At 39.9% G+C, this 72089-nt stretch overlaps 1 protein-coding gene and 2 long non-coding RNA genes across 3 annotated transcripts in view; all 3 read right to left on the reverse strand.

Annotated features, from left to right (window-relative positions):
- Positions 1–29638: 29638 nt before the first annotated feature.
- LOC108425347 lies at positions 29639–48201 on the reverse strand. The gene is made up of 2 exons (XR_001857701.2): positions 46771–48201; positions 29639–35863 (listed from the first exon to the last, which is right to left on the reverse strand). It is a non-coding gene; the product is annotated as an uncharacterized LOC108425347 (long non-coding RNA).
- Positions 48202–48253: 52 nt separating this feature from the next.
- Positions 48254–50437, reverse strand: LOC108425317 (shaker-related potassium channel tsha2). The gene has a single exon (XM_017693887.2). The coding sequence runs from the start codon at positions 50076–50078 to the stop codon at positions 48615–48617; it is 1464 nt and encodes a 487-aa protein (XP_017549376.1). The 5' UTR covers positions 50079–50437; the 3' UTR covers positions 48254–48614.
- Positions 50438–69175: 18738 nt separating this feature from the next.
- Positions 69176–72089, reverse strand: part of LOC119261936 — a 20021-nt gene continuing 17107 nt past the window's right edge. Inside the window, exons 2-3 of the long non-coding RNA XR_005129299.1 lie at positions 70891–71062; positions 69176–70703 (exon numbers count right to left, since the gene is read on the reverse strand). This is a non-coding gene — a long non-coding RNA (uncharacterized LOC119261936). The remainder of the gene's footprint in view (positions 70704–70890; positions 71063–72089) is intronic.

Below are 72089 nucleotides of genomic sequence, written 5' to 3' on the forward strand. Positions count from 1 at the left end.
TGGACAGTGACAGTCCTTATGTCTCAAGCCTAAGCTTCATCCATTTATCCTCTAATTTACAATAGTCTTTTAGATGGACGAGGTGTCTGCATATGAACGTAACTGCAATTGAACATCTGCTAAAATGACACCATGCTTTACTTCAGTACCCACCTCCTTACCAACATATATGAATCAATATATGATTCATATTTTATGCAGCTCGCACCCCACACTGCATTGCTGTGGGAGGCCAGCACAAACGGCATTTATAACACAAAAGCAGTGTCCCAGCAACCAATGCAGCATAAACTGAAAAACAATCTGAACGTTATCAACAGCACTTTATATTTCATTATTACAAAAATTTCTTGCAAGGTTTATTTTTCTTTGATTCTTTGTGGTATTACGGCTATTTGGCTATTAGAAATGGCAGTTCAAAGAAGCGGTCCCTAATGTGTAATTAGTGAGTGGTCTTATATGAAAGCAGTTCCAAAGTAAAATCACTGGATCTAAAAATCTCACTGAATAACATATGGATTACATGTGCTACACCGATCTATAGGGCTTTATATAACAACATTTAGTTGTTTTGTAATTGCAGCAGCTATGATGTATTTGAGTAACTTAGCAACTGTCAGGTGTACCTCTGTACAGTTAAATTGCCCTTTTACCGCATGCAGGGAGATGCGTTGCATGCAGGTTTACATTTTTTACATCTGTGCTCCCAGGCTAGCATGAAAATTTCAACAGCACAAATACTGACAAATTTCAGCATTTAAAAAATGCTAGCCCTCACCAGGATACTTGTGTTATTGCTGGAATGGACATGTACACTCACATTTGCAGCATGGTCCTTCAGGTCCAGCTATGTACAACTCCAATTCCAGTGAAGTTGGGACATTGTGTAATACATAAATAAAAACAGAATACGATGATTTGCAAATCCTTTTCAACCTATATTCAATTGAATACACTACAAAGACAAGATATTTAATGTTCAAACTTTATTGCTTTTTGCAAATATTCACTCATTTTGTATTTGATGCCTGCAACACATTCCAAAGAAGTTGGGGCAGGGACATGTTTACCACTGTGTTACATCACCTTTCCTTTTACCAACACTCAATAAACGTTTGGGAACTGAGGACACTAATTGTTGAAGCTTTGTAGGTGGAATTCTTTCCCATTCTTGCTTGATGTACAACTTCAGTTGCTCAACAGTCCGGGGTCTCCACTGTCGTATTTTGAGCTTCATAATGCGCCACGCATTTTCAATGGGAGACAGGTCTGGACTGCAGGCAGGCCAGTCTAGTACTCACACTCATTTACTACAAAGCCACGCTGTTGTAACACGTGCAGAATGTGGCTTGGCATTGTCTTGCTGAAATAAGCAGGGATGTCCCTGAAAAAGACGTTGCTTGGATGGCAGCATATGTTGCTCCAAAACCTGTATGTACCTTTCAGCATTAATGGTGCCTTCACAGATATGCAAGTTACCCATGCCATGGGCACTAACACACCCCCAGACCATCAGAGATGCCGGCTTTTGAACTTTACGCTGATAACAATCCAGACAGTCCTTTTCCTCTTTGGCCCAGCGGACACGGAGTCCACATTTCAAATTGTTTTTGGAAATCGTGGACGTTGTGTCCTCTGGGCAGACCACAGGACACTTTTCCACTTTGTGTCAGTCCACCTCAGATGAGCTCAGGCCCAGAGAAGCCGGCAGTGTTTCTGGCTGTTGTTGATCTATGGCTTTCACTTTGCATGGCAGAGTTTTAACTGGCACTTGTAGATGGAGCGACGAACTGTGTTCACTGACAGTGGTTTTCTGAAGTGTTCCTGAGCCCATGTGGTAATATCCTTTACAGGATGACAGGCATTCAATGTTGGTTTTCTGCCTTGCTGCTTACTTGCAGAGATTTCTCCAGATTCTGTGAATCATTTGATGATATTATGGACTGTAGATGATGAAATCCCTAAATTCCTTGCAACTGCACATTGAGAAACGTTGTTCTTAAACTGTTGGACTATTTACTCACGCAGTTGTTAACAAAGTGGTGAACCTCATGCCATCCTTGCTTGTAAACGACTGAGCCTTTCAGGGATGCTCCCTTTATACCCAATCATGACACTGACCTGTTTCCAATTAACCTGTTCACCTGTGGAATGTTCCATACAGGTGTTTTTTGAGCATTCCTCAACTTTCCCAGTCTTTTGTTGCCCTTCTTTGGATCGTGTTGCAGGCATCAAATTCAAAATGAGTGAATATTGGCAAAAAACAATAAAGTTTATCCATTTGACCATTAAATATCTTGTCTTTGTAGTCTATACAATTGAGTATAGATTGAAAAGGATTTGTTTTTATTTATGTTTTACACAACGTCCCAACTTCATTGGAATTGGGGTTGTGTTTATATGTACACACACATACACTGAGAACCATAAGTTTTTGACATAATTTGATAATTTGAAAATACCTGTAGTTCTTTACAATGTATATCATTTTTTCGATTCATAGAGCAAACTCTACAGTACTGACAATTTCAACATTTAATAAGTGCTAGCTGTCGCCATGTTTCTTGTGTTATTGCTGCTGCCAGGTAGATTGCATTAAGATAGATGTCATTGCCCTGTAGAAGTGGCACATGAAACTACTAGATACAATATAAATGAGAGCATAAAACAAGCAATATTGGTAAAGAGCTTTTTATTTTTGTAGAAGTAATCCATTTTTAGCTTTTGTACTCAGTTTTTGCAAAGGCAAGAGCTCTCAGTCAACCATCTTCCAGTATATATTTAAGTGTATATGCCATACATGTGTGTATTCCACATCCTAGTATGTATTAAATGAGTATACACACATATACATATAACCTGACTCAGACGTGAGCCTCATGACTCAGAAAGACTCGAGACCCAAAGTGTAAGAAACATGGAGAGGTGTCTGACTGCAGACGGGACTCTACACTTTCAGGTAAAAGCTCCTGCAGGTTAAACGACTGCAACATTCAACACCAGGATGAAATTCAGAAGCAGATTTTTCGTTCCCCCTTAAATGGTGCAACAGTGTCACGCTTGGCTCCTCCCTCTCTTCCATGTGCTCCTGTTGTGTTTACTTCCCAGTCCTGTCCATGTGCTTTTGTTATGGTTTTCAGTCCTGCCCCCTTGTTTCGTGACTCCACCCCTGATTGTCTCCACCTGTGTTTCCACCTGTCCCTTGTTTACCCTCATGTATTTAAGACCTGTGTTTGCCCTTTGTCTTCGCTGGTCTTTGTTTGTGCTGTTTGTACGTATCGTTTGCTGTTATTCTAGCCCCTGTTGTAATTTTTCCATGTTTAGTCTGCTTTGTAGTTGGTTATAGATCTGTTCGCGTTGGCTCTCTGACCATGGATCGTTATGACCCTGATTTTGGATTTGCCAACAATAAAAGTTGCTTATCTCAGCGTATGTATCTACCTCCTCGCTCCCCGGCGTTACAACAAGTATTTCAGCACCTGACTGCTGCACCATTTAAGGTGGAACCGAAAATTCAACAAAGCCAACTTCAGCTTCATCATTCACCATAATTTTGCTGTCCATCCATCCATTTTCTAAGCTGCTTCTCCCTCAGGGGGGGTGTGGAGCCAGGCAGATAGGAAGGCAGGATGCACCCTGGACAGGTCACCAGTCCATCGCAGGGCAGACAGTCACTCACACACAGGGGCAATGTAGCATGTCCAATTGGCCTGACTGCATGTCTTTGGACTGTGGGAGGAAACCCACACAGACACGGGGAGAACATGCAAACTCCACAAAGAGAGGACCCCGGTCACCCAGCCGGAAAATCGAACACAGGCCCTCCACGCGACAGTGCTACCCACCACGCCACCATGCCGCCCATCATTTTGCTGTCTTTTCTGGTCTTTTTGTTCTCTGCTGTCATCTAAATTTAATTAAAAGCAGCAGTTGTTTTTAGTTTGCTGAGATAGTTTTAGTGCTAAGCTAGTTTTTATTTGAATCCTGTGCTCCCATTGCTCTCAAAATCATCAAAAATTATCTTCAAATGTAATTTTTAAAAACAAAATCAACAGTACTTTGATTTTTTTTTCATGTGCAGTATGCCTGTCATGGCTCCATACCATGGATTTTCTATTTTATTTGAAAGGGTTAAAAAATAATATACAGTCATATGCTACTAACATGCTACCATTAAAAAGGAATATTACAGCTAATGTTATTTTTCGTATGAAGTGTTGAAATGGCCTTAAATTAGCTGGGATTTTACTTGAGACTTGTGTATTAACTTGGGACATGAATTGAGACTTGACCGTTTTGACTTGGGGCTTGAGTGTCAAGAATTGAGACTTGTTCCTTGCATCTTAGTGTCTTGTTCCTACCACTGCTGTCTATGTATTCTATCTCTTCGTAAGTATTCAGGAGAATATATAAGTAATGTTCATTGGTATTCCGTCTATCAGTATGTATTAGAAACAGTGTACATACTGTAAATATATGTATGAAATACACATACTGTGAATACGTATGTGTATTTACAGTATATGTAGCCTCATTAATGATTTCTGTGAAATGAAAAAGTATGTATAATTTTACTTGTTTCAGAAATTATATCTTAAAAATAAAGTGAAATTATGTGCCAATATAGTGAAATAATATGACTCATTAAAATCACTTAAAATAACAAAAAAATATTTATCTTATAATGAGCTTACATCAATCTTAAATGAGAAATATTAGATATTAACTAGATTCAAGACAATTTCAATGTTAAAGTATTACATTTATCACATCAACAGTACAATACACACCAACTCTGTACTGATGTACACAACAAGAAAAGTCAGTGTATTTTTTTCAGTGTAGGAGTGATAGCCTGACCAGTGCTTTTCAGTCAGATGTTAGAAATGGAAAACAGCAGTTCTATGCCAGGACTCTGAAGGAGTAACTGTGGAACCGCTACAAGGCAAAATATGTCATTATGTACAAGCTTCAAATAAAACATGGAATGCCATTTACACGCTTGTTTATATTTAATCTGGAATGGTAAATGTTCCTGTGAATCTCTGACAGCTCAAATATACTACTAAAATCACATAGGAGTGCTAGCAGAAACTAGTACTATCATAGCCTTGTCATTTGAGGTTTTATATTTATGGATCTGCATCTCAGAACACGATGTGCTGCCTCTTCTATCTAACATTTTAATGGCAGCTAGGCCCCGAGCTGGCATGCTGGTCCTGCCTGGGTAGGATGGTAGTCTCTTTAACACCTTTGTTCCAATTTGCTAGTGCTGCGAGCTGCAGGCTGCGGTGCTGCAGCGCGGGGACATCCTCTAGTCAGCGGGAGAGTGAGAGAGGGTTCAAATGTACAGCATGTTCAACACACTTCTCCATGGTAACCAGGAGCTACCAGGCACTAAAAGAGAGAGAGAAGAGGAGGAGGAGGGAGATAGAGAGCGATAGAGAGGGAGGGAAGGAGAAAAAGCACAGAGCACTGTTCTGCATGCAGAATCGCGAGCACTGCGGAACCTCTTATTGGCAGGTTTATCGTACTGTACGGCATTCTTATGCAGGATCTCTCCAGCTTTGAAGGCAAGGCCGTGTAGGTGATTCCGACATGAGTGCAACTGGAAAGATCATTTGACACGAGTCTAAAGCACATTTTGTTTTTGTTTCCATATGTGACGGTGTTTGAGAATCTTGGTTTAATGATTCTGCACATCTGTTTATTCAGCCAGAGTCAGAATATACAGACTTTGTTACCTCAACATAAATTGCAATTGCAGTTAATGTAGACATGCATTTTCTGTATCCCTCTTGGTTCATTTTTTGGTTCAACTGTATAATGTTGCTGATTTATCATATTTGATAACATAGTGTTCTCTTGTTTGCTATAAGCTCTTGTGACCACATGCTTCCTCTAAATAACCTGGAAACCTTTGCTTTTAAGCCTGAGGTAACAGTAATGGTCCAGTATGGTAAATATGCACAGCATAATTACAGCCACATGATAATGAATCATTTCACACAAATGTGTTTTTGCAGGCAGCTCATTTTTACCGTATTTGCTCCAGCAGAATTAGTCTACAGTGTTTTGAGAGTCCTGCGTTTTGCCAGTTTGTGTCCAATCCAGTAATTTCAGTAGAGTGCTAGGAAAGGCAGATTGTCTGTGGTTTCTTGGCTCGCTGCAGAGTATTAGCAACCTTTAGCTTACTGGAGCACAATGTGGTGAGATGCTTCTGAATCATTTCATTGCCACCTCTGATCTTTTTAAGGTCGCTGACCATTCCCCCCAGAGTGCCTACAAAGTAGTAGGGTGATATAATGAGGAATACTGAGCCTTTCTCTGATGTGTGCTTTAAACCCTGATGTCAAAGTTGATTGCTGTTTTAAATTACAAATCCCAGAACATCATTCTCAGAGGAATGTGGTAATTGTGTTTGGCAGTTGCTGACATGTTGTGTAGATTATGTATTTAAAGCAATGTTCTTAATGGCTTGTTTTGTGTGTGTTGGGAGTTGGAATACAACAAAAAATGAGGACTGTCTGGGGGTCCCTGAGGACTTGTTTGAGAAACTCAAATGTTAAAGAACATTGTGCAAAAAAGAGGTGCTAAAAAAAGAATCACATATTGTTTGCTATGAATTCTTTCACCCGACAGTTCAAGACACACAAGTGTGAAGAACATTGGCAAAGTGGCACATCCACATAATGTAAAGTTTCTACATCAATAAAGTGCTAATAAGTCAACCCCAGGAGCATAGATCTTCTATTTGGGTTTTCGGGTTTCCTAACGGCTTTTTCATGATTCCTCGGAATGATTGTGTTTACATGCACTTAATAATCTGATAACCTTAGAAAATCAGCTGTCAGTAATCTGTTCAATGCATTTACATGCACTTATATAATCAGATAATGCGAAATCTCTGGGTCTACACAGGAACTAATCTGATTTCCACTTTGCAACCTGCCCATAAACTCACAGAAGAAGACGTGTCGTAATGTAAAACCGCAGCTTAAAAAAAAAAAAAAAATCACGCCACTTTACCTGAAACTGTGAACATACATCATCTAGAAGCTGAAGACAATTAAAATCTATCATTTCGTAAAGCATGTAGTTGGTTTCAGCGTCACTACAAAAGGGTTTTTCTATATCTCATGGCAATGAAACTTGCTTATTTCCAGTACCGCCATCTGTTTTCTTACTTGTGCAGACTGAAAAATCTGAAAGAAATCTGATTACTGAATTAAAATCCAGCTCTTTTTATCTGAATTCTCAACCATATTTCTAGAACTTACTTTGATCTAAGAAAACGGAGTATGCAGTTAACATGACCATGTGAATAATCAGATAACTGCAGAAATCTGATTATGATCAGAGTATTGCAAGCATGCAAACGCACTCATTGTCTCCATCCACCTTTTTGGTGGCCATCTTCTTCCTCCTTTCCCTTCTGTTGTTCCAAATATAATTGTCTTTTGCTAACCAATAAAATTGGTTTTCCTCAAAATATGTACAAAAGATCAAAGACATTCACCACCAGCGCTGTGTGCGCAGAGCACACAGCATCATTAAGGACCCCTCCCACCCCAACCACAAACTGTTCAACCTACTTCCATCCAGGAGGAGATACAAGAGCATCCGGGCCAGAACCAGTCGGCTCAGGTCCAGCTTCTTTCCCTCCACAATCACTCTGCTGAACTCCACACCTCGCTGATAACACTACCACTCATACTGCACACAGCGGACTATGAACACTGCCTTTCATACTACACTCACCAATCAGAGCTTGTTGTTTTATTTTATTCATCATTATTACCACTGCACAAATGTAACATTCTACTGCCATGTAAATAACACATCGCAACAGTTATTCTATACAGTGTACATCTCCAACATGTTCATGTATATATCTACACACCTGTAATCTATTTTTTTGCATATCTATAAGTAATTTATTCTATATACTGTAATGTTGCACTATGCCTATTTATTGCACACTTGCACATTTTCTTTTTGCACTATTTGCTACTATTTGCACTTCTGGTAGATGCTAACTGCATTTCATTGCCATGTACTTGTACTGAGTAATGACAATAAAGTCTATCTATCTATCTATCTATCTATCTATCTATCTATCTATCTATCTATCTATCTATCTATCTATCTATCTGTTTACATTCCTTCACATAAGTGCCAGTCTGTGTCTTTTTTAGGGACCTTATTTAGGGAGTGTATTTATGGTTTTTCTCACCAGTTTAGCTGAAAAAAAAAATCAAATAACCACTCACCGCCTTTGACACACAAGGATGCAGCCTTTGCATCTTTCAAACTACCAAGCATGCCATTTTAGCCAGGGAGAATTCCTGCTGTCTTACTGCTGAAGCAAGAACTCACTAGTTTACTTACATTTATATGACAGTCCATCAAGCTTGACTCATAGAGCACTGCTAAACTGTGTTTTTACTGGGTGCTGGGAGATGCTGCATAAGCACATTTACAACAGTCATAAATTCAATAAACTGCTATGTGGAGACACATTGTAGACCCCTCAGTAGCAAGGAGAAATACAGTAGGTTTGTTATGGAAGACGATTGGTTCGTGCACCTGCAATTAAATTACTCAGTCATGCATAGTGAAGCAATCTGCACATATAACACAATCACATTACACAAGGGACCATGTCAATATCCATATGCTCATCTGATCTTTCAAAGAGATATAGCCCATAGTATTTGAATCCAGTTTGACTTCAGGTGGACTCCAGGTGGAGGCAAGTTTCCTTATTTAAAATGTCTGCTCGTGCTTGGAGACAAAAAAAAGCATAAACAAGCACTGATGACTGTGAACAGACTGACACTTATTGCTTGTGATTGTGCTCCTCATTGTGAGTCATCTTGCTGTTTTTTCTTAGCAATATGTACAGATCACTGAGCAAATGCATATTCTTCTTATCTGACTTGTCTTACTTACATAAACATACACTCACCGTTCTTCACGTGTGCACGAACACTTAAACCTAAACCTAACCCTAGTTTTTCAAGTGAAATTTAGGGTATATCTGCTATCACATTAGATATTTGTAATTCATGTGATCTTGCGAAATCGGGCTTGAATAAGGCTTTTTCAGAAGTTTAGCCATGAAAAAAATTCTCCATGTCAGTGCAGTTAACAAGCTGGCTAACTCGCTAACCAAAAACAGCAACAGCACAAAAGTGAACATAATGTTATACTTGTGCAAGTATAGTGCTGGACATGGAGCCATACCAAAAATCATAAATAACTGGCATGGTTGGTGGCAGTGAGATCACTTGTGTGCAGCTGCAGTTAGCCAATGAGCTAACAAAGCATTTAGCAAGCTGGCTAATTATCCACCATAAAAAGTAGAAACACAAAGGTGAACATTATGTGGCATCAGGGCACACCTGTGTTCTATTTAGTTAAAAATATATATATTCATGCTTTTTTAGGGTAGGGTTAGGTTCTTCATGGTGTTGGTTGTAGCTAATAAGTGAGCCTAACCAGCTAACCGTGAGATCTGAGTGTTGGTAGAGCAGTGTATTTTCCAAATTTGTTTCTGTACGCATTTTTTTTAGTTAAGCTATGTAAAGTTGAATTATGGAGCGGAACCCCTCACATCATAATAATAATTATATAAATATATATATTCAGCACAGTGCTGCACACATCTGTAGCAAAAAAGAGTAGATAACTGGAGTGGTTGTTGGCAGTAGGGTGACTTCAGGGTGTGCAGCTTCAGTTAGCCAACAAGCTAATGTTGTAGTCAGCTAACTCATCTAAAACAAACGCTAAAACCACAAAAGCAAATATAATACAGACTCCTGACTAACGGTGTGTCATGCAGTCAATCCTTCATGTGTTTATTTGTAGCTTGTTGGTAAAAAATTGGAAAAGGTTCATGCTTGAGGTATGAGGTTCAGTACTGTGAATGATTGCCCCTTCAGAGATCAACACAGCCAAAGCAGTACTGCTCTTGGTGGAAGAAGTTTATATGTCAAAAGCTGAACTTGACGCAAAATCACTCATTGGGGAAAGTGAAATGAATGCATTGTAAGGGCACATCAGTGGTGAGCTGTGACTATTACAGTAAATTAAATAAAACCTGGTCCAAAATTAAAGACTGAAAAGCCTCTATTATGATGCCAATTTCTTATAGCACCCTAATGGGATATTGGTAGTATGTTAGTGCTAAGCTAGTGGTGATTCACAATAACTTTTTTCACTATTTTAAATTAAACAAAGACATGTGATGCTTGTAAATTACATTCCATGTTTTATTTGAAGAGTGTAATATGCATAACAACATGCATTTTACCTTGTATGTAACAATTTTACAGAGACACTTTCTGTAAAGGGATTTTGCACGAAGCTGCCATTGCTGTTTTCTGTTTCTAGCAGCTTACTCAGGTGCACCAGCCCACAACTCGGACTTGCAGTCAATGAAATATTTCCAGAAGGCCTAGAGTGATGTTGTTTCTTGCAAAAAATTTTCTCATGCACCAATGTGATTGTTTCACAAATTATCATGGCAGTTAATCTGACTTCAGTTCAGCTCCTGAAGTCCTAACCAATGGGGGAACTGGCTTGGCTCAATCAAATCTTAACCCCTTGAGAGGCAAGCACTCACCGGTAGGTCCAAAGTTTTACTTCATACTTCTATAACCTGAGAATAACTCAACCATTTTGCCTTGTAGTCCATGTAGTTGCTGATTAAAAAGATTTTGCATAGAATAAGGATTTTAAGGAGTTGACAACGAAATGAGAGTAATAATATTTAATATTTAGTAAAATATTTTAAATACAGCAAGAATTATAATACAACTAAATAAAAATCAACTAAAAATTACAGACTATTTTTATTTCATTATCATCAGGCCGTCTCTGAAGATTCTTTGCTGTCTACAGCCTATTTTAAGGTTTGAGTTTCAGCTGTGCTCTCATGACTCAGGGTGGCTGAGGATACGATTGTCTCTAGGAGAAAGTAAAGGAGAAAGCCTCCCATATTGCTAAGCAACACATTAACCAATTTACCTATTAATGATATGCCCAAAAGTTTGTTCTTTCATAGCAACTGTTGCAGGTTTTTACAAAATGTTGGCAAAAAAAAGCATTTAGTGTAATGATGTGATAAGCACACTCTCACATTTCTGCAAATATTTTATATCTTTTCATGGGACAATACTATAGACATGGAACTTGGATATAACTTAAAGTAGTCAGTGTCCAGCTTTATAGATTTACTGTCCTCTGAAAATAACTCAAAATTAATGTCTAAATAGCTGGCAACACAAGTGAGTCCACCTCACAGTGAGCATATCCAAATTGTGCCCAATTGTGTCGTTGTCCCTCCCTGGTGCCATGTGACTTGTTAGAGTTACAAAGTTCCAGATGTGAATTGGGAGCAGGTCTGTTAAATTTGGTGTTTTGGGTACAATTTGCTCATACTGGCCACTGGATATTCAACATGGCACCTCATGGCAAAGAACTCTCTGAGGATGTGAGAAATAGAATCGTTGCTCTCCACAAAGATGGCCTAGGTTCTAAAAAGATTGCTAACACCTTGAAACTTAGCTATAGCATGATGGCGAAGGTCATACAGCAGTTTTCCAGGACAGGTTCCACTTAGAACAGGCCTCACCAGGGTCGACCAAAGAAGTTGAGTCCACGTGTTCAGTGTCATATCCAGAGGTTGGCTTGCATTGCTGCAGTGGTTGAAGAGGGACGGCAGCCTGTCAGTGCTCAGACCATATATCGCAATTTGCATCAACTCAGGAAGCCTCTTCTGAAGCTGATGCACAAGAAAGCCCCTAAACAGTTTGCTGAAGACAAGCAGTCCAAGAACATGGATTACTGAAACCATGTCCAGTGGTCTGATGAGACCAAGATAAACTTGTTTGGCTCATATGGTGTTCAGCATGTGTGGTGGTGCCCTGGTGAGGAGTACCAAGACAACTGTCTCTTGCCTACAGTCAAGCATGGTGTTGTTACCATCATGGTCTGGAGCTGCATGAGTGCTGCCAGCACTGGGGAGATGTGGCTCATTGAAGGAAACATGTTCCAACATGTACTGTGACATTCTGAAGCAGAGCTTGACCCCTGAGCACACCTCCAAGATGACAACTGCCTTGTTTAAGGTAAAGGTGATGAACTGGCCAGATATGTCTCCAGACCTAAACCCAATTGAGCACCTGTGGGACATCCTCAAGCGGAAGGAGGAGGAGCACAAGGTGTCTAACATCCACCAGCTCCATGATGTCATCATGGAGGAGTGGAAGAGGATTCCAGTAACAACCTGTGCAGCTCTGGTGAATTCCATACCCAAGAGGGTTCAGGCAGTGCTAGATAATGGTGGTCACACAAAATATTGACGCTTTGAGCACAATTTGGACATGTTTACTGTGAGGCGTACTCACTTGTGTTGCCAGCTATTTAGACATTAAGGCTGTGTATTGAGTTCTTTTCAGAGGACAGTAAATCTATACTGCTATACAAGCTGTACACTGACTACTTTAAGTTATATCCAAGTTTCATTTCTATAGTGCTGTCCCATGAAAAGATATAATAAAATATTTGCAGAAATGTGAGGAATGTAATTACTTGTGTGTGTGTGTGTGTGGAAATTGGAAAGGGGGCAAATATTTTTTCATAGCACTGTACCTGACACTGTTAAATGGCCATGGTTGAAAGGATGATGTTAAGGTGTGTGCTGACATTTGCTTTCCTTCTTGGGTAGAGTTATTGGACCTCTACATTGGGAATTGGCTTTATTGAGAACCATATGAAACAAGGTGACTGCTACAAGGTGACTGCAGCTTTTGTTGTGTCTCAGTTTTTAAAAAGAGGAAACACAAACGAGCAGAGGGTAACAGATCTTGCGTACAACAACCACGATGAGTCAGTTGATATTTATAGCTGCTAGGAGTGAATGAGCTCCTTGGTAGCTTATGAGCCATGGGTCAGTGGTTTTAAGACTTAGGACAGCAATGAAAACTGAGGCCTGTTTTTGTAGGATCATCAACAGTTCAGGAAGAGCCACTATGAATATCAAGAAGAGTCAAAACCCACTGAAAAGTATGCATCATGCTTTGATTAGATAGAACTCTTTAAGTGCTTTATATAAGTTTTTTTAATGTTACATAAAAAAAAACATACACAACAGATTTGCTGTCATGGAGAAAAGCCAGTAAACAAGCAAACATAATAACTGATTGTGTTGCCTTTTGCAGCAACAATTGCAATCTTCTTATAACTGGAAATAAGTCTTTCACATCACTGTGGAGGAATTTTTGTAATTTAGTAAAATTGAGTTAATTTAGTCATATTAGCATTAACTTCCCATTTAATGTCCACACACAGCATCTCAATGGAGTTCAAGTCAGGATGTTTTAGTTCAGTTAGCTTTGTTTATTTATTCAGAGGTGAACTTGCTCTTGTACTTTGGCTTGTTGTCTTGCTGCATAACTTGCACTCTTGAGCTTTAGATCATTGACTGGTAATTGAACATTCTCCTGCAGGATTTCCTGGTAGAGAGCAGAATTTATGGTTCAGTCAATTATTGCATCTCACCCAGGCCCTGAAGAAGCAAAGCATCCCCACATCTTCACACTACCACCACAATGTTTGACCGTGGGTCTAATGTTTTTATTCTGTAATGCTCTGTTAACTGTGTTCCAGATGTAGCAGAACCCCATGTCTTCCAACATGTTTCATATTCAACCCATCAGTCCACAGAATATTATTCTAAAAGACTTGGAGGTCATCAAAGTGTTTTCTGGCATACATGACATGAGCTTTTATGTTAGTCTTGGTTAGCAGCAAGTTTCGCCTTGCAACTCTCCCATGGATACCATTTTTGCTTAGTCTCTTTCTAATGGTGAAATCATGAACGCTCAGCTTGTCTGAGGTAAGCAAGGCCTCTTGTTCCTTATATGTACATCTGAGCTGTTTTTTGTGACTACTGGGAACCGTTAATTCTGTGCTCTTGGAGGAATTTTGGTAGGCAGGCCACTTCTTTGAAGATTCATCACTGTTCCAAGTTTCCTCCATTTGGAGATAACAGATTTCAATGTGGTTCACTTGAGTTTCTAAGTCTTAGAAATGTCTTTGTAACCCTTTCCAGACAACGTATTTCAATAACTTTGAAAGGAGGCCCTACTGGGGCAGTGGCCCTGTGACCGGAAGGTTGCCGGTTCAATCCCCAGGGCTGACAGTCCATGACTGAGGTGTCCTTGAGCAAGACACCTAACCCCCAACTGCTCCCCGGGCGCCGTGGATAGGGCTGCCCACCGCTCCGGGCAAGTGTGCTCACTGCCCCCTAGTGTGTGTGTATTCACTAGTGTGTATGTGGTGTTTCACTTCACGGATGGGTTAAATGCGGAGGAGGAATTTCCCCGGTTGTGGGATCAAAAAAGTATCACTTACCTTAACTTAACTTTAATTTAGATTCTAGCAGTAACTAGAGGCTAGCAGTAACCATACTTGGTAATTTAATTGTTCTCAGTTATCAACTACATTTGGTTAATTAGTTGTTTGAGTAACTAAGGGGGCAACTACTTTTTCACACAGGACCACTGGTATTGCATGGCTTTTTTCCTTCAATATATAAAATGATCATTTAAAAACTGCATTTTGTGTTTAGCCAGGTTGTCTTTGTCTTATATGAAATGTTGATAGAAGAACTGAAACAATTGTAAAGAATATGCAAAAATAGAATAATTCAAGAAGATGCACAAGTACTATTTTCATGACACTGTATAATGATATCTGCACTTTCTATCCAGATTTTATATTAGCAGCCATGACTTCACATTTAGACCATTCAAAACAAATAGAACTAACCTACCATTTTTGGTGATCCTGAACATGGCGTAATCACAAGAATTTGCACGAGATGTGTTAAACGTTAAGGAATGCACCACAGTGCACACAGATCTAGGGTGCGTAGATTGAATCACTGTGTATTACATACTGTAAACCTGCTGGTGTGGAGTTTCCAATGGCTGATTTTGCCTAGCAACAGCAGCGTGTGTAGTACAGGGCTTCTGTGACAGCCTTCACACGCATTTAAAGGAGAATGCAGTTCCACATAGTTCATAGCTTTGGTCCTTTTTACACTATATATTTGTAAACATTTAGATTTTGGATGTACGTCACTTGGAAAATGCACAAACATGGATTTTATATATACATATATATATATATATATATATATATATATATATATATATATATATATATATATATATACATATTAGCACACAGTCACTGCCATACTATGATACTGTGTGAGAGAGATCCAGTATGCGAGAATAAACTCAGTCTTACTGTATGAATGTAGACCCCCTCCTACACCCCCATCCCCCCAGTCTCATTCACAAACACACCGGTGCTTATATAATTCCTGTGATCTATTTATAAAGCCCATAGTATGTGCATGGGGAAAGAGAGGGACTCACGCAGCGCCCTTCAAGACGAACACTCATGCCCCGGGGGCCGCTGAGGCCGGACTCTGGGGAGCTATTCTTAGCCCCGCGTTCTAGCACAGCCAATGAAAAGGGAGTAGAAGTGACAGATGTAGGGGGAGGGCGGAATCCGACGCATGGAGCGCATGGCTGTGTCGGACAAGAACGAGGGAGAGTGAGGGCGTGCGTGTGAGAGAAAGTGAGTTAGTGTGTGTGCGTCTGCGCCCTGGAAAAGTCATGGTTGATGGTGTAGAACTGCTATAGAAATGATGAAAGTGGCTGTGCTTCGAGATGTGTTTTTGTGTGTGTATGTTTTTTAAAATGTGAATTAGCTTGTTGGTAAATGGATGAATGGCTTTTAACATGAATGGTTTCCTTATGTTCTACCTGTGTCATGTGTCACTATGTCATGATTATCCACTATATTTTGCCCTGTTCCAATCAACCACATTTCAGTTTAGATGACGAATATCATCCGAGCATCTTATAAGTTACTAAGAATCTTGATGCTACTTTCTTTAAAATAAAAGTGGCAAAACATTCTTGGGAGTGATGCCATGGAAGAACAGCCTTTGGTTCCCTACAGGACCTTTCAGTATATCTTATTTTAAAGGAAGGATTTTTCAACCTAATCTCTAACACTCTAAAATTCTAATTTCAACATGCAAACATTTTGGAAAAACTGAGGAATCCCCCTATTAAAAAGTTGCCAAAAAGGGTTCCTTGGCCACAGAAGAACCACTTTTGGTTCACTTGACAGCCTTTCAGTAGAGGGTTTTTTAAATAGCCACTTTTGTAATTGAGATGTACAAGTGTAAGGAACCATTTTAAGTGCAATTTCCATATAATTTAAAGGTTCTGTACTAATGAATATGTTTTATAGAAACTTACACAAGGTTCTTCAAGGGTGTTTTGGTAAAGACAATGGCTCTTTTTAGAATCATGAGTTCTATGTAAACCATTTCATGCTTAAATGGTTCTTTGCATTGTGAAATGGTCCTTTGGATTGATGGAGAATGTGTTGTATGCGGTTCTGTTCTAAGGAATCTTTTTGAAAATTGTTCTAGATTGAACCAAAAAGGGTTCTTCTACTAGCACCAAAAGGAGTCTTCTACTGTTGACATCTTAACAAGAGAAGAATCATTTTTTGGTTCTAAATAGAACCAGTTTCAATACGGAATCATGTACAACACATTCTCTGTCAGTCTAAAGAATAACTTCACCATGCAAAGATCCATTTAAGCATGAAAAGGATCCATATAGAACTCATGTTTCTAAAGAAGAACAATTCCCTTTACTAATGAACCCATGAAGAAACATGTTACAAAAGTCTGCATCCAAGCCAATAACTATGTTGTGTTATAGAGGTGGTCTTTCTTTGGCATCACTCCAAAGAAATTGTCATCTTCACGTTTTGCATTTGGTAAATTATTTTCAGTATATTGGTTGTTAGTAATTTCTATAATGTTCCACTAAAGCTCCAGGTCATGCTTTTGAGCAACTGGTCAAGCTTGTGATTGGGCTCCCCAAGCACTTTCTGAAATCCTGAAATTGGTGAGATCACCAGGATTCTTGATATTGTTAAGTTACACCAAAGCTGCTTGGAATCACAGCTGGGTTATAGTGACATACAGTGTCTGTGTGTCTGGTCCACAGCAGAGGTACTGACCTGATGATAATGCTATAGGCTTATTATAGTAACACTAATGATACACTTTTATCCTATACAATAAATGGCAACATGTTCTCATAGCATGCATCGGGTAACTTCTGTGGTAAAATTTTACCAATGGTCAATGGGCCAAAATGCAAAAACTACTAACAATATTGCAAAAAATGAATGGGCCCATATACAACTTGTGTAGATTTACTTATTTTCTGTTTCTTATGCAAATAATCTTCAGGTTATGGAATGGTACCATACTATTATCAGAAGTGGGCATCTGTGTGACTGCAGGCAATCACTAGGTTCTGGGATTCCATGTCAAAGGGGATGAGTGTTCACCTCCAAGCAACCTTTAGCTGGTGTAGCTGGTGCACATGTGCATAAAACCACACTTCCATGCAAAGAAAGCACATAATTAAGCTTAATAATTAAGTCCTTAATTATGTTACCTGTTTTTAATGCATCAAAGGTAAAGCATATTGCTTAGGGGTTTTGCACTGAATTATAAATAAATCAGTGCAGCAGTTCTGAAGTGACCATACAAAATTTCAGAAGTGTAATGTTTGTAATTGTAAGTGTCTCAGAGACAAATTGGTGCATGTCCTTAAATTAGTGTAAAATAAATTTTTACACCTGTCACATGTGATTTGGAAAAGAAAATACAATGCATACAGCTAAACAAAATAAAGTCCTAAAACTGGGCCATGTGGAACCCCTTTGGTCATAGCATTTCACCAGCAGCTACATGTTCTAGATGTGATGTTGTTTTAACAAATTGGAGAATGAATGTCTTTTAAACTAGTATCAGTTTAAAAAGTTACCACATTTAATGTGGAAAAGCAGATGCAACCCATAAGACTGAAAGGGGTATTCTGCGACAGGCTAGCCATGTGACTTTCACGTCAGTGAGAGTGGTCTTTGTTTCAGTAATGTAAGTCAGCCAGGCGAGAGCACAGCAGCTTTAGTCAGACCCCGCAGGTCCTACTGTGCCAACTGTGACAGAGAGGATGCTGGGATACTTCCTGGAGGTATGGGTGCTGTGATAATAGCCAGTGATGTGTAAGGGCCATGCAAAATCCACAGGAACCCAAAACTGACTGTCCTCACAGTAAAATCCTTATTGCACAAAGTCTAATCTTATCTGCAGGGCAGCCCAGTACTAAGCCAAAATGTGTAAGGGACACACGTTTTTTTCTATGGTCATGATTTCAGGCACTGAAGTCACTGAGGGTCATTTAAAAAAAAAGAAAGAAAAAAAAAAGAAAAGATTCACACATTCGGTCTCTATACGTTATCTTGGGATCCTGCATTTCACCATTGATTGACTACCTAAACAGTTGCAATCACATGTGTTTTATTACAGTGATTTCTCATATCATGACATTTGTCATTTTATAGTGGTCATTGTCAATAAACCTATTACTACATCAAAGGGCCATGTTTGAGTCAAAGATTCTTTTATAAAATGCTTGCTAACTCACTTCTTAGTCACTTGATCTGGAAACACATGCCTTTACAAATCTAACTTTTGAATAAAATAATATAAGGTCCTAATATGGAGCCATGAGGCACAACTTTTTAAAAGCATTCATCAGAAGCTACACATTAAACTCTGTGAAGACACAAACATGAGATGGTTACATGAAAATTCTGTTACTCTTCAACCAATTTGCAATGCTTACTTAAGTAATTAAATTGCAAGTCTTTGTCATATTCCAGAGAGATGTATCTTTGTTCAGTTTTTAGAATTACTGACAATCAGCATGCACATCATGCATTCAGTGGATGTTCAGCTCTGAATAATTTCTGTTCGTGAAAAAGGAGGCCACAAATTATTATCCACTGCCTTTTAATCTGCAATCAGTGCTCCCTCTGTGATGACTGGTCCTTGATGTGGCATTCACAGCTGCGCAGCATTTGGAATTTTTTCTCTCCTCGTCAGCACATCTCAAAGTGAGCAATGTGTTGTGCCCAGGCCACAGGCATGTGTGCGTATGCCTGGGCCATTGGCATGTGTGGTGGGCTTGTCAAGTGGGCTTATGTCTCCTGTCATTCTCCCCAACCTCTCATGGAGTGATGAGCTAATGTCACATGTCGTAATAGAGGACAGAGAGGTGATGGGGCCTAGGTGAATGGTGGTAGTGTTGGTTGGGGGTGCATTTTTGATCACATTAACATTTCAGCAGGGTTCTGTTTCACTGTGCCTGGCTCAGATCCATCCATACTGTAGGATGTGTTGTCTCAAACAGCTTTAATAATTGATGAACAAATGGTTTCATTTCACTTGAGTGAAATGAGTTTGCACAACAGAGACTGCTGAGGACGGGAATTCAGGTCTGTGTGTGTGTGTGTGTGTGTGTGTGTGTGTGTGTGTGTGTGTGTGTGTGTGTGTGTGTGTGTGTGTGTGTGTGTGAATGAGTGCGCATGGAAAATTACTGTTATAAATCTGACATTTGACAACAGATTTTTTCTAAAAATGCTTCAACAGAGCTTCTACAGAGCCTGAAAAGTTTCCATTACCATAAATTACCAAGTAACAGACACAAGTTTGCCTTGCTTTTGTAACCAACCAGTGCAGTCAATCTGATCTTAGGTCACACTTTCACTGCGGAGGTTAATGTGAGCTGGAGCACACTTTTAAAGTGTTTACCATGCCAGTGACATATGACCACTGAGAATGATAGGATGGTTGTCCTAATTACACAGCCTGACACATGATTACCAATTAGTCCAGGGGAGGGCTTTACTAATCTGTCAAACAAACTGGTGTGTTTCTAAATTCTATATCCAGACAGTTTTTTTTTTTCCAAAACAATAATACCTGATATATAAGTTATAGTCAAAAGTAGGCGAACACCTACTGAATTGAAAACCATGGGTATGAATATGGAGTAGCCCCAACTATGGGCCTGAGCCCAAACCTTGAAAAACAGCCCCAGATCATTATCCCTCCTCCACTAAACTTTATTGGCACTATGAATTATGGTACTTAAAGTTCTCAGATTCATCCATCAGACTGCCAGAAGATGAAGTGTGATTCATCACTCCAGAGTGCAGTGGTAGCATGCTTTACACCACTCCAGCTGATGCTTGGCATTGCACATAGTGATCATAAGCTTGTGTGCAGCTGCTCAGCCATGGAAACCCCAGTTTGGAAGTTTGGAGTGATGCAACAGAGGATCATTTTTACTCTTCATGAGCTTCAGCACTCAGCGGACCTGCTCTGTGAGTTTGTGTGGTTTACCACTTTGTAGCTGAGCTGTTAATGCTCATAGACACTGTCATTTCACAATAATAGATCTTAAGGACTTGTGGCAAGAGTGACATTCTATGACAGTGTTTAAAGTCACTGAGCTCATCAGTACAACCTATTCTACTGCCAGTGTTTGCCACTGGAGACTGCATGGCTATGTGTTTGATTTTACATACCTGTTAGCGATAGGCTGATGTACCTGAACTCAATATGTAAGGAGTGTCCACATACTTTTTGAGTATATAGTGTATGGAAAACACGTTTATTTCTCTAATAAGGTCAGTATCAGGGAAGGGGGAGTAGCTAAGTAGCGCACTACTTTTGTGTAGTTAGCTACAAATTTTAGTAGCTAGTAGCTGTAGCCGCTACAGTTTTATGAAATGTAGCTAGTAGCTGTACCACCTACATATTTTTGTGTAGCTGTAGCAAGAATTTTCGCTACAATTTCGCTACAGGCTTCAGTCAATCTGCACAAAATGAACCACAGAGTGTGTTCGGTTACTGGGCTGGTGGCGGCTGTGCAAACCCGACTGCTCGAGCAGACGGGCAAGCGCTTGGCCACGTGCTGATCACCCCTTACTAGCAGGCTTAACTCAGGGGTTGCAACCGAAATGTTATGAAGAGCCGTTTTTTGTCCTTTCAACAAAAATCAGACCACCTTCAGAGCCACAATATTTTCTGTCCATTTTACTCTCTTGGCTGTAAGTATATCTCAGAGTGTGCTGATCTTGTAGTACAGGCTGAAAATATAAAATCAACTCAGGCTCCCTTTGCTCTGCTTTAACCTTTAGCTCAGCTGTAGCCGTGTTTCTCTCGTCTCAGGAAACTTCTCCGCGAGTTTCTTGTAAAATGTCTTTCGATGTTTGACTTTTAATGAGGTTGAAGTCACTTCTCATCCTCTAGCTTCTCGTTCGAATTCTCCCATTCCACCTTAAATGATTGCAGATTGTCCTGCTGTGCCATTTAAGGTGGAGTGGGAGAATTCGAACGAGAAGTTCTGCTGTATAGCCAAGGCAGCTCTGCAGCAGTGGAGAGATTACTCAGGCTTGATTCTCACGCCAAACAGAGTCAGAGTCATGAGGATTCTGAGGCAAAAGTGCTGCTGAAGTTTAATAAAGACTCTGAATGTCTGTACATATACCGATCAGACATAACGTTATGAGCATCTCCTTGTTTCTACGCTTATTGTCCATTGCTGTGTCTGATCCACTCAGACGAGTTCAACACACACTAACACACCATCACCACATTAGTGTTACTGCAATGCTGAGAATGATCCACCACCCAAATAGTACCTGCTTTGTGAGGGTCCATGGGGGTCCTGACCATTGAAGAACAGGGAAAAAGGGGGCTATGAAAGTATCAGAGAAGCAGATGGACTACAGTCTGTAACTGTAGAAGTGCAAAGTGCACCTATGTAGTAAGTGGAGCTGATAAAATGGACAATGAGTGTAGAAACAAGGAGGCGGTCATAATGTTATGCCTGATTGGTGTATCTTGCTGAAATGTTTAAATTGGAGCAGTTTTATTTCAACAGTTGACAATGCTTTGCACAAAATTTTCTGGTTTGTATTCCGTTATTTTTGTTGATTTTTGTTAGGAAAAACCTGGAATGATTGACTTTGCATTTACTCTTCATTTTTGTTGGATATCACACCTGTGTGTAAGTTTGTTTGTTGTTTACACTTTTTGGTGATCTTTTTGTGTATTTCTTTCTGGCACATGGTTTAAATGCAGTGTCTTGTTCACACTATCAGTTGGGCTTATTTGGTGTGTCAGGTGGAAATTCATTCTGACAATCGCGCTTTGGAGGTAGCTGAAAAGTAGTGCACAGCTTTTCAAAAAAGTAGCTAAAGAGTAGCCACTACTTTTTTCCGTAGTTATCGCAACCCTGGTCAGTATTAATCATAACAAAGGACAGGTTTGTTTGTATGTGTAAAGTCACACACACACACACACACACACACACACACACACACACACACACACACACACACACACACACACATTTACAATTATTGTCCTAATTATTACCCAGATGATTATCCATTATATGACCTTATGACCCTGGAATTGCCCTCAATAAGAGTTGCTCATCTCAGCATGTGTTCGCTTCCTCACTCCCCACTGCTACACTTAATAGAACCTAACTTTTTTTCACTGAACAATTTCTGAATAAATAATGCATAAGAAAAGAAACTTGGTCATAGATGATTTCTTTAACCCCTTTTGCACTGTACACTTCTTGAAGTTTCTAGTTGACACTAAAGTCATTGGTCTCCTTCATGATGCTTGCAGACAGGTGCTTGAACAGCTAATCCTGTGGAGCAGTCACAACAACTTGGAGTTGAACACTCTCACAGCAGTGGAGGTAACAGTGGACCCAGGAGGAGCTCCCTACCCCTGCTAACCCTCATACGAGACTACAAAACAGCATAGCAGAAAATACACTTTCTGCAACATCAGCAGCTAGATTAGTTCTACACAGACATTATAGAGATATTCATTACCTCCTCATCACAGTCTGATGCTGCTCTGCCACCAAACACAGCAACCACAAAATGCAATTGGTATTCTGCATTGGTATTCATTTACACAAATTCCCTGATCTTCACACATCCACAGCTAGGAAGGGTGCAAAGAAAATCATTGCTGACCCATCAGACCCAGGTCAACATATGATTCTGTGCCTCCCTTCAGACAGACACTTAAGTTGTAAAACTTTGAAAAAGTTTCTTTCTTCACATCAGCACTTTCATGAAACGTTGTTGCACATAAGCATTGTTGGGGTACTTGACACGTTTTTTGTACTCAACACTTCTTTACATTATGACATCATTTTTATTGGGTTATTGTATGTGTGGCAAAATACAGGTATGGATGTCTATGTTACTGTATAAGTGTGGTAGAACTGAGGGATAGATGTCTATGTTACTGTATAAGGGTGGTAGAATGCAGGTATGGATGTCTGTGTTACAGTAGAAGTGTGATAGAACTGAGGTATGGATGTCTATGTTACAGTATAAGGGTGGTAGAACTCAGGTATACATGTCTCTTTTACAGTAGAAGTGTGATAGAGCTGAGGTATGGATGTCTGTTTTACTGTATAAGGGTTGTAGAACTGAGGTATGGATGTCTATGTTACTGTATAAGGGTTGTAGAACTGAGGTATGGATGTCTATGTTACTGTATAAGGGTTGTAGAACTGAGGTATGGATGTCTATGTTACAGTGTCAGTCTGGTAGAATGCAGGGATGGATGTCTATGTTACTGTATAAGGGTGGTAGAACTGAGGTATGGATGTCTATGTCGCAGTATAAGTGTGGTAGCTTCTGTGCAAGACAAACTCATTGTATGTGCTAACATACTTGGTCAGTAAAGCCTGATTCTGATTACGCATTACACTTTTTTAAATGTGCAAGATGACAGGTGCTATCATTGACACTGCTTTCATACACTTGGTGGCGCTTAATGTGAGTGGTGAATCTCTCATTGCATTAAAATGAAAAATGCTGCATTTCTTTTAGTCTTGCTAAATTTTCATGTACTGATATGTCTTATAGGTTATTAGTCTAATAATGTCAAGTCTACAGCATCTGGGAAAAAAATTACCACACTGGCTTAGACAATTCAATGACCTGGATGACTGAAAACCTTTGCACACGGTTCGACTCGTCTCTGATTCTTTCATCTTTGTGTGAATTAGTGGATTTTATCAGCCTCTGAATTCACAGGGGAAGCCAGTGTGAACTCCACTCTGATTCTGTGGGTTGAATTACAAGTTTGTGTTCAAAAATAGATTATTCTAATTCCCTCTGTGGAAAAAAAGGCTTTGCTAAAAATAGCAGGCGTGGGCATGCACATGGGGTGGGGGAATGTAGGGGAGGTTCGGGGGTGGGATTCCCTGAAGGGTGTGAGGACCTGTGAACACAGACTGATGCATACAGTCTTTGGTGCAAATCTACTAATAATAGCACAGTGTTGCATATTATAAATGACACACATCCTGCCTTTTATTTATTTGTGTGTTTAGTGTTAAGGTGACTACAGCGTAATTTCAGGTTAAAGCAGGAGAATTACTGGAAGCATCTAAATAAAATCAAAACCACTAGCCTCAAGGATGGGTAAAAATAAGTCAAAATGTATTTTAATGAAACATTTTAAACAATCCATGTGCACATGTAATATAACATACTACATATTACTAGAAAATAATAAAACAACCTGCATAAATATGGAGAATCATTTTGTGTTTTGACAAATACAAAATTACATCAGCAGTCATGTACATGTTTTGGCATTTCAGCTGATATAGGTAGTGTTATGGTTGTTAAAGATATACTTTTCAGCTCTCACTGGTAAAAACTTATAGAATCCTTTAGACTAATTGAAATTTTACTATATTGTAAAATTTAACTTGGTAATTATTATTTTTTTATTTGAACATGCAGCAGGTGACACTGAAGATAGCTGTGCCTACTATAGCATGAAATTCATTAGGACAAAGTATGGCAAAACAATGTAAACAACAGGAAATAACTATTTTTTTGCAATGTCTTTGGTATAAAAAGCAAAAAAAAAACTTTATAATTTTAATATCTAATCTAATTTTCCATTTCCTCACCTGGGCAAATCACTGTTCTCCTAGAGAGGGCACTATGGACAGCAACACTGATGAATGGCACAGACCCTAGTCTTGATGGGCCACATCTCTGCAGAGTTGAGCTTAAACACAATTGATTCATCTAGTCTGCTAATTAGTGAGGTATTCATTAGCTGAACTCGGAGTGCTAGAAGAGGGAAAAAGCTGCTCTGCTGAGCTGTTGCCCAGAAGGAACCCAGTCTGACATCCTTCAGCATTTTGCAAAAATCCAAAGCAGTAATTTGCATGTTGAAATTCTGATATTCTGGTATTTAATCTTGATTAATGATTGATCTTGATTAAATCTTGAAAAATTTCAAACAAAAAAGTACAACCTGATGTAAGTTTGAGACTTTGGCCACGTTAAGCCCTTTGTACAAAAAGGTCAGATTATTCTTGTAGTCTAATTTTTTTAGACAAAACACATGTTCAGATGACTCTCAGGTGTATATGATCTAACATACCATCTTGATTGCATGCATTAAAGCAAAAGGGGAGCATACCAAATAATAAAAAAAATCAAAAATTCATGTTAAAATTCAAAGATTCTACATTTCACTCAAGTTGTTCTGCTGATGATAGTATTTGTAATAAAAAATCCTTTAGTATAAAACCAGAAAGAATTGCAAAATAGAAGCATTTCCACCAGCAATTTCACTTCTGTATATTAATGAGGAGAAATATAAGAGGAATGCAGTTGAAAAGCAGCAATACTTGCCTGTTTTAGCAAAATTTTTAATATGTTGGTTAAACAAATGCAGGTAGAAGAACACTGGTTTAGTTCTTGACTCCTTGCTGCACTCCATCCTTCGCATTGATTTGATAAATCCCATCAGCTGGTCACCTGATTTAATTTAATGAAGGATTGATTAGTTGAAGCAGGTATTGGATGGTAACTACATATACTGGGCTCCCTCAAAAAGAGGTGTGTAAAGAGTTAAGCTAATAAACACACACACACACACACACACACACACACACACACACACACACACACACACACACACACACACACACACATCAAATCACAATGTGTTGGTTATTGTTTTATTCTAATAACAGGATGAATAGTTTTACATCATTTTCTCTGATAGGACAGTGCCATATACTTCAAATACATATGCCATACAAGGCCAATGCAAGGCAATTGCATAATGCTTGACAAACAACACCTAAATACACTGGAAAAAAAGTGTAAGTGTTCACAAATGTGTAATATGCAAAAAAAAATCACAAACCAATTACTGTCAAAAGAAAGTAACCAAATAAAGACGTAGGCATGTTGATTTAATAGATTTTATTCATGTGGAAAGAACCTACACATTTGAATCAAGTCTATTCAATGCACCCCTTTTCTCAGTGTATTTCTCAGTGTAACATTTATTCACAATAGTGACATCTAAGTAACATTCATTCTTATTCAACACACATACAGCAACAGCCAAGCAATTTGCTGTCATTGGCTGATAAAAGCTACAAAGCACAGTGCCACTACGCTTTAGTGTCACACTTCACCTCATGTACTACTTAACCCGAACTCACCCTACAGGTCTTATATAATACCATGTTTGACATTTTCATCAACATGAACATTTCCATTGGGCCCGTTAAGGAGGACATCTAAGGAGGATATCATTAAAAGCCAGAACAGTTTGAGCTTATTAAATAAGAGTCCTGAGTATAGCATAATGCTCCTGATATTCGAAGCATTTTAATATTTATACTTCATAACAACAATGTTGACTCTTAATTTCAGATGTAGTCTTTTGCATCAATTAAACACTTGGCTGCCTCTGTCGCTTCACTATCAGCTATCAGCTTCCTGTGCGCCCTTTTCAGAGAGTAGTACTAGCCAGAATGTAATGCATTCAGTTCCACTGTGATAGTCTAGTGAACGTGACTGACTGCTCTTGCATAACATCTTCATTACCTGAAAATGAGCTTTTTGGAGAGTTCTCAGCAGCGTGGATAACATCCAGATGTTTTTCCACCATCCTGCATCGGCACAGGCCCACGGGAGTGCACTTCATTGCTATACACTGCATGCTAGTATCAGCATTTTTCATCTTGAATTAGGATTTCACATGCTACACAGGAAAACAAAACAAAAGAAAAAAACTCCATTTAATTATGCCACACGTTTTCATTAAAATAAAGTCAGCATATCGCTGTTGTCAGATCAAAATCTCACATCTCCAAAATGGTAACTTTACAAAAGGGAAAAAACATACTCTTCTTTTAATGTAAGTCAGTGGAACCAGACTTTTTTCCAAGTCATTTTAGGTCATTTCTTTTGGTCCATTCATCATAGAATTTACAGTCAATATACAGGACTAGGGGCATTTTTGAAATGGTCAAAAACTGAAAAACGACAAAAATGGAGATGCGAGGTTTTGCTCCGACAGCAGCGGATATACAAGTTTTGTTAACTCAGTAATTGTAGTTCTCAGTAATTCTTGTCTAAGCTGTTTGACAGAAGTTACAATGTACATCGTTTTCATGTTTTTTCATCAGTGTTTTGTCTCTACAGTACTCAGCATGCATTATGCAAATACACTGTACAACTGTTGGGAATCCCTGGTGTCAAACAATCCTGACTGCTAACATACAGGCTAAAAATGACAACCACGCTAACGTTAGTGTAGCAAAACTGTGAAGAAAACAGCAGTTCTATCTTTTTATATATTTTATCTTTTTATTCAGTACAAAATGGACACCAGATAAAATAATTGGACTCTTTTAGCCTGAGAAAAGAAGGTACTTTGCTAATTTTACCTTGCTTTCAGCTTGTTGTCATTGTCATCTGACAAGTCATTTCTGTTGTTTGAGTAATCCATTCTCTCTATTGTACTGATGATAAAATTAACATTGCTATTTATTTCATTTTGAGCACAGTAACCCCTCAATGTCAACATTTTCAGTTTGTGAGTCAAAGAACCACGTTTTTGCCTGTAAAACTAGGCCGTCCTCAGGTACATTTTTTTCATCAAATCCAGTCTATTGTATTCTAACGCTGTAATAATGTTATTTGGCATGTAATAGTTACTTATTTGACTGTCGTGCTGATGTTTTTACAGCCTTACAGAGAACTCTGGCCTAAAATGGAAAACTGAGAAGATGCTTTAAACGAACTCATCAAGACAAGGTTCACACTCACCGTGGTCTGTGGCCAGCCGTCCTTACACGCTCTCCTGCAGGCAGCATCATCCTCCTCTAACATGGTTTCTTATGTAATCGACTTGTTTCCTTGAGTGAAATCATTACTTTTGAATGAGGATAGGGGCACTTGAAAGGCTAGGGCTGCTCTTAACCCTCCCTCTCTCTCTCTCTCTCTCTCTCTCTCTCTCTCTCTCTCTCTCTCTCTCTCTTTCTTTCTCTCTCTTTCTCTCTCTTTTACCCACTTCTCTCCCCCATTTCCCATGGACATTACTTTATTGTGCAGAAAGCCCAGGGCACCTGGCCAACACTTATCCCATTGATTCTGCTGTGTTGGTTACTTCCTGATGCTCTGCACTCTTCACCATATTATTGCTGTATGGGTTCAAGCTCAGGGCCCTTTTAAACTCCATGACTGGGACATCTATGAAGAGGACTGATTTATAATTACTATATACAGAGATGTTGGCCTGGGAATACTAAAAGTGTATACATTATTTCTGCTTTTTATTGTGATGCAGATCAAGGAGGCTGACACTTTATACCCTTGCTGTAACAAAATCTTGTATCTTTTAAATGGTAACTTTATAGGAGTATCCTTGTAACTTGATTAGCCTTGGCCATCCAGTAGATTCAAATAATTATATATGATGTAGATATTGTTGCTGTTGGGACAATACTTTGCACCTTAATTTTTGCTGTTCACTCTTCTTGTTTTATTCAAGTGCAACAAAAATGCCCCAAAAATACTTTACTCTACTATTTTCCATTCAAAGTTCTGAACATTGTAAAGCTATCATTTTCAGCATACACTTCCAGAGATTAAGGTAGTAAACAGTCTCTGGGGCAGTACCCCTCTTGTCACCGGGGTGGTACCCTCAAGGGCACATCTCAGTACCTTTAGTCAAGCAACATAATTGTACCAGAGTCAGTTTCATAACTTAATGTTTTAAAACAGAACAATAAATTTCAGAGTCAGTGTGTATATATCTTTTTCTTCTTTCGGCTGCTCCGAAGAGGGGTCGCCCTAAAAAGCTATATATATATATATATATATATATATATATATATATATATATATATATATATAAAGTTATATATATAGCTTTTTTCTTCTTAAATATTTGTGTATATGTGTATACATATATATATAATTTTATATATACATATATCTTTTCTAAGTTGTATTGACTCCACACCCCCCATCGCATCTCCAGGCTTTTTATTTTATTGTACTGTTTTAAAACATTAAGTTATGAAAAGGTACAAATATGTACTTTTCACCTGGAAAAACCTTATTTAATGTCCACAAAATTGGACTTTAAAACCACTGTTGTACCTTTGAGGGTACATTTACATTGTTTTACCATGATGAACGAAAAATGTACCTGTACAGAACATTTATTTCCAACAGTGTACAAGGTGGGAGCTCAGACACCAGAAGAACAGGGGCACACTTTTAATATTCAAATGGATTTTATTGCGTACATCTCCTATGTACGTTTACAGTTCATACATATATACATTATTTTCGATGTATAATATACTCTCTATCAATTACATTATTTAATTTACTGTATTTCACACACTGTACATAATAAGCCACACATGTAATTCATCACCCAGTCATGTTAAGAGCACAAGACAGGAGACATCTGTACAGAACGCCCATTTAACTTTAAGGTCTCTGTTGTATTTTGCACAATACGAGTAATGGCTAATGGTTCAGTACAGAAGCAGGACGAAACACAATGCGTTCGGAGCTTCTCACAGCTCATAGTGAATAAATGGTAAAAGACTGCACAGTGTTTACATGGTACAAATGGGCAAGGCTACACTGTAGACCAATACCCACACATACATAAAGGATGACAGCACACAGGACTGAAGACGGGTGGATATTGTGTGTATCGTCTTGGAGAATTTCATTTTCTTTCAGAAATGCACTAGTGTTTTGGTCATGCTCTGTCTACTGGCAGCACATTCGTAAAGTTACTCCACAGAAGGATAAAGCAGCTGGATAGATACAATACTGCTTACATTACGCTATAGCTTACGTCATACTTTTGGGGTTGTTTGAATCTACATACTGAAATAAAAAAACTGGGAGAGAAGTAGTTTAATGAGCTTTGCCAGGATGAACGGTTGACTATTCACTGACCACGTATGACATACATGATTTGCACACAAAGCAAGACTGTATAGCAATTAGAGAGCATACAAAGGCGGTCTTTGCAGCGCCATCCTCTGGAAAACCAACCATAAGCAATGACTGGACATTAATGTGCTCATTTTGGTCCTTCACACAGATTTTTTGATAAGGCATTTTGAGTTGGATTATGAGGGCCAGTTACAGACATCCAGAGTAAATGTGGGGTGTATTGCCTTGTACATAGTTTAACACTGAGTCATTCCAGAATACAATCCCGGAAGACTTACATTCAGTACATTCATATACTATTTACTTCAGTCAGTTTGTCAAGCTCAGTCATTAGTGTTGCTATATAAGCTATCAAAGCTGCTAGACTCTAACTTTCAGTCCACAGGATCTAAGTCATCTAAAGAACATCACCATCAAAACTAGTTCTATCTATGTTTTTCGAAGTTAGCTGTTTGCATTCCATAATGAGATCTTAATGAGATCAATGTGACATGAAATATGTAAGGCACCATTCATATATATATACATATACATACATATACATACATATATATATATATATATATATATATATATATATATATACATATATGATAAAACATGCATTATTGCTCACCATACAGAACTATGAACCTGCAAGATTCTACCTATAATCTAGTACAAATACCTAACCACGTTTGGCCTGTCCTAAACATCATTCCCCATAGTAGCCTCCAGAAGTACTGTGGTGATCAACAGTGTATGGAAATGATTTGGACATATAATTACATGCCAATATAATTACATGCCCTGAATCAAATTTTTGAGTTACAAGATGGCGAGAAAATCAATGTTTCAAACGTGTACAGTTCTACAGACTATAACAGCACTGCACACTGTAGGCCGAAGCAGATATTCTGGTTAAATCTCTCCATACATGCTTTATACAGCCAACATCATTACACAACTCCAACAAGCCATATGATTTATTTGCTGCAATTCCACATCCATTAAAAAACGAATGGAAGAACGTTTGCTGTGCAAATCCCTCAGATAGCAATGCGCGTACAATGTGAAATACATGCCCCACTTAAAAGGCACATTTTATATATATATATATATATATATATATATATATATATGTGGTCAGTATGTGCTAGCCAGGCTGAAATCAAAGCTGCAGTCCACCTTGAAGTTAATGCATTCACTTGCATTCTCTCTAAAGCTCTAAAGTTTTTTGTTGCTTGTAGTCACAGGGGTATACTTATGTGATGAGTTCTACAAAATTGAAAGTGACATCGCGCACCCCAGGACAAAAACATTAATGCTGGCTTCATCCTAAATCACCAGGGATACAGGGACCCAGGGGTAGACCGACGACAAGAACACCTGCTTACTTTCCGCAAGTGGGTCAGTTGCTAGCTGGTGGAAAGCTATGCTGCATCACTGTTGGCTAATCCCATTTAGTGGTGGTTAAATATATGCATCCCTTAAGAGTGTTTTAGCACAATTGGAAGGGTTTGAACATAGCACAATGGGGACTAACCGTGGCTTTTTCAAGATGCGCTTTGATAATGTATGTTCGTGGGCTCCAATCATCAATAATGCTTTGCTATAAAAACCGTGGAGAATCTCAAACAGGTGCTCATACAGGCCTGTGTACATGATACTTTCCTTTACAACAGATATGGCAGGCATTCTTATCAAGATAGACAGTCTAATCATGTTTCCGAGGAAAGTAGATGTTGTGTTAGCGGTGTCTTCCAAAGCAGTTACCCGAGCAGGGAATTGAACCCCAGGTCATGTGACATTAACCACTATAGAGTTTGCTTACAAGAGAACAAAACTCTAAGAGATCAACACTGTTGTGTCCTTTAAAATAAAAAAAGCTTGGTGACAGGTTAGAGAGCACCCATGAACAACAAAGCTCACAGAAACCAAAGTGAACCAACAGCACAGTGCTATTCTTGAGACGCGACTCCATTTTTATCTCACCTAAACAAATCTTAACAATAGTGGATGCAGTAAACAGTATACCAACTAAGATGGCATTGGTGCAGTTAGCTCTGTCTGTGCATTGCTGAATTATAGGTGACAAATATGCACAGCTTTACTACAATTACTTAATGAATAGAGCAGAACATGTGCTTAGAAATCTAGTTCATCATTGCATATGGTGAAACATTGTGAAATCTGTAGCAAATAAATGATCATGTTAAATCTAGAGGGGAGATAATGTTAAATCAATATGAGCAATAATTAGCATCATTTATTAAAGTATTTAACATACTTTCTATTTCTAAACAGAAATAGAAAGCAAACAAATGGCACAATTTGCACTGCTGTGATTTCAATGTAATGTGCAAAATATAAAGAGGCGAGGTGTACATTTGCAGTCATGCACCAACATGTTAGCCGCGTACACATCTCGCATTCTCCCATACAATAACTCCTCTAACAGGTATTCTTCTACGCAGAAAACAACAATCAACATCTTGTACACCTGAAATTTCAGAACGATGACAAACAAGTATTTATTTATCAAAAATAGCCCACAAATGAAAGTAAAATTAACAAATGAACAGAAAAAAGAAGAACATTTACAGAGAAAACAAAGCAAATGCATCTTGCTTCCTCCAGGAAGTGCTCAAAGTGTAAGTGACTGAAATGCATGGCTTTCTATACTATTGCTTTTCTCACACAAATAAAGTCGCATTGATTCTTGTTTGCTAACGCTGTGTGGTGGTGTGATCCATTAATGCAGCTGAAGGTGGATTATGGACATGGAAAAGAAATAAGCATTTCCACTCTGTTTCTGAAAAATAGTAACGCGCTGAATGTATGTGATTTAAACATGTACATCACTTCCACATGAATAAAACATATTACAGCAGCACAATTATTGCCTAAAATAAGTAAACCGAAAGAAGACATTGTGCTGATGTAATTGTGCCGATGAGTCAAGTAAATGTAATGTATCACTTTTTCAGGATATTCAGACGCTCTTTGCTCAAGGACCATTTTGTATTTCAGGAACAAGTGAAAAAAGATGCAGGTTTCTAAATACACTGGCTATGGGAAACATCTTATTATTATAACATCTTATTGGATGGTGTGGATAGTATTGTTAAAAAATCAGTGGCCTGTTGGTCAAGGTCAGATATTAGAGAGCCCACAATTTTCTTGTATTTCTTGAGATCCACTTGTAGTGTTTGTGTGGTTTTCCACATTTTCCAATCTCTCGATTTAAAAAATTCTGCATAATTTACTTGTTGCAGTACCAACAAAGTCATTCCCCACAACCTGGAGAAGCACCCTACACTATACCAATAAGAGTCCTTGGGCAAGACTCCTAACACTACCTTCTCCTACCTGTGTAAAAATTATGAAATGGATAAGAGCGTCTGCCAAATGTCATAAATGTAACGTAAATGATGTGAACCAGGTGTCCTGATGCAAATATAGCCATTTTATTTATTATCCAAAACATTCAGTGTCTCTACATATGAAAACAGAAGATGTGTAATGTTAATAATGGTAAAACTGTGTAAAATTCATAAACATGTTTTCTTTGGGGACCACTTTGCCTTACAACACCCTGTATGTACTTCCACCATGATTGTGTTTTAAAAAATACAGTGTAGGCCAATATCCTATCTCCTTACTATTATAAATCAATGTCTCAGGCATCAGGACACAGAAAATTTTATAGAATAATTCCTTTGATGTAGCTTCTTAGAAGGATAAGACGTCTAGAGCCTATCTGCCATTGTGAACAATTATGATTTTCACATCAAACCACTGTGAGTGACTGTTTAGATCTTGATGATTTAGTTGATGGTTGATGATATAATGCAGAAAACTTGAAAAATCTGTCAAATACTCTAAGATCGATATGTGTAAATGAGCTCTGTTTTAATTGTTCTAATATTCTTATATTGTGTCTCAGTCAGAAAGCGGTCTGGGCTGAAACTCTCCTAATAACTCTAATCAACATGAATGGGTGGGTCTAAACTGCTGTAGGCTAAACAGGCAGATATATGTAAATGTTTTTGTGACATCATAAAAAAAGTTTTAGCTTAGCTGCCATATATGACTTGAGAGTGAATGGTATGTTTTGAAACTGTAACGTTTTCATACTACATCAATTTCCAATATATGGGCCCTTTAATATTTGTATAGACTGTGCTTTACTGCACAAACCAACATGTCAAAGGGCTTCAGCTAGACTAATACATACACATACAGCAGGCCTCAAGAATGGACAATGAGGACAAGCAGGTCAAACTATTTTTAGGAACATGACATATAAGTTCACCTGACTCCATGGCAGGGTAAACAACGCACTGGTTTAATGACCGCACAGACAGTTACATGATTGATGCAGCGGAACTGTTTCCCAGGGCGAAGCTTCTTAAAACTGAAGATCATGACATTGAGGTAGATACTCTTTTTTTTTTAAACGACAGGTGATACAGCATTCTGATCCAAATGTTATTTCAACCTATATGAACAATCACAATCAGATAAAAAGGAGTAAAGAAAGAAAGGTGAAGTCAAAGACCCTGCAGCTTTTGCCCTGCACCGACACTTTGTTTGAGGAGAAAAGGGGTGTGAGGCTTTCTACACTGCCAAAACTCTAGAGTTCATCTGTTCTTTCAGTTGCTGTTCCAACAAGGCAAAATAAGTCACGAGAAAGAAGAAAATCATTTAGCAAAAACGCTTTAAAAAAATAACCTGTCACCAGTTTAACCGATTTCTTTTCATACAAAACATATGATACCTTAAAAAAATAGAGATTTAATAATGTTAACCATTTTTTTTAATCTACACCATCATCATTGTTCCCATATTACTTGACGATTACACTTGAAGCTGTTTCGAGATGTTGGTTAACAAAGAGTGAAAATGAAGATTTCTTTTTGTGTTGTTGTCTTTATGTCTGATTGCATGCTCTGTATTTCCAGGCATGCAATATGATTTGGTATAGCACATGATATGCAGTGTTTATCTGTGACATATTCTTGATGTGTACCTGTGAGAACATACATGCACACGCATACACACACACACACACACACACACACACACACACACAGACACACTCCTGTCATTATAGCCTGTTGTTTCCTAAAAGACATCAAGAACACGTTTAGTGTCTCATAAAGCATATATGTAGATGATCTGTGATTCAAGTAAATTCTCCTCTACCTCAGTTCAGCATGTCTCTAAGCCTCAGTCTGTGACGTTGTCCATAATGCTGCCGTTCAGTTAGACTCCACGTTTGACAAAGCATCCCTTTTTCGAGATCCTTTGAGGCATTTCTGCAAGGAAACAACGTTTGTGGCCCTCCCTACGTTACGCCTGAACATCGTAACGTCCGTGCTCACTTTATTTCAGTTGCCATCTTTGAAGTGTGAGATTGCTGCCTGGTCTGTTTGACCTCTGAGTCCATGGAGTGGTGAGGCGACTCTTGGTTCTCATTTTTCTTCCTGTTTGTCTGTTGATCCAGAAATCTGTGCCAAGGATCATCTCGCTGTTCCTGCAATCCAAAATAAAACAGCTAAAGTCTAACTTTCATCAGAGTCTTTAAACATCAGTCCCACCTAAGTGATGCTACTCTGAATGCAAGTGACCTATCCATGTCCTGTGTTCTGTAAGGTGAAGTTTTCCTGAACGTTGGCAAAAACCTCAATTCAACTTACTACATAATGCTGAGTTTACAGTTTACAATGCTGTGCTACTGAGTAGGACTATGTTGCTGTAACTAATCGAAACGTGTAAGGGTTGAACCACCATGCCAAAGTTGGCTTGATTACCAAGAATTAGAGCTAAGCTAGCTCTTATGCGGCCCAAATGGTATATTTTTTCAGTGTCAGATGGCAGGTTTTACTCAATACAAAAAGCCAACAAGAAGAAAAACTAAATTATGCTACTAGTTAGGCCAATAAGGTACTCACAACAACGAGAGTAGCATCACCTGTAATCACAAACAGGACATCATTACCTCTTTAAAGCATGTTCTCAACCACTAAATACATCTTTTGGCCAGATGTTCAGTTGCCAGGTGACAGAAGACACATTTGCTAGAATAATCATGCACATCTCCTGGCTCTGATAACTGTCACACTGGCTCCAGCAATGAGGAACTCCTTGTGAAATTATTTTAACATAAAGAAGGACCATGATCTAAATACATCTGAATGCTAGACATACATGAATATCGTTGCTGTCCAATGAAAAAAATGTATCTCCATTTGAATTTAGCAGCTGTCCTTTACATTGTGTGAACATTTCATGATGATCGGATGAATAGAAATGCTCCAAAATTGCTTAGAATGAAAACTTTTTCCATTAACTTACATTGAAAGATAAGAACGTCTTTGCCCTCTTCTGTAAAGAAATATTTTTGGAGATACTTGTGTTTGATGATATACATTATATGGGTAATTTCCTACATTTTTCATCATAACGTCGGCTCATGATGTTGGTGTGGTTGTACATTCACATACAACAGAGTCATTTATTTGTACATGACCATTTTCCAGAACCTCTTTATGACTTAGAAGTAAGGCCACTCAAACTGGACTCGCCAGAGTGCATCATGTGCAGAATCCAAGAATTTTAAACCACTGCTTTTAATGAACATATGAACACCAGCAGCAAAACAGCACCATTCAAATTCTGCTTTTTACCATTTTATCACTACTATGTTTAATTAATGCCATATCAAGACCACAGAAAGCAATACTAGATGAAACAGGACTTGACAGGCAATCAGTCTTTTACATAAACAGATAAATGCTAATGGTACTGGTAAGTCACTTCAGCTAATGTTACTACTCTTGCCTTTTTTCACATTATATATTTTAATAGTGAGTTAGTGACGAGGTAGTGAACTGATACCAAATGTAATAAATTATGTTAAGTTTAATTTCATAAAATCTATATGAGGAGAGTGTAAGTAGATGTTTATTGGCACTTTTGCTGTGTATTATAACAGTGCTTCATACTGTATCTGCTACATGATACTACATGACGCTGTGTGGAAGAATAATGCAACGTGTCTTGTGTGGGGTGGCCTTTACTTAGGCTACTGAAGACTGATATGTAATTGATCTCTGACCTGACTGGGTGTCCTGTATTGTGTCTCATTCAAAAAAAGCACTCCTAGCTGTAACACTCTTTACAACTTTGTTGTGAACAGGTGGAGCTAAACTGCTGAATGTGGAAAAGGCGTGTATATGTAAATGTGCTGTTCTTTTAATGACATCATAAACACAGTGAACTTAAAACAGGCTAATTGTGTGGCTTAGTTTCCATATACAGGCCACATTTAACACGTTCAAAATTAAGTTCTAATTTTTACACACGAGACTATTAGTTAAAAAATGGAGGGATGGTTTTCAATGATATAAGCGCTTTACACTATGCTATGGTGCCTGTCTGCTGTAAGTGATGAGCTGAATAGTCCTACATTTCTTGCTTTCTGAGAAAAAATCAAGGCTGTATGCTAGAATGTAAACCAATTTTTAAGTTATTTAATATTAATATCATGCACGCCAGCTATCGCCTGCCCTTGACAACAATGTTACAGGTGTAAGCACAGTTTTATCACCAGCAGAACAATGTCCTCATAAATATTACAGTCAGGCTTTTTTCTGTTCCATGCAAACAGGATGTGGATTTTTAAACACTGCTTTTCCATGGAGGAGATCCACAATGCAACACTGACACAGATCTGTCAGGCAGAGTTAGCGACCTAGCACGCTACAAAATGTTCCCATTGCTCTGGCAATGAGCAAGAGTGAGAGGCTGTGTTGCCACAATGTGAAGCCATTTTCTACAGCCTTCTCCTCAGGCAGTGACCACAGCCAAATGCTGTAGAAGTACATGCTGCATCAACACTGTAACAATGCTGCATTCACACTATCCGGTTCAATGATAAACGCACTGTGAAATATTTGATTATTATGTGCCTCATTCCTTTTGCTCACTCACTATGCTGTACATGCACAATGGTGCAGAGGAATTGCCTTTCTCTGCCCTCTATTCTGCAGACACAAGCAATATCTAATCTCATCTATGGGCATAGATGTCTAAATGGAGGAAAATCACTAGTCATATCAAAACTTCTATTTTAAGCTCTGTTTTGCACCACTTCAGTCATTCAGTTGCTGTTTCATAAGTAAATAGTCCACATTTATTGGCAGTAGCTATTTGTACAAAGTGAAAACAGTATTAACCACACAGCCTGTCTATTCAGGCACTCATGTGACTATAGTACACCGGCTTCTCCCAATGCTGCCTCGGTTTTGTTCATGGAAGATAAACAATGGCAGAAAGAAATCAGCATTTTATTATATTTAATATATATATATATTGTGTATATATATATATATATATATATATATATATATATATATATATATATATATATATATATATATATATATATATATACAAAAAATCAGTCTAACAGGCTAACAGTTGCTAAAGGTTAAACAGACTCATCTCAGACAGTAAACTGATGCTGGCTGCTATAGCCTAGTGGATAACACCACCGCCCTGCTCGTTGAGTCTGCGGTTGATTTCCTGCCTGGTTTAAAGTGGAATTTGCACACTATTATATCACACTTCATTTAAATGGTCCCCTATAGATGATGTACAGATGCTCAAATTATTAACTTTCTGGTGATAGCTGATTATCAACAACATTAAGGTTAGGGTTATGGTTAGCAGTATGTGTAGGTTTTGCACTGAGGTTAGGATTACGTTTAGGATTAAGGATAGATTTGATAGAATCTTTCACAAACAACTTCAAGTTCAGTTTCATTTAATAGACATTTAGATGAATGTTAGTTAAAGAAAGACAGAGCATATTCAAAACATCTACAGTAGACCATTAATAAAAAGTGTTAATCTTTGTTTCTCAAATTTCCAAATGATGTTCTGTCCATTTTTACTGTCATAAAAATAAATTAAAAATAAAAAAAGATAATAACCACCTGATGACAGAGAGAGAGGGGGGAGGGAGAGAGGGAGATTTTTGGTATATAGGACCTTAAGCTATATAGAATATAGCTATATTATAGCTATAAAGAAGTAACAAAATAGTGCAGAATTATGCAAGTAAAATGATCATGATGTTGAACACCTGGGCAGTCGTGGGCTAGAGGTTAGGAAACTGGCCCTGTGACCGGAAGGTTGCTGGTTCAATTCCCAGTGCCGACAGTCCATGACTGAAGTGTCCTTGAGCAAGTCACCTAACCCTCAATTGTTCCCCGGGCACCGTGGATAGGGCTGCCCACTGCTGCGGGCCAGTGTGCTCACTGCCCCCTGGTGTGTGTGTATTCACTAGTGTGTATGTGGTGTTTCACTTCACGGATGGGTTAAATGCGGCGGTGGAATTTCCCCATTTGTGGGATTAAAAAAGTATCACTTAACTTAAGTGTAAACAGTAAAACCATGATATTAACATTCAAAGCAACATCACTCTATTTAAATATAATGCAATTAGCATCTGCCAAATTATTTGGGATGAGATATAATTACAATAAAGTACATTACAGTAAAAATGTTTTTCCCTTCTTTTAAAAAGTTAACATCTAAACTTTTATTTGGCAGCTGTTTTAGAACTGTTCCTACTGGCTGTTTTCTTGACTTTTAAATAGCATTTAAATTGGTTATTTTTTTATTTTACAGTTGTGATGTGACAACAGGTAACATTTGTGGGACATAAAAAGTAAAGTAATCCCTTTACAGTATGAGAGAATTAAATAGTCATTTGAAATGGATTATTTCTCCAACACTGGCTCAACCATATAACCAAAGCATGCATCAATATGGATATCAATTAAAAATATGAATTTAACATTTTAATCCAAACTATATGGAAAATGACTTAAGTTATAAGATGAAATTGCTAATTATGCATCAACATAACATGGGTCACCACTGCCACTGTGCTCCATGTTGCCGCCATGTGTTGTAACACAATACAACGCCACAATTGCCGCACGAGTCCACCATCATGCAGCCAGTGTTATTGTCAATTCGTCACCATGGCAGCAGAAAAAACAAAGCAATTCACGCGTCTACGGAAATATAGCTGACGGACAAGGGGCGTTAAGGGGTCAGTAAGGGTTAAGTGTAGCACATTTGGGTCTCACATGATGGCAATTCATCATCTGTAAGTGTCTTAAGTCCACGGATTATGAAGGACTCAATGCATCCACTGCTTGAAATAACCTGCCCTTTTGGCAAAGTGAACTTGTTGGTCATGTTAAGCAGTAGAGCTGTGTCGTATGGGGGAAAGGGAGAAAGTATGCATTTGGTGTTAGTACATTGTGACTACACTCATCAACTGATTCAGGTAAAACTCTTAGTAACAAATCACTCGCAGATGCAATGTACTACATACTGAAGCTGAATAGCATGGCTTGTGTATTTACGGCATTTCTAAATTTTGCATTAGAACTAAATTATGCTACTGATACTGTTAGTATAGTGATAATAAATGACAAAAGTATATCACTGCTGTTGTAAGTTTATAGGAGAAGGAATGATGCATTCTTAATTCCAATGTATGTTAATGTATCAGATGTTACTTTGAGTATTATTGAATTTTGGGCCATTTCGGTCAGGAATAAACGGTGATATTGGGAATCATATTGATATTGGCAATCGGCAGATATTGTCAGACAGACATTTAAACTTGAATGATAGTTCAAGTTGATATTTGATCATGTATGTATTGTCCTCTGGAAGAGTAGAACGTTTAGCCAACCCTGAGCTGCTGTACTAAAATGCTTGCATTTGCATTTATATAATTATTATATTTCTCCATAATGCTATCCAGGTAGTAATCCCAATGTCTATGTTTTATATATGTACTTTTATGTATTGGCATTGGCAGAATATTGGATTTCAGCATAAGCCTACACATTACATATTGGTGCATCTCTAATTTCTTTAGTCATTTGTCATTAAATGTTCACACAAAGGTAAAAGCTAATTTTTAAAATGGTGTATAAACAATGAAAATTTAGTTAAAAGGCTTTGACAATGAAGACATAGACAACCAGAATGTTAGCAGGACCATTATCCTTATTATTAAAATACAATTGAGTACTGTTCATAAGGCTACATGACACCTACATATACTTGTCATGACAGCTTACATAAACCTGCATAAATGTTTGTAAATGCTTTTTCCAGTAACCGCCATTCGCTGTAAATCTTACATTTGCCATTCTTGTTCAAAGTTAGCTAAGGCCTTTATGAGTGTCTTAAGCTCAGTGTCTCAAGCCTTTATGACAGGTTACACCTATTGGAATAAGGTAGGGCTCAACAATTTGGGGATCTAACTGCGTTTTTTCCAACTAATATTGTAACTTCAAATTAAATTGTGATTTTTTTAAATAAATGGAGATTTAGGTCTGATTTATTTTAGCCAAGAAAATCAGAACATCCACTTTTTTTGTCCTGGGGCTTGACCCAAACTGCCAGTAAGTTGGAGTTGTGATGTCCCAACTCATGTTTGGTTGTCTCTGATTGGTCTAACCTATTTACAGGTATTTCACAAGCTTTTCTTAGGTTTAATTTCCCCTCTTAAAATTTAAAACAATGTTTTTTGAGTTTTTTTCAAAGGTTCTATATTAAAGACAATGGTTCTATACAGAATCATAAACAATCAATGACTCATTTGCATGCTTAAAAAGTTCTTTGCATGGTGAAATGGTTTCATAGATTTATGGAGAATGTGTTGTATGTGGATCTATATGTCACCTTTTTGAAAAGGGTTTGATACAGCACCAAAACGATCTTCTGTTGCTGAAAGCTAGACAGCACAACATTAGCAATACTTATATATATATATATATATATATAGCACCATATATAAAACATTCTCTAAGAATCCGAAGAACCATCTCACCATGCAAAAGACCACTGTTGCATGCCATTGGGTCTTTGACTGTTCATGGTTCTGTCTAGAATGATTGTTGTTAATAAAGAACTATCTTTTTTTAAGAACCTTGAAGAGCTTTTTTTTTTCTTGTCGGCTATAGGTAAAAAACTTAAATTGTGATTGTGATAAAAAATAATTAATTTTTCAGCCCTAGAATAAGCATTTATAAACATTTATATAGGGTTATGTCTGTTTCCATGACAAGCTTATGTAGATGTCATGTAGGCTTATGAACTAAAGGGTTACTGTAACTGCTTTGAACCTCTTGTTTAGTAAAAACTCAGGACAAACAGGGTAGATCACAGCTTTAGCATGGGAGAAGCTGGAATGTGGGCATTTGGAGGTGACTTTTCATCTTTTTCCTCCCTAACCACCTGATTCAGGCCAACCCATTAACTCAGAAGTGTTGCACTCTCCACGCATACAGGAACACACCAGTCAATACTGCAGTGCAGTGTTTTCCAGTCCTAATCCTCAAATGCCACTGCTCTGCACATTTAAGTGATTCCCTACTCCCAACACACCTGACTCAACACATCAGCTTATTAGCAAGCTTTTCATGGCTGTGTTTGCACAGGGAGCACCACCAGAATACACAAGTGTTTGGAAATATATCAAAAACAAAAATTATAATTCATGCCGCATTCCACACAGAATAGTAAACTGAGCAATATATATATAATACTTGTTGGGCATTTACTAAGTAAAAGTAAAAGAGTAATCCAAAAAAGTGAACCAAATGACCTCATTAAGCATTTCAAGCTAACATGAGCTTTATTTTAACAATTAAATGATGAATAGGTTTTTAAATGCCCAATTAAAGCCAACTACTCTTTTATTTGTGCCCCTAAACTGATGAAATCTGTAATATATCCATATATTTTGCACTTATGTAAGTCTATTTTTCTTACATAAAACCCATAAAGTTGCAATTAAAAACTGAATGACTATCAGGAACAGCCCCCATGAGTACAGGGTTTCAACAGAGCTATTAAAATAACATTATTGTTGAAACTTAGAGTTTGAATGTACCTACACATTCATAGAAATTGTGGTTTCTACAGGGGCAGTGGCTTTATATTGGGAATGAAAAGCAGCTACATTCTCCTAAAGTTAAAAAACATTAATGAGCATTTTGCTAACATGTATACAGGATATTTTCTATGATCGCTTGGCGAAGCTGGGTTTTTCTCTGCTTTAAGTCTGAGTATCATCTGTGGCTGAATATGACTGTTTGTTTTTCACTGCAACTCATGCCTCCCTCACCTTCAAAGCGCTGCAGGTCTGTCTGGCACAGGTTCTGTGCTTCATTGACTTTCATGAAATGAAGGGCCTACAGACTAAAAAAATATGCCCTCTATCAAATTATGTAATTTCAGTCTAGGCTCTCTTGCATAATGCCCTTCAGAGAGTTGCACCCAGTGTAAATCTAATAAATGAAACCTGTCCCATTAAACAGGCCATGCTTAACCTCTTCTTACTGTTCTATTCTTACTACATATCTTCTTATTGTTTCTACCATAAGTATCACAAAGGATTGCCTGGCTGCTGTGAAGCACCACCCCAAACAATGGGATTTCTACAGCTTTCCCACCTGCTGTGTAACGATACACAGAAAACAGAATGCAATGCAGTGATGTCTCGATTTGACTTCTCAATACAGCAAAAATAGTGGCTGTAAAAGTTGCTTACATTAATACAGTCCTACGTAAAAGGTTGAACACCACCTGTGAAATTAAAATGTTTGATTTTCTAAGAGATAATAAGTAAACACATCCTTATACACAACATGGCATTTTTCTGCATTTATTTTAAACCTTTTCCAAGTTTAACATATCAATTTTTTTACATAAATTATAAAATATTCCATAACTTTGACACAGGACAGATTTTGTCTTAGCAAATAAAAAGCAACTTTGCATTATGTGTGTTCCCTGCAGAGAATGCGTAAACTTATTTTCCCTTAGAAAATCAAGAAAGTATGTCATTTGACCAGTAGCGCCCAAACTTTTGCATCTGACTGTATGTGAATCTTTCCATTTTCAGAGTGTTTAACATTATGAAAGCACAATACCTGAAACAAAAACTGCACTTTATAATGTCCCAAAATAATGCTCTGCATACAGGCAACAGAATATGATGCCATACAACTTGCTACGGTGTATGGTAACATCTCTAATGTGCTGTCTATTAAAGTGATATGGGTGGGTGATATGGCAAATTGTTTTTCTGAGTTTTCTAAATTAAGAAAAGAAGTGGAAAAGGCAGCAAAGCTACATATAAAAATGCTATAAAAATGAATAAATAAGTGATTTTCAATTTAATACTACAGATAATAGGTAAACTATGTAAAAAGGAACCAAAGGAAAAATCTTACGATTGGTAAATATCAATGAATAAAACAAGACAACAGCATAATGGGTTGACCCCCAACACGGTGCTTGTTTCTATAAAGATTATGTAGCTACTGTACACTGGTTGTTTTTCTTCACAGGGCCCCCGTAATCAGCCGAAATCTGTGTTTTTATTATGTTGTGTATTCAAAAAATGCATCACCATGTATTTTATCATGATAACAATAACATAACATCATATTTGCCCACCCGTCAGACATCAAAAGACATGGATTGCAGTGCACTGGATGTAGGCCTATTGTATAGTCAGTACACTCCATTACATAACAGAGTCGACCACTCTTGTTTACGGTGTGTTTGTTATGCATTTTTAGACCAATGATATACATATACCTACAGACGAAAGTCTGTCATCCCTGAAACTGTAGCCTATAAATGAACTGTTGGAAGCAGTGGAAATGTTAAGCTGCCAATAGCATCAGCTAATAAAAGCACCATGTGTGGAAACCAGCACTGCAGTCATCGTTTCTTGTACCAGGCCTCAAGGCTCTCCTGCCTTCCTATGTTTACCCAACCCAATGTTTACTTCAAGGCCAATCTAAAACCTTATGATACCATTAGTTATTTACAGCATCTGTCGATAATATACTACAAAGTACTAATAATATACTAAGACTGCTGTTCATAAATCCCTTAGTTATTTCTATGAACTCACAGACAGACTGTCTATCACCATCACTGGTGAACTATACTAGCTATAACGCGCTACAGTGCATGTGCCTTTGCACACTGCACAGACTTGATCTCAAGGTCATCAAGCCAAGCGTTCAGGCCAGTGTCTTTTCATCTTGGAGAATAATATCTAGCTATCTCAGCAACCTTCACGCACCACGAAACAGCCTTAGTTACACAGGCTTTATGTTCCAGTGTGTGCATAGAAGAATGATTTATGTTAGAGGTCTTAATTGTTTAATGATGGCTCTAATGTTGTTAAATCAGGTCTAACTGCATGTTCTTGTTCTCTGACAGCTGTACTGGTGTACAGCTGTAATTTTCCTTGGTGCTTGCTCAGTGTCTCAATCCCCGATATGGTCCCTCTAGTGGTGAATAGGTGAACTGCACTTGCCCTTTGCTGCAGTGGAACTGGCAGCGGTTACGAAATAGCTTGAAAAACAAGCAGAGGGAAAATAAATTATTGTGTTTGTTTGTTTGCTTGCTTGTTTGTTAACGATCAAAGTAAAATTATTATTTCTAAATCCGTTCAAAATATTACTGCATTATTATTATTATTATTATTATTATTATTATCATGTTGTAATGGCATTTGTTTTAGTCTTTATTAGATTAACCTGAATAAATAACTACAAAATTACTTGCTAAATTGATTTTTGTGTGTTAACTACACTCTTGTAGGTTAAACGGTTCTAGAACTAAATTGTGCTCAAATGGTTCTCTGCATGGTGAATGGTTCTCCTGACAGATACAGAATATCAAGCTTGTAACTACAGATTATTGTACCAATTTTCCAAAAGGTTCTACGCTATATGGCATCAATCTGAAGACCCATTTCACCTTGAGCATGAAATGGTTCTATACAGGACTCACAGTTCCTCATAGTCCTTTAATGAAGAACCTTTGAAGAAGCATCCTTCTTAAGAACCTGTAGTTTACCTTTATTCTGAGTTCTGTAAATCCAAAACCTAAAAATGCACCCAATTCATGCTCAGTCTGAAAATCAAACACGGTTAAGCCCATTATTGTGCATTCAATCCTACGGAAAATGTATGCTGTCTTACATAACCTGCTCTGGGTCTCACCTCGATGCTGCGCTTCATCGTGAAGGTAAGGGCACCTTATAAAGAGACTCTAGGCAGCCTCCAGTCTTCTGGGAAACAGACTGGTGTAGACTGCCACCTAGTGTTTTAATGAAGAACTGTGTCCATGTTTAGCAGCATGTGGATGCCTCGTGTGTATTTAATCTGGTGTTAGGTATGTTATGACCTTAGCTCAGTTCTACGTAGGTGACAGGGAAGCGAGCGATTAGGCTGGAAGACACACACACAAACACAAGCAACCGCTTCTTTCCAGCTGAAATGCTACTGATGAAGATCTAACACACCTCACCTCGTTTTCCTGCAGGAACCTCCTCCACCAGACAGTGGGGAGCAGTCGTCAGGCTGCAACAGTTCTCATCACGTCTGAGCGTGTATTTCCATTTAGCCTCTATTGACATCGCGTGATTGGCTGCAGCGCCTCGCAAACCAGCCAATAGGGTTCCGAGTCTGAGCTCCTCACGCCGCACTCCGGCGCCCTCTCCTCAGCAGCACTGGCTTTAGTGTCCAGAGTCTGCAGTCGCGGAGTGGAACCGCAGAACTGCCCCCAAATCAGGCGCAGGTTTGCATCCGAAGGCTTCGTTCTCATCCTGTGTCCCACTGTGTTGTGCAATAAGTGTGTCTGCTTTGTTAACCCACCTCCCGCCCCCATGTCACGACCCTCAAAAACAAACAAACAAAAAAAAAACAGAACACCATTGAGTAGTTTAGCACTTCGAAAGCCCACCTACCAGTTTCACTATTACATTGCAAAAGAAGCCAGGACTACGACACGTTCACGTTCTTACAGTTAGACACACATTGCGAAATGCTGTAGCTGCCGAATAGGTTCTTCTCCGTCTCGCTTCCTTTGCATCGCTCTAACTACATTACTAACGTCGGCGTTACGAAGCAGCACGATTAGAAGCAACGACCCGCCTTTGCTATATTTACGTGAAAGGAATTTAAGGCAACAAATTGCCTGATGCCAGGAGATCCAGAGCAGTCTGGAAGGTTGCTATAGAAACGCCTTTGCCTCCAAAAAAAGTCTGCAAGGATCCTTCCTTCGCCGCTCTGCCCACTAGATGGCGCTCTAGGCCCATAAACGGTCTCAAACAGCCCACAGGTCTAGATTAAGTCGTACATTTGTCTAAGTTTTACCATCTTCTCCATCAAAAACAACCCCTTTGTTAAGATGAACATACAGGCCCACACCAGGAAAGGTTTCTGTCTTAGCTACACTGAAACGCATTTGGTGAGATAAGCAGTGATTAAGGAAGTGTAAACGAATCAGAACCTCGGGTGTGCCGAGTGGGACTCCTGTGCTCAATTACGCGCAATTATGTGATAATTAGTCACTTATTCCCTATTTAGACTTACAGCTGATGCTCTTTTACTAACCGACTCAGATGAGAGCAGTTTTGATGATGATGATGATGATGATGATGGTGATGATGATTTTCCAAAGCTGACCACGACGCACTGACCTTCAGCACTTTGCCATCCCTGACCATCTCAACCATGATAAATAAGTGACACGAAGCCTGGCTCTCCCAGTGGCCTTAATGCCCACTTCAGAAAAATAAGATAATAAATAAATTAGATATATCATTGGTCCTATCATCTCGCTCAGGCAAATCATGTGTAAACTTCAAACCCCACAAACAACGAGGCTAGTAGTAGTAATGATATATTACTAAGAGTACGCGAGTAAAGTGCTATTTCTTGCGAGGTTGGGCTTGGCATATATATATATATATATATATATATATATATATATATATATATATATATATATATATATACATATATGTGTGTGTGTGTGTGTGTGTGTGTATGCATGTATATTTGAGGCTGGAGGCAGCTACTTTTCCCACTTCGTGCGTCTTGATGCCAATGATCGCCAATATGGAAGACAAGTTTGGAAAAAAAAAAGAAATAAACAGAAAAACAAAAGCAAGAAACTCCAACGCTGCACTTTCACATCTTATTCCTCCAAATAAAAGACTCCGTTTCGCTGCAACACATGCCTGGACATCAGAGCTCAGCCAAATGGACTCAAGCCGGAGCGCAAAGGGGGGGATGAGAAATGGGAGTCACGTGCGCGCCAGTGCTGTTTTTGTTGTTTTTTCTTTGTTTTGCTTTCACCCCTCAGCGTCACACGTCGGTAAGCTTTCCCGTGTAGGCTTTGTGAGGGCTGCAGTTCGTGTATTTGATCGAGTCCGCGTCGTCCGAGTCCACGTAGTCCGATTTGGAGAGGGACGGCCTGCTGGGGCTCTTTCTGAGCTCTCCAAAGGAGGACTGCTGCTGCTGTTGGCCACACGTTACGTGCGTGTACTGCAGCTGCTCCTCGTGCTCCGTCTCCCTGTGGTAGAAGTAGTTGAAGTTGGACACGATCACAGGCACTGGGAGCGCAATGGTCAGCACGCCAGCGATGGCGCACAGCGAGCCCACGATCTTGCCCCCAATGGTCACTGGGCACATGTCCCCGTAGCCCACAGTGGTCATGGAGACCACCGCCCACCAAAAGGCGTCTGGGATGCTGCTGAACCCAGACTCGGGGTCATCAGTCTCTGCAAAGTAAACGGCACTGGAGAACAGGATGACCCCGATGAAGAGGAAGAAGATGAGCAGGCCCAGTTCTCGCATACTCGCCTGGAGGGTCTTGCCCAAGATCTGCAAGCCTTTGGAGTGTCGTGAGAGCTTGAAGATGCGGAACACACGTACCAGCCGGATGACCCTGAGGATGGCCAGTGACATGGCCTGCTGGCCACCATTGCCCTGGTGCTCAGCTAGCTCAAGGCCAAGCGTAATGAAATAGGGCATGATGGCCACAATGTCGATGGTGTTCATGATGTTCCTGAAGAAGGCCGCCTTGCTTGGGCAGGCCAAGAAGCGCACCAGCAGTTCAACGGAGAACCACACAATGCACAGGGTCTCCACCACAAAGAAGGGGTCTGTGAAAGGGTTAGGGGGCGGTGGCAGGGGTGAGTCGGCATGACCCGTCGCGTTCCAGGCCGCCCGCTCTTCTTCTCGTGCCTTTCCGTCCTCCCTAAACTCAGGCAGTGTCTCTAAGCAGAAGATGACAATGGAGATGAGGATGACCAGCACAGAAACAATGGCAATGGCACGAGCCGGACTGGAGCTCTCTGGGTACTCGAAGAGGAGCCAGACCTGCCGCTGGAACTCATTCTCAGGCAGTGGCTTCTCCTCCTCCTTAATGAAGCCCTCATCCTCCTTGAAGTTGTCGATGACCTCCTCGCCCAGCTCATAGAACCGGATCTCTTCCATGAAAACGTCCACGGGCACGTTCACAGGTCTGCGCAGCCGCCCGCCAGACTGGTAGTAGTAGAGGATGGCGTCAAAGCTGGGCCGGTTCCGGTCAAAGAAGTACTCGTTCCTCAGTGGGTCGAAAAAGCGCATCCTCTTCCTGGGGTCACCCAGCAGGGTGGCTGGGAACTGCGCCAGCGTCTTGAGCTGCGTCTCAAAGCGCAAGCCCGAGATGTTGATGACCACACGCTCGCAGCACTCTTGGTCCGCTCTTTCGGGCTCATGGGCGTCCGGGGACAGGGCCGCCAGTGCCACGGTCTCGTCGAGGTTCTCCGCGGGCACCACGGTCATCTTTGTGCCCCCCCTCCCCTCCCCACCCCCCAGAGGGCAACGTGGTCCGGTGCCTGTTCTATTGCCCTTCTCACCGCGCCTCGCGCGTGTTGCGCTCGTTCAGCGTGTGCGTCCTGGAGGAGGAAAACAACCGGTGAGTCCGAGTCTCCCTTGCGCGCGCGTCTCGCTCTCTCTGTCTCGCCTCACTCTCGCCTTCGCGCACGCGATGCTCTTGTCCTTTTCTTGCGCATTCTCTTCTCCTTTACGGGTGGCGCGCGCACTTTTTTTTGTTTTTTGTTTTTGTTTTGCGTTTTCTCGCGTTCTCTCGTTCTTTCCTTCCCTCTCTCTCTCTCTCTCTCTCTCTCTCTCTCTCTCTCTGTTTCTACCTCCTCCCCCCACCCTCGTTTCCCTCCCTCAGCACGCGGGCTGTCTGGAACCGCTGGCACGCTCGCGCCTTTTTAAAGCGGCGTCGCCCTCCCCGCGCTGTGACGTGGACACACACACACACACGCACACACACACACACACACACACACAGAGAACGACACGCGCGCTCGCTTCTGATTTTATGGTGAACACGAAGCCAGCTCAAAACGTTCAGCTGTTTTAGCCATCGCCTTCTCCTGTTCCACTGAAAAAGGCATGAAAGGCCGTTCATGAGGCGCCATCACTCCATTAGCTGAGAGCCCAAGCTTAATTTACTTAGTCGGTAATACTTCTTTAAACGCGCGTCTTTACTTTGCCTCAGCTGAGAGGACCTGTTGGTTCTTAAGGAGGCTCCCTTTTTAAAGTCATGGCTGTTTGCCTCAGCTGAGAGGACCTGTTGGTTCTTAAGGAGGCTCCCTTTTTAAAGTCATGGCTGTTTGCCTCAGCTGAGAGAACCTGTTGGTTCTTAAGGAGGCTCCCTTTTTAAAGTCATGGCTGTTTGCCTCAGCTGAGAGGACCTGTTGGTTCTTAAGGAGGCTCCCTTTTTAAAGTCATGGCTGTTTGCCTCAGCTGAGAGAACCTGTTGGTTCGTAAGGAGGCTCCCTTTTTAAAGTCATGGCTGTTTGCCTCAGCTGAGAGGACCTGTTGGTTCTTTAGGAGGCTCCCTTTTTAAAGTCATGGCTGTTTGCCTCAGCTGAGAGAACCTGTTGGTTCTTTAGGAGGCTCCCTTTTCAAAGTCATGGCTGTTTGCCTCAGCTGAGAGAACCTGTTGGTTCTTTAGGAGGCTCCCTTTCTAAAGTCATTGCTGTTTGGCTCGGCGTTGAGGAGCTGTTTGCTGAGGGAAAAGTTCGTGTTTCCACTCCGCTCTGCCTCTAAAACACAGCGCTTGTTGTATTTTTCGTTGTCACATCAGGCCATTAGATTTTCCACCCGTTTTTCGGCCAGCGCGGCTTCCAGAGCTCGGGCTGGCTGTGATTCGTGCTCACAGTCAGACCGCGGAAACCAGCCAATCCGGCGCAGGTGGCGGGAAACTACTGGCCAATGGTCGCGCAGCCAGAGGGGAACTACCAGCCAATCGCAGCGCAGGTGCGAGGAAAACTACCAGCGCTGAGGGCGGGGCCTGTCAGAATATGGTGCGAAAGAGCTCCACAGCTGTTCTTCACAGAAACTGAAGTAAAACTAAAAGAGGACGAAATGTTGTTTTCTCCCGTTAAAGTGCGCTTAAAGCAGCACTTCTGTTGAGTGTTACTGCTTAATCTGCCAGTAGTTTGCTGTAAACTCAAGTATCACGGCGTAACAGAGACGAAGCAACAGTTCATCGAGGCAGGGGAGCAGAGAGTTGAGGGCCAAGCAGAAAAGAGTGACGTTAAGGCTGAAAATAGCTGCCTTTTTTCTCCTCGGGCCCAGAGAGCTTTCTTTTCCCATGGACTACCTCCGGCAGCAGCTGCGAAAAAAGGAGAGATGGAGTAAAAATATCCCTTTACATTTCCAACGCATAGTGGGCATGCTGTGTCGTTCAAAGAAGGAAAGTTATGCAAGTGTTGCTCATAATGTAAGTGGCTATAAGCCACGAATGCATAGCGTACGGTATTAGCTGTTTCGTTCATCAGAATGAAAGGAGAAAAAAGACTTTTGAAGGAAAGCATTTCAAATTTTTGCTCATTTATAACGTATGACATAAGCGTGATCATTATTCTCAGGAACGACTGACGAGGCCTGCGACCTCTTCCAGTCCCGGTGTTGTTAGCAGTACAAGGCCTGACCTCCTGCACCACTCCGACGCTTTCACTGGCACAGTTCTTGACAGATGACTGAGAGACAACAAGTATTCATCTCTCTCTGTCTATATCTATCTCTCTCTCTCTCTGGCTCTCTGTCTCACTCTCTGTCTCTCTCTCTGTCTCTGTCTCTCTGACTCACTCTCTCTGTCTGTCTCTATCTCTGTCTCTCTCTGTCTTTCTCTCTGTCTATCTCTCTGTCTCTCTCTGTCTCTCTCTCTGTCTCTATCTCTCTCTCTGTGTCTCTATCTCTCTGTCTCTATCCGTCTGTCTCTATCTCTCTGTCTCTCTCTGTGTCTCTGTCTCTCTCTCTGTGTCTCTCTCTATCTCTCTCTGTGTGTCTCTCTGTCTCTCTCTCTCTGTGTCTCTGTCTGTCTCTGTCTGTCTCTGTCTCTATCTCTCTGTCTCTCTCTCTGTGTGTCTCTGTCTCTCTCTCTGTCTCTCTCTGTCTCTATCTCTCTGTCTCTCTCTCTCTCTCTCTCTCTCTCTCTCTCTCTCTCTCTCTCTCTCTCTCTCTCTCTCTCTCTCTCTCAGCCCCTGTCCTGCAGACATGCACCCATGTAGCCCTGTTTGCCCTATAACAATCACACTTATGGCCAGATTCTTACTTCAGGCCATAAATGCCACAGCAGGGTGATTTAATGTTTGTCCTCATTGACCCCCACAGACACACAGCTATCATGTTTCACTCTGTTTAAATGGTCATTTATTTTTGATCAATGTTACTACTAATGTCTACCCTAGTAATACATATATATTATTATGGTCCCAGAAAAAAAATAGTTAGTTTACAGGAGAGGGTAAAAACATTCTTTACTTTCGCTTTAAGTTAACTAAAGGAGGTTTTGGAGCTGTTGGTTCCATTCATCATGAAAATTTCGTAAAACTTGTGCCAAAACTATCATGCGGATCATGAATATGATTGCCATACCGGATCGGTCGAGGCCCGGGTTAACAACGACCGCCTCTGGTGCAGCAGGGTGCCGGTGGAAATTGGACCACTGTAGGTCGAAGACCATCAAAGAGGAGAGGAGGAAGGCGGGTTAGAAGGCAGCGAGAGAGAAGGAAAGGCAGGAGTGTGGAGGTTAGAGTAGGGATTCTGAACATAGGGACAATGACTGGTAAAGGCAGAGAGCTTGCAGACATGATGGAGAGAAGGAAGGTAGATATTCTGTGTGTCCAGGAGACCAGATGGAAAGGAAGCAAGGCCAGGAACATTGGAGGTGGATTCAAACTTCTATCATGGTGTAGAGAGGAAGAGAAATGGAGTAGGGATAATCCTAAAGGAACAGCTTGTGAAAAGTGTTTTGGATGTATAGAGAGTGTCAGACAGGATTATGAGCCTGAAGTGGGAGGTTGATGGTGTAATTCTGAATGTAGTCAGTTCATATGCACCACAGGTTGGTCGTCAGTTAGAGGAGAAAGACGAATTTTGGAGTAAGATGGATGAAGTGGTAGATGGTGTCCCTAGAGAGGAGAGATTAGTGATTGGTGCAGACTTCAATGGACATGTTGGTGAAGGGAACAGAAGGGATGAAGAGGTGCTGGGTATGTATGGTGTGAAAGACAGAAATGTGGAAGGTCAGATGGTTGTAGATTTTGCAAAGAGAATGGAAATGGCTGTGGTGAACACGTATTTTCAGAAGAGGGAAGAACACAGGGTGACATACAAGAGTGGAGGGAGGTGCACACAGGTGGATTATATCCTTAGCAGGAGATGCCACCTAAAGGAGATTGGAGATTGTAAAGTGGTGCCAGGGGAAAGTGTAGCAAGGCAGCATAGGGTGGTTGTCTGTAGAATGAGATTAGAAACAAAGAAGAGGAAGAGAGTGAAGACAGAGCCAAAGATTAGACAGTGGAAGCTGAAGGAGGAGGATGGTTGCAGGCAGTTCAGGGAAAAATTGCAACAGGAGGAAGTCCAGGAGAGTATTCTGAAGAAGAAGGCAGCTAAGAAAAAGTGGGATAACCAGAGAGATGAAGGAAGTAGGCAGGAGTACCGTGGGGCTAGTCGCATAGCAAAAAGAATGGTGGCAAAGGCAAAGGCTCAGGCCTATGATGAGCTGTATGAGAGGCTGGACAGTAAAGAAGGAGTAAAGGACTTTTATCATTTGGCTAAACAGAGAGATAGACCTGGAAAGGATGTACAGCAGGTTAGGCTGACAAAGGATAGAGAGGGAAATGTACTAGTGAGTGAACAGAGAGTGTTGAGTAGATGGAAGGAGTACTTTGAAGAACTAATGAATGAGGAAAACGAGAGAGAGAGGAGGACAACGGGGGGAGAGATAGTGGATCAGGAGGTGCAGAGAATTAGTAAGGTGGAAGTGAGGGCAGCTTTAAAAAGGATGAAGAATGGAAAGGCAGTTGGTCCAGATGACATACCTGTGGAGGTATGGAGATGTTTAGGAGAGAAGGCAGTGGACTTTTTAACCAGGTTGTTTAACAAAATCCTGGAGAGTGAGAGGACGCCTGATGTGTGGAGAAGCAGTGTACTGGTCCCCATTGCTAAGAACAAGGGTGATGTGCAGAGCTGCAGTAACTACAGAGGTATAAAGTTGATGAGCCACACCATGAAGGTATGGGAAAGAGTTGTTGAAGCAAGGCTAAGAAGAGGTTCAGATCAGTGAGCAGCAGTTTGGTTTCATGCCCAGAAAGAGTACCACATGCAATTTTTGCATTGAGAGTGTTGGTAGAGAAGTACAGAGAAGGTCAGAAGGAGCTACATTGTGTCTTTGTGGATCTACAGAAGGCATATGCTAGGGTGCCAAGAGAGGAACTGTGGTACTGTATGAGGAAGTCAGGTGTAACTGAAAAGTATGTTAGGGTGGTGCAGGACATGTATGAGGATAGTGAGACAGTGGTGAGGTGTGCAGTTGGAGTGACAAATGGTTTCAAGGTGAAGGTAGGGTTACATCAGGGATCAGCTTTGAGCCCCTTCTTGTTTGCAATGGTGATGGAAAGGTTGACAGATGAGGTCAGGCATGAGGCTCCATGGACCATGATGTTTGCAGATGACATTGTAATCTGTGGTGAGAGTAGAGAGCAGGGGGAAGAGAATCTGGAGAGGTGAAGGTTTGTACTGGAGAGGAGAGGAAAGAAGGTCAGTAGAGACAAGATGGAATACATGTGTGTGAATGAGAGGGAGGCAGGTGGAAAGGTGAAGATGCAAGGAGTAGAGGTCATAAAGGTGGATGATTTCAAATATCTTGGGTCAACAATCCAGAGCAATGGACAGTGTAGAAAAGATGTGAAGAAGAGGGTGCAGGCAGGATGGAGTGGGTGGAGACGGGTGTCAGGGCTGATGTGTGACAGAAGGATAGCAGCAAGAGTGAAAGGGAAGGTTTACAAGACAGTAGTGCGTCCTGCTATGATGTATGGTTTGGAGACTGTGGCTCTGTCTAAAAGACAGGAGGCTGAGCTGGAGGTGGCAGAGATGAAGATGCTGAAATTTTCGTTGGGAGTGACAAGGATGGACAAGATTAGAAATGAGCAGATCAGAGGGACAGTGAAGGTGGAGCAGTTTGGAGATAAAGCCAGAGAGGCCAGGTTGAGATGGTTTGGACATGTGTTGAGGAGGAATAGTGGATATATTGGTCAAAGAATGTTGGAGATGGAGCTGCCGGGTAGAAGGTGAAGAGGTATACCTCAGAGAAGGTTTATGGATGTAGTGAAGGTGGACATGGATATGGTTGGTGTAAAAGTAGAGGAGGCAGTGGATAGGGCAAGATGGAGGCAGATTATCCGCTGTGGCAACCCCTAAAGGGAGCAGCCGAAAGAAGAAGAAGTCTGTTTGTGTGTAATATATATATATCCATCCATCCATTTTCTAAGCTGCTTCTCCGTCAGGGTCGCTGGAGCCTATCCCAGCAGTCTTTGGGCGGAAGGCAGGATACACCCTGGATGGGTCGCCAGTCCATCGCAGGGCAGACAGACAGACACAGACAGTCACTCACACACTCACACCTAGGGGCAATTTAGCACGTCCAATTGGCCTGACTGCATGTCTTTGGACTGTGGGAGGAAACCGGAGAACCCGGAGGAAACCCACGCAGACACGGGGAGAACATGCAAACTCCACACAGAGAGGACCCCGGTTGCCCGGCCAGGGAATCGAACCCAGGCCCTCCTCGCTGTGAGGCGACAGCGCTACATATATATATATATATATATATATATATATATATATAATACATTTTTGTATGGACGTTTGGAAGCACTTGTTATATATAAGCTCAAACTCCATAAAATACCAATAAAATTAGATGTCAAAATGTAAACAAATGCTTTATTCACATCTGATAGTGTTTTGGGAACAAAGTTTTTTGAAAATAGTAAATGCTATTAACTAATAAAGTGTAGTTGTTTATTGACATAAAATAGAATCATTCATTTATATTTAATTGGCAAGATTGGTTTTTTGAATATGAGACATCCTAGATATTTCATTGTATTTAGATTTTTGATGCTATACAGCTTCTTTAATTATTGTGAAATCATGTACAGCTCCATTCATCAGCAAAACCATTCATTTTTACAAATTTCTACAAATTGTTTAAAACCTTTACAATGTTTGCATAATATTAGGATAATATTATAACATACCTGCCACAAAAGTGGTTTTACATTGTTCAAAACAGTAATTATAACCTTTGGAACAATAGTGTTTTTGTGGAATGTGAAAATGACATTTAAATCAACTGCACTGAATGCCTTATTATTTCAGGCTTAATGAGGCAGATCAGGAAAAACTAACACTGTAATTAGCCTATGATCCACACCTGGTTTACCCAAATGTCTGAGATAGGTGTTAAATATGTAATACTAGCTGGTTTGTTCTTGTATGACTTGTGTGATGGTGCTGGAGGACAGCAGCACATCCAGCTCCTGTACAAGACGCTAAACCTTTTTTTATTTTATAGCACCATTGATGTTCTCTGAAGCAAATGCCCTGAGAGATTACTGTGCATTTTAATATATTACCTGAAGCTCCTAAAGGTCTTGCCCCATATAACATGTTGAATCATCTCATGTTGTGTGTAGGAAAGTGGGGGGGATGCAAGCAGCTGACAGGGACTCACGTTTGCATGTCACGTAAGCAGTGACTGTCAGTGGGCTCTTTAACATGCAGATCCACTGAGAGCTTTCACACACACCTCGATGTTTGGACCCCTGCATGTGGGATTAAACCACACAAGCACGTGCAGAGATAAATTTAGGGACAATGCATAGTCTCCCTGGGGCAATTAATGATGGCCTATGAACTACTGCATCTGTTAAGCTCTCCTTAATAAGAAAAGCTTTGGCTTCATCACAGTGACTGTGTCATGGAACAACCATAAACAAATGAGAAGAGTAATATTCCTGGTGTTCCTTGTTCCCTGGTGCTCCTTTTCCAAAAGCACAGCACTAGTCATGATAATTGGTGTCAATTAGATACAAAAAAAAAAAACACAAAACGCTGAATTAATGAGCTTGCTAACCTTGTTGATATGCACATTTATAATTAGGTTTTCTCACTGCAGCAATCTGCATATTGAAGATATGAACGTGGGTGTCTCAGTACCTATAGTGAGCTGCCTGGGTCCACACTGCCCACATAGGCAATTGTGTAAGTTGGTAGCATTTCTTATAAAACAATTTACTGGCACACTAGCTAGAAAGCAATTGTATATGGGTGACATTCCACCCATTAGCCAACTTCTCCAACTTCTCTAACTTTGTTTTCTGAGAGGTTTGGTTACTGTAAACAACACATTTTGTTTTGCAACTATGTGGTGAAAAGCCTTTCTAAGGGGTTTTCATGCTTCAGGCACTCGCACTTGATGCACTTAATGGCACTTAATTCAAAATGAAACTGCTATATGTGTTGCTTCTTTCACTTTGCATGAACATAGGAGGCAAACCTAGGTCCTCTAGTAAAAAGGAGCCTGATGGGACCCTGGCTAAAGAGATAAGGGCTCTGGACTAATCATTGACAGACAACAAATAACATACAAGTTAAAGAATATCAACACCCTAAGAGTTAACCAATGTTACCGCCCCCTGATGATGCCCTACTCGTGCCTAGAGCCATGTAGAAAGGTGGCTCTGCCTGTGCCATAATCATAAATATGAAACCATACAAGCCTAAAGTGAGGGATAATTGGGTTATATCAAATATGGACCTGTTGAATAGCTGTCATGGTTTTAGGGAATGTTCTACCACTCGCATCTCCCGCTCATTGTTGATCATTTTCTGGCACTACATTAACTTTGGAAGCTTTAGTCAGTGGCTCATACCGTTAAGGCTCAAGACATGCTGTCTGATCAGAAACACCTTCCCTCGTTGAGGATGGGGATGGTAGTGGAGACCTCGTAAGACCTCGAAGTTGCGAAAGTGGTGTTTGATTCTGTCACTCCATGTTTTCTGGTAGTTAATGTTAGCTATAAAAACACAGCAGCCCAGCCCACCGTTTCCCTCACAGTCCTACCTCCAAACTAGTAGATCACTGCAATGCCCCTCCCAATGTGCCCCTCTCATTTTTGAGCATTTTTCAAAGTTGAGTCAATGGTGGAGTTAGTGATAGCCAAGACATTAGTTTGTTAGTATGTATTGTATAGCATTATCAATACATGCTTTACATTTGAGCATGAAATGAAAGGATTAGTTGCCATGGTAATGTATAAATACTATCAATGCACTGAAAACTGTAAAATGACCATGTACTGTGCAAAGGGACCACCCTTTATTTTTTTCATTTGTAATCAAACAGCCATTAGGTAGGTTGTTAATTTTTCAGCACACGAGAGAACAAGATGATACTCTTGTATAAGGCAGAACGTAAAAACAAAAAATAATTAAATAAAAAAATAGAGAAAAGTGGGCTTCTTACAATCATGCAAGACCTGGTAGACCACCAAAACCGTCACCCTCACATAAAGCTTTCATCTTTGAGAGAGAAGAGAAAACTAGTTTCTTGCTTCAGAGCTTAAAAATCCACAGGTGCTTATGTCCGTGAGAAGACTTAATGCTATGGGTCTGAAAGGATATGTAGAGGCCACACATCAAAATCATTGAATGTTTTTGGGCAAAGGGTGGACACAATGAGTACTGAAAATCATAAATATTCAGTTTTTGAGGCCTCTGTGTAATTCACTACTAAATGCATTTTTAATATATTTTTTCCTGATGTTAAAAAAACGTAACAGTACTTAGTGCTTATTTTCTTCTAGAAAATAAATACATTTAAAGTGATCTTTGAATTTTGTACAGTTCTGTACATTCTAAAATTGTAAAATATTTTACATTTGAACAGACAAGTAACACTACATACATTAGTTGAAAAAACATGCATTTGAAGTTGCCAGAAGTGGGCCATCTTTGGCTCACATGCAGGTTGCCAGTGCTAACAGTGGGCCAGCAATGCCATATGTCTGCCATAAGTGGCTCACATTCACATATCTGGGACATTACTTGCATTTTCTCTGTTAGCCATAATAAATGAAACTGTTGAAGAAAACTTGCTGGCCCATATCAATTAAAGATTGGCCTACATATAATGCTGCCTTAAAATTTGGCCATAATTAGACATTAATATGCAGCATATTTAAGGTAGCTGTCTAAGAACATAGACAGTCTACTCAAACTCAGTGCCTTAAAATGCTGCCTATGTATTATGGCATTGCCTCTGCCTTCATTGTATGATTATGTCCAGTGCTCTGGTTGAGGATAAAGAACACTCTGGGGAAAAATGTAGTTAGTCTATTTAAAATGCCTCGGACATTAGCATTATGAAATGACAGCAAAGCCATAACAGTGTTATTAGATATAGCTTACATTAAAGATTCATTCAGAAATTGCTGAAACAGCACCTTGGCCACCCAAGGACGTTCTAGTAACAGATGTACATGTGGTAAACGTACATGTGGGATGGAATAACATACAGCATATGTTGTTGGCTGGAATTAAATTATTCACTTGCTGTACAGTAGCACAGCAAATTCGAATGGTCTTGCTCCCACCCCCACCCCCATCCATCTCACTGACCATTTCTCCATCTTCCATGTAAATGCCATAGAGAAAGCAGTGGCACTATTTTATAACACTGCACTGACACAGTATAACTATATAATACAGTAGAGCTGCAATGACAACACTAATATGCAGTTTCATCTTTGATATTTATGGAACGGAACTGCTGCGGAGTTTAACAGTTTCTCTTTTTATAGCTACGCTGTGTCATGCTTTGTAATTTACGCACAGTAAATCATGCTGTATACCTCTGAAACAGTCAAACATCTAAACTGTCTTTTCTTCTCTGTTTGAGGACAAAGTAATTCCTAATTTGAGGTGAGAGTGGGAATCTCCCTTATCTTCACCTGGAATAAAGTCCTTGTTTTATCACAGAGAAGTCCCTAAGCCTCACCGGCTTAATCTTTAATTAAGCTCATTAGCATGTTGGAGTTTGTTGAAGACCTTTGTTCTTTCTATCATAAACATTAGGAAATATTTAGACAGTTGTGAGCAAGCTTCTTAGAATGGCCTACATGGAAGCAAACTGTTCTGTGTTATTAGTAAAATGTTTTGCGGTATAAGTAATCATTGATGGACATTGATGTTCAAAATTAGATATAGTATTAGTCGATTTTATGGATGGTGGTTTGAATATTGTATAACTAGAGCAGTTTATGGGAGTGTGTTGACCTTAAATTAATTAGAGTAGATACAAAACATGTGAAAGGGGCAGTCGTGGGCTGGAGGTTAGGGAATTGGCCCTGTGACTGGAAGGTTGCCGGTTCAATCCCTAGTGCTGACAGTCCATGACTGAGGTGTCCTTGAGCAAGACACCTAACCCCCAGCTGCTCCCAGGGTGCTGTGGATAGGGCTGCCCACCACTCCAGGCAATTGTGCTTACTGCACCTTAATGTGTTGTATGTGTATTCACTAGTGTGTATGTGGTGTTTCACTTCATGGATGGGTTAAATGTGGAGGTGGGATTTTAAAAGTATCCCTTAAATGTTCTTAATATTTTGTCCAACTTTGTCATTGTTGATGTTTTTAAGTCCTTAACATTTCAAAACTGTAACATAGCATTTGCTATGTTCAAACTCTGATTAATAGTGGACAAATCTCTCAGTTATACATGACTATTGATACAACTTCATTACATTACTCTACTAGCCTGCTAGCCAGCAAGCTAAAGGCTGCGTTCAGAGAGAAGAGCATATTCCTCCCAAAATGCCATTCCTACACTCTCAGAAACAAGGTACAAAACTGTCACTGGGGCAGGACCCCTCTCATCACTGGGGTGGTACCCTCAAGGGCACATCTCAGTACCTTTAGTCAGGGAACATAATTGTACCATAATCCATTGAAATTATATTTTCTAAGTTATATTGACTCCACACACCCTGTCTCATCTCCAGGCTTTTTATTTTATTGTTCTGTTTTAAAATATTAGGTTATGAAGAGGGACAAATACATACTTTTCACCTTGAAGAACTTATTAAAGGTTTACAATCGGACCCTTAAAACCATTGCTGTACCTTTGAGGAAACATTTACATTGTACCTCGATGAATGAAAAATGTACCTGCACAGAACCTTTATTACAGGTTCAGTGTATAGTGTAGGGCGGAACGTGGATTCAGCGGGTTCTGCTTGTTCTGTCACAAAACATGTTTTTGGTGCTGTGGATTGCAGATTTTTCCACCATGGACACTCTCTGAAAATAAACAGTGTGAGAAACACCCCCTGGTATTCGTGGACCATGTTGGCTGGCTACTCCATCACTGACTGGCTGCAAACTCACTCACCATAGTAGCACCAATGCTAGCTTCAATGGCAACAGAATGTTTGGTTTAACAGCTTTTCTTTTGGAAATGCTCTTTTCTGTTTAGGTAATGCAGTGTGTCATACATGAATTGAGATCTTACACATTTTCTCTTTTGTCTTCAGTTTGAGGAATGAGTAATAATTCACTTTTTCCACCCATTTTTTGGGAACTTGGGCAAGTTTTCAGATTTACAGCACGTTGTAAAGTTTCTCAGAGATATCCCGCATAGTTACAGTTGCTAGGCTGTAAGGGATGAACCAGGTTAATCAATTTGCTACAGCACCTAATCTATCGTTAGATAAGAATACTAAAGACAAAGCTTTTTTGTGGTTAAAGCAGGCTGAACAATAACCTTTCCCTGAATTTGAGTATCTATTTTCCCCTAACAGACACCATAATGTCACAAATGTGTTTTAAGGGACCGCCAAGAATTTTGATTTTGAAACATTCAGAGTCCAAAAAGGGAATACGGCCTCCCCATGACTCCTTGTATTTCACACCTTGGCTGTACAGTAGGACAGTTCTGCTCATATTTGCTATTTTAAAATGATACATACTAATCTACGATAAATATTAATTCACTGGCATGTTCCATTCCCCACATTGTTATCACTGAAGCTGCTAAAAATACTTGAGAAATAGACGACTAGTGCCCCTCACCACCGTAGCTTGGTGAGTGGTTTACTTTGATGTAGAAATACAATGTTGTGTCTGTTTACTTGCTAGTTTTGGTGTTAAAGGCACTGATTAACATTGCTAATGTTCACATGGGCTGAGCAGGACGAATTAAACCTGTTGGACCTTTCTGCTCTGCAAGGCTGCACAAAAAAATGAAACTCAGATCACTAAACTCATTATTGAGTTTATTAAAAGGCAAGTTGAATTGAGAAATATATTGCTTTGCATGTGGTTTCCTCAAAATGGTAGGTCTTTTTTCAGACTAAAAATGGAAAATTGTCCAATCAGCATAGTTTTTTCTTCATTTAGGCAGATATAACCAAGTGTGCTCTTCTTTTGATCAGGACTTCAGGAGCTAGACTGAAGGCCTAATGTGTTAGCCCATTGAGTAGGACCAATTTCATGAGCAAAAAGTCATTATAGGCCTACTACATTCTGCCAGGGCTCTTTATTCAAAGAACCACTGTAAAAACAAGTGCACACAAGGCCAAATGGACGTTAATATGTTGGATATACGCTTCAAATTAAACATGAAATGTCTACAGATTTTATCTGGAATAGCCAAAAAATGTCCAGGTTCAGTTTGCGTAGTGCTATCAGATGCTCTTTGTTGTCTTATGCTTCACTTTCCTCCTTGGTTTTAATCTTGTCTGTTGATTATCTGGTCGGTTTATTTTTCTAGCCTGTGCCTTAGTTTTACATAGTCTGTTGCTTATTGTTAACTTATTGTTTCTTCATTTTCTTCAAATCATGTTGTCAAAGGAGACAAACTGCTTTTTTGCCTGTGCATGAAAGGGTTAATCAAACTCAAACATAACCGGAACCTTATCTTGACTTTATTGTTGTACACAACAGTTTGAAGGGTATTTGAGTTTTTGTTCCTTCTTAAGCAACCCACATAGAGGCTGCACTGTTTGGGTTCCTCCTCTCATATCTTTGTCTGTGGTTTGACGCTGCAAAGGACAGTAACAGTCAGTTCAACTGCCGTTTATTGTCTGTTGCATTTGCCCCTCGCCCCCCCTCAGTTCACCATTTATTGCTCTGAATTTCCATTATGTTCAGCCAGCAGTCCACCTCCCTATCGACTCGCTGTAATAGCTCCCTTAACAAATCAACAATTTTAGCAAGTCATGCAAATACACACACACACACACACATGCAGGCACACACACAGTTTCCAGGCATTCAGCAGACGGTAACCTCGGTAATAATACTGACTTCATCAAGGTGACTGCACCTCCCTCGTGTCGGACTGACTGGCACGGTGATTCAAATGTCATTGAGGGGGGCTTTTTTTTAGTACTTGGAAAACATCAGTGGTGGGTTTCTCACTGCTGTCAGTCATTCAGCCACACTAACCAGAAATGCATTAGAGGATTGAATGGGTCACCACTGCTGTCTTAGAAATGAGGAGGAGGGATTAATCTACTAGATAGTGTTATTGTAATCATCCCCACACACACACACACACACACACACACACACACACGAGTATATATACCCAGTGTTTGTTGTGTATTTAATGAGACAGGGTACACAGTAGGACTGCATAATACATCCTATTTATCATTATCATAATACTGCCCTTGCCAATACTGTTACAGAAGACTGCAATATGCAAAAGATCTTGCCAAGACATTTCTTTCTAAGAAAATGTTTTGTATTTGTGCACAAATTTCTTGCCAATTTACTCATGGCCAAGCTTCTTTCACAACGCCTGTAAACGGCTTTTTGAACTGTTGCGAGATGATGGCTATGGCATTGATGGGGGGTGGGGGGGGTCATATCACCCTTCCGACAATAGTGCCACTGGTTGTGCCCCCTTGGGATGTCCTGCTTGAGCAGAAACACTTTAGAAATTCTAGAAATTTTCTAAGATGTTAAGTCATGTTGACTTAATGAAATTTAAATTGTCACCAAGCTATATCAGCTTGAAAAAAATACTACATTTGATCTTTCCTTTCACACACAAAATACAGTTTAAATCAGTAGCTTTGTAGTAATTTTAACATGTACATTTGACAGTTTGATAACACTTTATTTGGATGGTCCACTGTAGATGCTTTATAAATACTAAATATATCTTTTAGTAACGTTCACCTAAATATCTAGAGTATTAACTGCAACTTGAAATGAAGTTCAGTGTTATTTGATAGATCCACTCTAGATGCTTTGTAAATACTCAGTCTGTCTTTAAGTAACTGTCAACTTAATATCTATTAAATGTAATTAAACCTTAAGATCAGTATGAAAGATTTTATTAAATCTATTCATAACCCTAACCTTAACCTCGAGGGAAAACCTACACCTAACCCTAACCATAACCATACTGTTGTTGATAATCAACTGAATATCACCAGGAAGTTTATTCATGATATAAGTATTTGTAGAGCGTCTATAGGGGACCATCCAAATAAAGCGTGACCGAATGTTTCTATAGCTTGTTCAATCTAGCAACACTAACTACAAAAAAGCACTTCTGTGAGTGGAGCACATTAGAATCCATTCCTCCATACAGGACCTCTCCAGATCCTTCAGATTCTGGGGTCTGCACTGTAAACTCTTCTCTTCAGCTCATCCCACAGGTTTCCTAAGGGTTTTAGGTGAGGTGACAGTGTGGCCATGGCAAAACCTTCATTCTGTGGTCAGAGAACCTTTTTTGTGTTGATTTTGAGGCATTGAGGCTTTGTGTCATTGTCCTGCTGGAAGATCCAAACTATGGTCCAGTTTAAGCTTTCTGCTTGAGGCAGTCAGGTGTTGGTTTTACTTCTGCTGGTACTTGATGGGCTCAGTGATAGCATGTATCTGCATAAATTGTCTAGGACATTTGGAAGAAAAAAAGCCCCACACTATCACAGATTTACCACCATACTTCACTTTGGCAATGAGGTACTTTTCTGCATGGCATCTTTGTGTCCACGCCAAACTCATCTCTGGTGTTTGTTGCCAAAAACCTCTATTTTAGTCTCATTTGGCCATAAAATACAGTCTCACTGAAAGTTCCAGTAATGTGTGACTAACTGTAGGGAGTTGAGTTGGTTAGTCTTTGACAGCAGAGGCCTCCTACTGGCAACCCTACCAAACAACTTGTGGTTATATAGGAGGTGCTTTATTGTGGTTTGGGACACATTCTGACCCCAAGATCTAACTAATTTCTGTAATCACTTATCTGTGATCCTTGGAGACTCTTTGTCCATTTGAAGCATCCTCCTCACTGTGTGAGGGGGCAGTATAGACATATGTCCTCTTCCCTTGACATCTCTGGTTGTTTTAAGTTTTTTAATTATTGCCCTGATAGGTTAGGCTGATAAAGGACAGAGAGGGAAATGTACTAGTGAGTGAACAGAGTGTGTTGAGTAGATGGAAGGAGTACTTTGAAGAACTAATGAATGAGGAAAACGAGAGAGAGAGGAGGACAACGGGGGGAGAGATAGTGGATCAGGAAGTGCAGAGAATTAGTAAGGTGGAAGTGAGGGCAGCTTTAAAAAGGATGAAGAATGGAAAGGCAGTTGGTCCAGATGATATACCTGTGGAGGTATGGAGATGTTTAGGAGAGAAGGCAGTGGACTTTTTAACCAGGTTGTTTAACAAAATCCTGGAGAGTGAGAGGATGACATGATGAGTGGAGAAGCAGTGTACTGGTCCCCATTGCTAAGAACAAGGGTGATGTGCAGAGCTGCAGTAACTACAGAGGTATAAAGTTGATGAGCCACACCATGAAGGTATGGGAAAGAGTTGTTGAAGCAAGGCTAAGGCGAGAGGTTCAGATCAGTGAGCAGCAGTTTGGTTTCATGCCTAGAAAGAGTACCACAGATGCAATTTTTGCGTTGAGAGTGTTGGTAGAGAAGTACAGAGAAGGTCAGAAGGAGCTGCATTGTGTCTTTGTGGATCTAGAGAAAGCATATGATAGGGTGCCAAGAGAGGAACTGTGGTACTGTATGAGGAGGTCAGGTGTAACTGAAAAGTATGTTAGGGTGGTGCAGGACATGTATGAGGATAGTGAGACAGTGCTGAGTTGTGCAGTTGGAGTGACAAATGGGTTCAAGGTGAAGGTAGGGTTACATCAGGGATCAGCTTTGATCCCCTTCTTGTTTGCAATGGTGATGGACAGGTTGACAGATGAGGTCAGGCAGGAGGCTCCATGGACCATGATGTTTGCAGATGACATTGTAATCTGTGGTGAGAGTAGAGAGCAGGTGGAAGAGAATCTGGAGAGGTGGAGGTTTGCACTGGAGAGGAGAGGATTGAAGGTCAGAGATAAGATTAGAGATAAGACGGAATGCATGTGTGTGAATGAGAGGGAGGCAGGTGGAAAGGTGAAGATGCAAGGAGTAGAGGTCATAAAGGTGTATGACTTTAAATATCTTGGGTCAACTATCCAGAGCAATGGACAGTACAAAAAAGAGGTGAGGAAGAGGGTGCAGGCAGGTTGGAGTGGGTGGAGACGGATTTCAGGGCTGATGTGTGACAGAAGGATAACAGCAAGAGTGAAAGGGAAGGTTTACAAGACAGTAGTGTGTCCTGCTATGATGTGTGGTTTGGAGACTGTGGCTCTGTCTAAAAGACAGGAGGCTGAGCTGGAGGTGGCGGAGATAAAGATGCTGAGATTTTCGTTGGGAGTGACAAGGATGGACAGGATTAGAAATGAGCAGATCAGAGGGACAGTGAAGGTGGAGCAGTTTGGAAATAAAGCCAGAGAGGCCAGGTTGAGATGGTTTGGAAATGTGTTGAGGAGGAATAGTGGATATATTGGTCAAAGAATGTTGGAGATGGAGCTGCCGGGTAGAAGGAGAAGAGGTAGACCTCAGAGAAGGTTTATGGATGTAGTGAAGGTGGACATGGAGATGATTGGTGTGAAAGTAGAAGAGGCAGATGATCTGCTGTGGCGACCCCTAAAGGGAGCAGCCGAAAGAAGAAGAATTATTGCCCTGATAGTGGAAATTGTCATTTTCAACTGTTTAGCTGTTTCCTGATTTGTGGAGCTCAACAACTTTTTGTCATACATCATTGCTGTTTTCTCTGGTCTTTCTCATAGTGATGGATGACTGAGGGAATTTGGCCTGTGTTTCATCTCATGTATATTCCCAGTGAAACGGGTAGTCTTGGCTGAACATAACTCAGGTGAACTTAAAATGATAAAATATGAATAGGAACATATTTCAGTTACATTTCACTCTTAAGAATTTCTATATATTCTTATATAAATGTTTTTTTTTCCTTTGCTGAGCAGTGCCATTAAACCAGTACCACAAATATCAATGCATTATGAGTACCAAACAACCCCCCCCCCATGTGCACACACACACACACACACACACACACACACACTGCTCCAAACTTCCTTTTTCACTCAACAGATAATCACGTGCATTTATGTACTCATGCAGAAATGTGCATAATTACACGCTGGATGCTGAATTCATTATGACACAGTGCAGCCAGTGCAGGACCTATTATAGGACACCACATTCACGGAGTTCATTCAGGAGAAGACTACATTAATAGAAAAAGCCTCTCTCTCCTCTCCATATCATAATATGTTCCTGCAATTTCTATTCCACCGTGCACCCACCGTAGGTCTGTGTGCCAGGAGCCGGTATAATAATGCAGGCTGTGTCCATTATCCTCCGAAGTAGGTCGCAGGTACAGGCTGCCTGCTTTTGAAGAACTGTCTGTTTGCTGCTCGGAGCCGTTGCTCGTCAGTTCAAGGCTTTGTTATGTACACAGGCTGAGGACTCAAATTAGTTAAAAGACACCATAGAACTTATAGTTGAGGCTGTGAAAGAGAAATGAGGAGTAAATGAGAGAGAGAGAGAGAGAGAGAGAGAGAGAGAGAGAGAGAGAGTGAGTGAGGGAGAAAAAGAAAGAAGAAATGAAAGACAGAAATGATAAAGAGTGAGATAGTGTACTGTGTACTGCTCTGTCTCTCAGTCTCTCTGGTGCTTCATTTTAAAAACAATTACCACTTTCAATTTGTCTTTAGTGGTAATTCATTTTTGATGGCACAGCTTCATGGGGGATTAGCTACAAGACATTGCTTGACATTATGTAACTAAACATACACTTTTACTGCAAACTCTGTTGCCTTCAAAAATGTGTATGGTGCTGAAATGGTATTTGCAATCAAATAGATTTTCTTTGATAATGAAAAGTGTGTGTTTCTAGATTTTTTAGTCCCAGTCATGGACACACTCTTAAAAATGAAGATGCTTAAAGGGTTCTTTAAACTGATGGCATAGATGAAATACTTTTGTTTCCATAAGGAGCCTTAAAAAAGTACTTTTTGTACTTTTTTTTAAAGTTTAAACAACCTTACCTTTGCTAACTTGAACTACTTTTGCTCTATTAAAGCTATGAGATCACTACAACATATTCTTGATCTGTGTAACAGGTGGGAGTGATAAGGAGGCGGACACATATGCGGAGAAAAGCAAGATTTATTGATGGCTAATCCATAATCAGGGTCCAGACAGTCCAGGGTCAGAGAGCCAACACGGAGAGCAGGAGGGACAGACATGACAAGGAACACAGAAATCCAAACACCTAACAGTACATACATTTCAAACACACTACCATACCAAACATATCAAACAAAGACCAGCACTAGACTAGGGAAAACACAGGGCTTAAATACAAGAGCGCTAACAACAGGATAACAGGAAAACAGGTGGGAACAATCAAGGGCGGAGACAAGAAACAAGGGGGCAGAACTGGAAGGAAACCAAACAAAGAAGCACATGGACAGGTAAACAGACGCACATGGAACACTGGGAGGGGCCAGTCATTACCATCTGTTTCATCATTTCATTATTATTTAACATAGTGACCAGACCGAACAAGCACACAGACTTTTAGGAAATATTGAACTAACAGAAAATTAAAATACAAACACAATAAATATAACCCAGAATAAGGAATAAATAATAAAGAACCATGGAGAGGAGCTAAGAGATATGTGAATAAATGTACATGTGCAGGTATGGATATCGATGCATATATAGATCTAAGTAGAAAAAGTTTAAAACATATATGGACATTTGTAAGAATTTAACGTGTACAGCTGTGCAAATAAGCTTTAAGTTGTGCTGTAATATGCTAAAGAGGTTTGTTGGTTTAGGTTTAAAGTATGAGGTGTCCACTGTGGTTAATGAGAACTACAGCTCTGGGGGAAAAGCTGAAAGCATGTCTGCTTGTGCTGGTTTTGATGGTCCTGAATCTTCTACCAGAGGGAACTGACTGGACGAGGAGATGTCCAGAATGATAGAGGTCAGCTGTTATTTTGTCAGCGTGCTTGATCACCATGCTGTTGTAAATGTCCGGAAGTGTTTGATGGACTATATGCAATGGTCCTCTCCACTGTCCTGATTAGGTGCTGGAGTTTGGCTCATTCTTGTGAGGTGGAGGAAACAAACCAGATGGTTATGTATGAAGTGTGGATGGACTTGATGATCGCTGTGTAGGACTGGAACATCAGGGTCTGTGGCAGGTTCAATTTCTTCAGCTGTCTCTGGAAGGACATTCTCTGCTGTGCTCTCTTGGCTATGGAGAGCATGTTCCTCTCCTCCTTCAGATCCCTGGATATGGTGGTGTTCAGGAACCTGAGTGACTCAACAGTGGAAACCACAGAGCCATTGATGTTGAGGGGGTAAGGAGGGGGAATTGTGTCTGAAGTCCACCACCATCTCCACTGTTTTGCATGTTCAGCAGCAGGAGACCAGCTGCTCGACTTCCTTTCTGTAAGCCGACTCATCACTGTTGGCTATAAGGCCCACCTCAGTGGTGTCATCTGCAAACTTCAGGATCTCCACAACTGGTTCCTTAGAGACAGTCATTTGTGTAGACTGAAGAGAGAGGGTGAGAGCACACAGCCTTATGGAACTCCAGCACTTAGGGTCCGGGGGTCTGACACGTGTTTTCCCAGCCGCACCTGCTCTCTCCTGTTTGCCAGGAAATCTATGATCCAACGGCAGATGGGATTTGGCACAGACAGTCAGGACAATTTGACTTGCAATGAAAGTTTAAATCAAGTAATACACTGTTACTGTCCAAAAAATAATAATTTTTCTACATAATTTGAGGACAATTTTATGATGAATGCTTTTAGTCAGAGAAAAGAAGCCTAAGTAAAGTATCTACCTACCTTGCCATATTTAGTCTGTCCATTCTCTCCATAGTAATGCCAATTTGAAGCATTTCAAAGCATTTCACAGCCCATCCAGTTGTACAAGCAGTTATAGGTTTTCAAAGGTTCCACCCATCTTCAGGATGCATCATCAAAAGTGGGGGTTTTCCTAGTTTTCACATCAGGAAATCTGCAGGTATGCATGTTTACAACAGATGTAGCAATGGTTACATTTTTCATTTTGGCCAGAGTGACCCTTTAAGATAACATTATATAAGAAATACGTCCAGATATAGGTTGAATAACCTTGTAATATTATTACAACAGTCTCATAATGGGAGATATTAGATGTAATGCCTCTATTTAAGTAGCTGCTTTCGTCTCTAAGCTGATGCTCTGCAGTTCTCCATCGTTGTTGTCCTAAAAACCTTATTTTGTTATAAACTAGGCCATTTGTTTTACTTAATTAGTGCACTTACAATTAGTAAAAATGTGTAGAAATACAGTCGTATGGAATTTTATGCACTCCTCATCATATTCCATTTTTGTTGAACTTGAAGTGAAAATAGTTTTACACATCCTGTGCAGAGACCACACATCTGCACAATTTAATGCACAGTTATTGTTTATTTGCTTAACTTAACACATTGGATAAAAATAACTGTAAAATGTAAGTGTAAAATGGTATGTGGAAAAGTTATGTCATATTTTATTTTATGTTAACTACAACAAATAAATAAAAAATTGACCCTGTTATTTGCAGAAAATGCCATATGCAAGTTTCGTCTCTATAGAGGATGTACTAACTTATTTTCGCACATAAAATCAACAAAACATAAGGTACTTAACCTTTACACTTGACTGTGCGAATAATCTAAAAATAACAATCTTGCAATCATCTCTTAATGAGACATGGATATATTTCCTACACATGCAATGCTAGAAGCTTTCACTTGCCAAGATATCATCTGTTGCAGTGTCTAAAGGCCAACTTAAAGTCGTACCCTTAGCCATTACTAGAAACACCTTTGATTCTGTGACTCAGCTCCTTGACATCCTAAATGGCCAGAGCATGTGGCTACTGTTACAGCTAAGCACAGTTCAAAGCCTTACTTCCTGTAATGAGTGAAACAGCTTCGTGTTCCAAGAAATGATCTCACATATACGTGGGATAATGAAGTGTCCGGTTCAACCTCTCAACAAGTTTGCAGGAACAT

This window comes from Pygocentrus nattereri, chromosome 1 (genome assembly GCF_015220715.1).
Source record: "Pygocentrus nattereri isolate fPygNat1 chromosome 1, fPygNat1.pri, whole genome shotgun sequence".
In the NCBI taxonomy this organism is placed as follows: Eukaryota; Metazoa; Chordata; class Actinopteri; order Characiformes; family Serrasalmidae; genus Pygocentrus; species Pygocentrus nattereri.

What these genes read in the sequence shown, in the direction of transcription:
- LOC108425317 (XM_017693887.2), bottom strand. Translation starts at nt 50,078, where the DNA reads ATGACCGTGGTGCCCGCGGAGAACCTCGACGAGACCGTGGCACTGGCG.